A 71,879-nucleotide genomic window follows, 5' to 3' on the forward strand; every position below is an offset into this window, starting at 1 on the left:
ACATGTCCAAGTTCCAGAAAAGTAATTTTTTTTTAATATAAACTAGTGAGCAGCACTTTTTCGAACAGTAGTTGTAAAACTTTTTTTATTCTCCGAAGCGTTTCGTCTAACTGTCGTAGACTTCTGGGAGTTTTACAAGTATAACTAAACGCCTGTATTTGTAAGCCCAACTTATGTGAGCCAATGATCATGACGCTTGGCCAGACTTACGAAGAGAAACAGGCAAGGTTGTGAAAAATTTGCAAGGTGAGAAAAGTATACAAGGCAAGGTGAGAAAAATATTTTGAGAAAAATATTTTGCGGGCCACGGTTTCAGCTATAACCATGGCCCTCCAAAAAACTTACTTACATAGATAAGCTAATGTCACAGTTTACTTGTAACACAGTACAAAAAAAACAAAAAACAAAAAACTGGTATAGATGTAGGAGTACTGCGCTCCTGTGTGCGTTCGTACATCGATGCTTAAATTTTACAACGAAAACCGCACTAACAGATCTGCACGCAGGCTAATTATGTGTACAAATTTTAATGTTGTCCCACTGCCATCAACGCATGTGCTGATGTGACGAGCAGTTTTCTTTTGGAGGGGAAGGGAAATCTGTTGGGAGCTAATTTTTTTCTGATTTTATGTTGAAGCAATCGAGTAAAATCGAGCAATAACACTTCTGTTCTTGCACTAATGTAAAGGGCAAACAACGATTTTATCTGTTTCGCAAACAAAGGAGTTAATTACCGCCACCGGAAATCGCGACCAAGGTTTGTATTCCAAATTGCCCGAGCCGCTGCCAATCACTTCTTGCGTAAAAACTTACGAAGCCTGCAAAGTGGAGTGGAACTATGGTGCCTACTTTTGCTTGCCGATATTATCTGTCCTTTAACTTAGAGGTCAGTAGATATGTGACCAATTCTGCCGGGGGAAATTTTATTGTCTGAAGCTTGGACATGATGTCGGGACAGTGTCCTTGACAGCTTTTGAATATTTTATAGATAAAGCGCAATACAAATAATAACTAATAATAATAATAATAATAATAAAAAAGCTGTATTACTCCCCATGTTGTGAAACCAATTATGAAGACGTCACGCTTTTTCTTCGCTTTTTAAGACACGTTTCTTCGCTTCGTGATGTTACAGTTGCACGGAAAATCTAACCAGATCGAATATGAGCTTCATGTGGGTTCTTGATTTGATTCTTTGAAAACTGATCAGGTTTTAAAAAGGAACTGGGACGTCCACGTGCTATTCACTACCTCGCCCCTCCCCCACACGCTATGTTTTTGAGGTAATCCGTATCTTAAAAAATTGTTTTTTTTTTCGTTAATCAGTTTTAAATATTTTAGTTGGATTCGGTTTAATTTTTCTTTATCAATTAAAAAAAAAGAGGTACCCCCGACCCTCGACAATTTTACCCTCGCGCTCGACATGAAGCCCTCGAACCTCGACCCTCGACAAAAAGTTAGACTTTACGTTCGTTTCATTGATGAAATGCTCGATTTAATTAGAATATCTGTAAAAGGTATGGAAACGCTCTCACCTTCGAATATAATTTTGATCACAGAAACGCTTCAGTAATAAGTGTTCGCACAACCACCGCTTGTTGAGTAGAGAACACGAACAGAACAAAGAACGACAACTCCACAGAGTTCAATAGCTGTTGAACGCCAAAATAGCGCTAACTCGCCGAAAACGCTTCAAAATGGCCTGAGACGCTGGTAATCGAAAAAAAAAAAAAAAAAAAAACAAGGCAATAAGGTAGGTCCATTTTATTTCAAAACAAGACACTTTTTTCTCTCTTTTAAGGCAAACCGATAACACCCCATACAAACCTTTATAAATGTAAAACGTTGCGCAACACGGTAAGAGTCACGTCCGCTTTTCTAGTAGTGAGCTTGGGCTGCCTGTGACTACAAAAGCGGAACGGGGAAAAAAGTCGAAAAGCCCGATCGAAAGGGTGTCTGTAAAAGACCGATAAGAAGCCCTGGATCCATCACAACAGACTGGATTACAGCAACCTGGATTGTGGATTACAATGATGGTTGGATTCCGGATTCCATTAGCTGGATTCCGGATTCCAAAGCCATGGATTCGGATTCCACAGACCAAACTTACCTGGATTCCAGATTCCGGATTACCTTACATGGGGCGACACGACCTCCGAATTAGATTTACCGTTGCTCTGCCGACTAAGCTACGAGGTCGGACAAAGAAAGTCGGGGTCGATTAAGATGGTGAATCGCGGCAAAGAGAAAGTAAGGGTACATATATAGATGTTGTGCCGCATAGCACTATTGAACACAAATGATGGAACAGAGAATTAACTCTGAAGCGTAAATTAAAGCTAAGTATTATTTTAATAATTGGTTGATCGATTGGTCACGTGCCCCTGATCAAATTTAGGCTGTAGAGAAACAACACGCGGAAACGAATGGACATGATATCCATCCTTGCTATGTAGAAATATTAAAACAGGGCGTCGGCAGTCGACAAAAACGCTTATTCTTAGAATCTTGGCATCCCACGATAAATACCGATGCTATAAATGAGCGCCAGCCAGTCCCTAAGGTCTATTTACAATCTGTTGTGCCCCTTAGGGATCAAAACCGGCCTTGAAAAAAAAAAACCCTTTTTAATTATTCACCTTGTCATCTTACTCTGACGAAGGCAAACAGAAAGTTGTCGAAAACTTAGCTTTTATACTTTTTGTGTTTTTTTAAAAGTCAGATCCAACATTTAAAGTTTTAACTAGACGCATAGCTGCGTGAACTCGGGCTTTCAATATCACACATCTAGAGTTATCTTTAAGGGCTGCCATATTGCCATTGTTACTGTCGTCAGGCAGTTTCGTCATTGGCGGTCATGAATAAGTTTACCTGTGTTTATTTTTTGTCTGCTGGAGTGAAATGATTGTTGTTATGGTACTAGACAACAATCAAAATAATACATTACTATATAGGAGTCGGTTCCTATAGATGCCAAAGGTTGAAATTCAAGGAATTTTCAATGAATTTGAAGACGAATCTTTCAGGAGGACGAGGCAATATGTTACATGTTTGATCACAATCAACTGGTACATTACAGATTGCTCCTTTAATCTTTCTTTGTTGTTCCTTGGGCATCACCACTATTTTTTCAAATACAATCCGGAGTGCTATTATAATCTGCTCTAGTTTTTTTTTAAGACTTTCAAGTTCAGTTGGTACAGTACATCATCAACATATAAATTGTTTACAGTTGCCTGACATGAAATCTTTCCTTGAATAGTTTTTGAGTGACATGTGTAACAGATATAAATTTTTCCATCAAAGGATATTTGCACAGTAAAAAGATACTGAGAAGGGTACCTATTTGAGATCAATTGCAATACAGATTTCTTATAGAGCATCATTGCAAACACAACATATATAATACGGACCTTTCTTAATTTTCTTTTTAAATCAATCAATGCACGATTCCACGCTTTTACTCTTATTACCCAGGCGCGTGGCGTGGTAATTTTTTTCAAGTACACACAAGTACATATGATCTAGAAACCTAAGTAAACTGAGCGAAAAATACTGCATTCTTTATTTCTTGTTTGAAATAGTTGTGTGAATACAAGGAAAGAACAAAGCGTCTTTCCCTTATTTTGAGCAAACTTGGCGCAAACATAACATTGTTTTCAAATTTCTCTGGTCACTTCAAGTACGCACGTGCGTATATGCGTAGAGGACGCTACGCGCCTGTAATGCCACAGTATTTTTGTTTCTTTTTCTGAATTAATTCTTCTTTGCCGGCTACATCCATAGTTTTGTATTTTTCTGCTTGTTTATTTAATAGGTCTTGTTTCTTTGGTGAGTCTATAGTTTTGTATTTTTCTGCTTCTTTGTTTAATAAGTGTTGTTGCTTTGCCGAATCCATTGTTTCGTATCGTTTTGCCCGTTTCTTTTGTAATTCAAGTTTATTTGCAGTATATTTGACTTTTTTGTGGGTTTAAAAACACATCATACCACAAACTGAAAACCACATCAAAAACCCTGTGCATTCACTATTACATTTACATGATTTTTGAGAATTTAATGGCTGTCAACTGAATCAGTCAATATTCCTTCACTGTAATCACTTTTAAGATCTAAACTCACTTCAGTTCCACAAACATCAACAGTTTTTGGCAAATCATCTGATGGTAAATACTTGTTCAAAGATGAATTTTCATATAGTCTTTGCCATACTGAATAACATTAGATAAGGTGTTTGAATTCCAATAACTACATGATTTTATTACAGAGTAACAGAGGGAATAGACTGAGCCACGTGCTTCATGCTAATTAGATTACGTCATCACCGATACTATTACACAAACACTAAATCCCTCCCTTGATTGAATTTAAACTCAGCTATAATCCCTGGTGCTATTTTCGGTAAATAAGCGAAACCAACAGAACTCGTTAGCATACTAAAATTTGCAATTGTTCAGTCAAAGTTCATTGACAACTGTTCAGTGTAACTGATAGTCCCTCAGATGTGCCGGTGCACGTCTGACACGAGCAGATCTTCGCGTATCTTGTTCCGCTGCCCGTGGAGGATTCATTGCATGTGGAAGATCAAAATCCATCACATAATCATCTTCCTCCCGTACAGCAGTGTTCTGGTGTAACTTGTGGACATGCGATACATTGCGCATGAACACACGTCCATTTCTTCGCTGCAGAATAAGGCTCGGTCCCTTACGTTCTAGCACTGTGTAGGGTTGAGGGTCATACAGCGTTGATAGCTTGTTCTGCCGCGCCTGCTGTAGCAACACTTTGTCTCCTGATTTGATGTCTGATGGACTCGCTCTGTTTCTCTTGTCTGCATAAACCTTTGTGCGCTGCTTGGCTTGTTGGTCCTTACCCTTTGCAGACTGTATTGCAGCAGATACAGCATTCGACATCCGTGTCTCAACTTGTGGGACTTTGGTTCTGATCTCACGTCCTAAATGTAGAAACGCCGGCGACGCTCCGGTAGTCGCATGAGGTGTCGCACGGTAGTTCAGTAGGAAGGCAAACATGTCAGTGCGCCAATCCTTTCCTTCAGCATGCGCAGTGCGAATTGCCTTCTCAATTGTCTTGTTAAATCGTTCAACCCCTGCATTCGCCTGAGGCCAGTAGGGTGTGACCTTCCGATGCTGGATGCCATGCGTTGCCAGGTACACCTCAAATTCCTCTGACACAAGATTTGCACCGTTATCTGTGACTACTTTCTCTGGAAGCCCATGTACAGCAAATATCTTTCGAAGATGTCCGATTATGGCCGCAGAGGTAGTTGAGCGTACAATGACTACTTCAGGCCAGCGCGTACATGCATCTTCACAAACCACGAGACTTTCTCCTGTAGGGAACGGTCCACAGAGATCGATGTGTACCTCTTGCCATGGTTTGTCAGGCATCACTGTAGGTCGGAGTGGCTCTGCAGTAGACTTGCCCGCAACAGATTGACAGGGTAGACATGCCTTGACCATTGTCTCCACTTGATGTGTGATACCTGGCCACCAAACCTTCTCCCTGACCATCTGTTTGGTCCGCACAATGCCTTGGTGACCCTCGTGTGCATTTGCTAAGGTTGTTTGCCAGAGGGTACTAGGCATGACAATACGATGTCCTCGCAAGATGATTCCATTGGTCACACACAGTTCATCTCTGACCCGCCTGTAGGGCCTGAGCTCCGGTGTGTCTGGCCACTCACAGTCACTCAGACAACATCGTACTTGCTGTAGTATTGGGTCTGCCTCAGTAGCATTTGCAATCTGCTCAAGTGTGAGTGCTTTTGGAACCGCGTTGACTGTGACGTAGTTAATATATTCTTCCGCAATGTTCCTTTCCCGGAACGGTTGGTTTTCTAACGGCAATCTTGAGAGGACGTCAGCTGGGTTTGTCTTTCCGGCCATGTGTACAACATCAAATGTGTATGGCTGCAGTCGAAGTGCCCATCTTTCAATCCGAGGCGGTGGCTTGGATTTAGGGTTGTAAATAACTTCGAGCGGCTTGTGATCCGTGTACAGGGTGAACAGTTTACCATACAAGTAAATATGAAATCGCTCGCAAGCCCACACAACCGCCAGTGCCTCCTTTTCGGTCTGAGAATACCTCCTCTCAACATCTGTTAACGTGCGACTCGCATATGCCACAGGATGAACACAATCACCACGTCGCTGCAGCAAAATGGCACCAAGTCCAACAGGACTTGCGTCAACTTTCAGCTCCGTTTCAGCGGCTTGGTCGTAATGTGCAACAACACAGTCACTGGTTAGAATGACTTGAAGGCGGCGAAATGCCTCTTGTTGCGCGTTACCCCAGACCCACTCTGTATCGCTCCTTGTGAGCATCCGTAATGGCTCAGCGAGGGTTGCAAAGTTTGGGATAAAACGCGCACAGTAGTTCACTAACCCGAGAAAACTCCGCACTTCCGCTGCATTCTGTGGTGTTCGCGCGTTCCTCACCGCTTCAACCTTCTTGTCGTCCGGTGCAATGCCATCGGCAGAAATCTTAAATCCAAAAAATACTAATTCTGGAACACTAAAGATACACTTCTCTCGGTTAAGCGTAAGTCCCTTGTTCTCAAGGCGTGCAAGTGTAAGTTCCAAATTCCTGTCATGACTGTCTTGGTCAGAGCCAAACACAATAATATCATCAGAAATGTTCCTTACTCCGGGAATTTCTTGAAGAGTTTGCTGAATGACATATTGGTACATTTCTGGTGCTGATGACAAGCCAAATATTAAGCGTTTGTAACGCTTAAGTCCCTTGTGTGTTGAGAAAGTTGTAAGCACTCTAGACTCTGGGTGTAGTTCGACCTGATGATAGCCCCATCGCAAATCAAGCTTAGAGAACACAGCTGCTCCATTAAGTGCTTCCAATGTTTCCTCAAGTGTTGGTATTGGATGTCGCTCTCTGATCACAGCTTCGTTTGCACGACGCATGTCGACGCAAACCCGTACTTCGCCATTGGACTTTGGGACCGCGACTAAAGGCGAAACCCAGGGCGTTGGACCGTCAACATCCTCAATAATGTCGAGATCTTGCAATTCATTGAGCTTTTTCTCCACATCCTTACGAACGTGAAAGGGAAGGCGGCGCTGCGGTTGCGCAACTGGAGAAATTTCTGGGTCGATGTGTATTTTTAATTGATAATCCCGCAGTTTGCCAACGCCGTTAAACACTGCATTATGTTTGTCCACAATCACTTGTACAGATTTCACTGTAATTTGGTTAACTGTGCTCGGGTATTCCGGGCCAACTCTTAGTAACCCAAGCTCCGTTGCAGTTTCCTTGCCCAACAATGATCCCGCATTTAAATTTTCAACAACCACGAAGTCGGCCTGTGTGTGAAATTGAGTTGTTGACACATTGGCACGGAATGTTCCTTTGACAGGAAGCGGCGTTTTCGAGCCGTACGTGTAAATTTTGACATCGGAATTTCTGAGAACAACTCCTGTATTCGACAATCGGTTGAATGTAATACTGTCCAGGACATTGACACTTGCCCCTGAGTCAACAATAACCGGAATCGATGTACCTTCAACAGTTATTTGCACAGTATTGTCGTCCATGTTTCCCCTAATCGCCCACAAATATTCATCGTCTGAACCAGGGTCTTGTTCGGTTGTCACGTACCGAAGCCCATTTGCATTCCGTTGTTGCGCAACGTTCTGAGAACTAGTGGCTCGATTCGGAACTCCTTTGCAAACTCCACCGAAGTGTCCTTGCTTTCCACAGTTACTACAAGCTTTTCCAATTGCAGGACACGAAGGATCTTTCGCGCGATGACCCGCACGTCCACAACAAAAACAGACAATTTGCCTCGTGTCATGGTTCTGTGGTCGTGAATTCTTCGCATTCTTTGGTTGACACGACCGTGACTTTCCACTGTTTCTTCCTCTCGATCTTTGAAATCCGCCCGAGACCTTGTTGACCCGTCCTGAAGAGCCCGGCGCTGCCTCCATTGTAGTAGCGTGTAGGTCAGACGCTTCAATTGATCGAGCGATCTGTAAAAGCCCATCCAGTGTTAGGTCGGTTTCTCGTAGTAGTCGACGGCGAAGACTGTTCGAGGCGCATCTATCCACCACTTGATCTCGGATCATTTTGTCCACATTTCCATACTCGCAAGATTTCGCAAGGCTTCGTAATCGCGTCACGTACGAATCGATGTTTTCAGTCGGCTGTTGCGCTGCCTGCCGAAACACATGTCTCTCAAAGGGAATGTTCTTCTTCGGCTCAAAGTACTCGGTTAATTTCGCAAGTGCCGTATCGTAATCCTCTCCAGTACCACTGAGAGTTTCAAAAACCGTTTGGACTTCAGGGCCTGCTAAGTGCAACAGGACAGCACGTCGTTGTTTCTTTTCGGTAATGTTAGATGCCACCAGAAAGTATTCCAAACCTTTAACCCATTTCGACCAGCGCTGCCCGAGTGTCATTTGATCGCTTGAGACGGAGAAAGGGGGAATAGCAGGTAACTGTAATGTGGTGGCCATCACTTCTTCTTCCAACTCCTCAGAATTAGACATAAAATCCTTGCATCCTCGTCGCCAAATTTAGTATCTTGTAGGGAACTTAAAGAGCACACGGAATCCGCATTGCAACACACCTTTATTCACTCGCACACTCCTTCTATATACATTACACAACCTCCTTCACGTGCTTCATGCTAATTAGATTACGTCATCACCGATACTATTACACAAACACTAAACCAATAACTACATGATTTTATTACAGAGTAACAGAGGGAATAGACTGAGCCACAGCACAACTCACATCGAACTTTCTGGTTTCACAGGCATGACTCTGAAAAAGGGTGCTACTTTGAACTTTATTAATTTTAACCCCTTTCAACTCAAATATATCCTTGTTACGTATACTCTGAAATAATGTACTAAGCCATTCAGTGATGATACTTCAAGCAGCACACATGTACCTTGAGGATGGCTTCTACCATAAATATCCCTTGCATGAGAATCAAATCTTTTGAAGCCTACTTTGCCTTTACAATAGATAGCAACTGCAGTACATCCTAATGTCATGACAAAATTGTTGAAATTTTCAGATATAAGTGATTGAAAGGCTCTGTCTTAAGGGGGTACAGTACTGATATCCTTCTAATGTACTTTCTTGATGAATAGTACCGGTGTACCTCAATCTCACTGTATTGAAGTTCATAATCAGTCTCAAACACATTTAAAAGTGTTGTAAGAAATAAACAACTTTTTGAGAGACATGTTTCGGCATGCTTATGCCATCTTCAATCAATGAGTAACAGAACGTGAGTAATTATATAACAGACTAGTAGATGAATAAAATATTTACAGTATGATGTAATACAAAAGCGGGTACTAATTACAACGTGACACCAAACATCAAAGGTGTGAACTAAAACGCTAGAAAAGTGTTATAATGCTGTAATTGTTTGTTAAGTTCAGGTTTGATCTTATTTATATGAAAAGCTTCTTTGCGTTTTAAATCAATTGAGTTGTTAGCAGAATCCAGAATACTAAAGCAAGAAAGGGAGTATTTGTTCTTACAAGAAGGAGATGTGTTGAAATGCTTAAAAATATGCGAGTTTTCATCGCTTTCCGTGTGCTCCTTTATCCTAGTAGAGAAGTGGCGACTAGTTTCGCCAATATAACGGGAATTACCTCCCGCACAAGAAAATTGATAAACTGCTATGGATTTTAGAGCACCAGGAGTACGATCTTTAACACTGAACATGTTTTTAATTTTAAAAGAAGTAAAAACTAGTTTGATATTTAGGTCCGATTTACAAAAGCGCTTAATGAGTTGTCGGAGTCTGAGGTTCGCTATTCTAGAATAATAGCCGACAAAAGGGAGTTTAAAGTAACGTGTATTATTGTCATCAACAACTGATTTCCAATACTCATCATGGACACGAGATCATTAGCAGAATTGATTCCTTGTTTGTTATTGTAAATCAAAGAGCATAAACTCATTGCAACACATTGTTGTCCTGAATTTTGTCCAAATATCAATTTATTAGCTTGGCTATATGGTGCCATTATTGGTTTGCTAGGGTCAGTGTACACTGGAGTAGGACCACGATTTTTCTCAACATCTGTACTCAGTTGAAAATTACAATAGTTTGATTCGCGTGTCTGACTCTTATAAAGACACAAGGGTCTCTTACAAGAAAACATCGATAAATACTACCATGCTCTGTACTTCAATTTCATTATCCTCTGATATACCCTCACTGAACAAATTCAGTTTTCTGCCCTTTCTTCTGAGACGTTTCAGAGTAGCTTCTGGTATTCTACTGGGTTCTCGATCACGTCTCAATACACGGTTGTGTTTACATGTAAACATAATATCCCATAACTCGTTTGATATAGCAGGTTTCGCTTGATATTTCTCGATAAAAGGTTCACTCGTAAAGGATCACTCGTAAATTGATCTCTCGTAAAGTTCGCGGAACGACACGTTCCCAAATCGCTCCACAAGTTTCTAGTGCAGTTCTACCGCGATCGGCTTGTAACTTTGTATATACATTGGGTGTGATAACCATCGAATTTCTTTCGGGTACATCAAGCAAGGAATTGTCCACAAAGGCAGCCATTGCTTTCTTGCTTTAGCCATACACTCAATGGTTCATTCTACGCATGCGCCTACATTTTACTTGTGCGCTGTAGTAGAATGCGTTTTGTGACTGAACGCAAAAAAAAACAAACAAACAAACAAACAAAAAAACATACAAAAAAACAAAAAAAACCGAAGCCGAATTTATACTTCGGGCGTTTCCTTCGGAAAACTCCAGTAAATTACTTAATTTATGGTCCTTGTATGGTCCCTGATGTTTCCCGAAACGAACGACTTTCGGGAAAACAAAACTGTTTCCCTCGGGACCATGCATTAAGTGTATAATATTAACTTGGCCTTCGGCGAATTGTTGTCAAATATATCTCTGCATGCTGTTCATTACGAGAAAATACGCATTAATTTGCGTTAATGGGCGAACAATTGCGAGGAAATATAATCATTAGAGACAGAAAAAAAACATCATTTGCCCGAAAATCAGATTCATCAACGACTTTTGCATTTTAATCAGCATTCAATAACAATTTTGGGCATTCTTTTACGTCATTCGTCAAACAATTCATTAAATCACATTGTTTGCAATTCAATAGCATTCCTGGACAGCATTAGTATGAATAAGACAACCATTTATACGCTTGTACAAACAATTAAGCATTTTTTATTTTCAATATTCAAACATCGAATTCCAATTGAAAAATGCCTATTCCAAAATTATTTTGTTTTGAATTTCAGTCTACCCTTCAATAATCTCTATTCAAACATTTTGGCATTTAGGTCTGCATAAAGCGGTACCATTGCGCACTTTTAGCCGCGGTCAGAGTGTCGATGTTTCTGTGCAGAGCTTTAAGCAGTTGTTGTGTTCGAAACTCCCCCAGTGGTATTCCTCTGGCCCTTGCCTCATCTCTGTTATTCATGCGTCATTGAATTTCCGGATGCAAGATGTCAGCTTGACGCCGCTTTCAGACAGCTTATTGCCTCTACGATGTTTAGGAAACGACTGCATGGAGGAAGCATTTTAAGCTCTGCTTGGGGTGGGAATGATCAGGTTTCGGTGGGCCAGTGCTCCGTCATACACAAAGATAGCCTCCTCGTCGGGATCTAGATTTGTCCTCGCCTGTGCCAAGAAGTTATCGAAACGCGCAGCATTCATTCCGCCAACAGGTGCTGAGGAAAACACAAGTTTCGTCCTCGCTGGCCGCACACTTGACGGTACGCCCTCTCTCCCTACCGCGCTTGACGGTGGCTTCTGGGCGTCCAGATTTTGTAGCCGAATTCGTCGACAAACACCCAGTGGTGCACTACGGCATGGTTCATAAACCAGGTGGCGTAATCCACTCGCTTGTTCATCACATCAGGGCCTTGCAAGTTTCACTCGGAGGAGCATCCCTTCTAATGTCCCTGCCACGGTGCAGGCATGGATCTAAGGTTTTAAAGGTAGCCGTCTCCTCAGTTCACTGTTTATCCGAGCAAGTGTGAATAAACAGTTTTCGTTTATGATTTCCTCTAGGCAGTTTCTCATCTCTTCATTCACGCACACATTGTTTCTACCTCCTTGTGGTCATTCCTGGATCCTACCCTCTCTAATGTAGTGCGCCACAATGCCTCTTGCCGTTGATAGGTTTATTTATTTATTTAGCTTCGCCTAGTTATCTTAGGCAGGGAGACCACTACAGCCTTAGCCAATTACAGTGGATCCCGCATCTGACAAGGCAAGACCCGGCCCATCCCACCCCAGGGGAGGGTATCCACGACAGTAATCTCGTGCGTGGGAAATTAACGTCTTCTACCAAAACCCTGCAGGAGACGGGGCCTACGGTTTATTCGTCCTTATCCGAGAAGACTAGAATATCTATCCATTTCTTGACATTATAGAAAGGTAGCAAATTCTCCTCAGCGGCGCTCTAACCAATTGAGCTAACCGGGAGGCGAGTCCGCGACCACAAGATAATCTTCCTCCTCGTCCTCAAATCCTCTCACGATTCTCTCTCTGTGTTCGAATGATATTCGGTTTCTTCATGGCATTTTGCCCGCGGTTAGAAAACCTTTACAAAGCGAATGAACTGGACAAAGTTTACTGAATGTAAGTTCTGGCAAAATCGGTGTTCAATTGAAAATCGCTACTTACATATTGAATATAAAAAACACTGAATTGTTTGTAAAAGTGCATTAATGATTATCTTATTCATACTAATGTCGTCCAGTAATGTTATTGAATTACAAACAGTACGATAAAAATGTTAACTGAATGAATGGTTTATGCACTAACTTGTTTGTGTACATGTATTGTCTCTATTGACTTTCAGGATGGTGCAAATGACTTGAATGTTAGCGCAAATGAAAGTACATTTTTATCTTTTGTTTGACGAATGACGAAGAAGAATGCCCAAAATTGTTATTGAATGCTGATTAAAATGCAAAACTTATCGTTATCGATTCTGATTTACGCGTAAATAATCGTTTCTTGATGTTAATTAATGTGTTTGTACCCAGTTGTTCGCCTTTTCACGCAAATAAATGCGTATTTTCACGTAATGAACAGTAAAAGGTGTATAGGGATGCGTACTTTTCTATTGAAATTCATCACTCTTCGTTTCATTTGGATTGGAGTGTGTTATCAGCTCCACGGCTCCTCGATTGGTCCATATTCCATCCACAGAATACTAAAAGCCCTTTCGGGTTAAATTGGTTCTAGCCTTCTCCACAAAGAGTCCATCTAAGTCCGCATAAATGTATAACTGGACGACACCTTTCTGCCACCTGCAGCAAACGAGGAAGCTATATCCAAAACACTCAACAATTCTTGCGCTCTACAATAAATCTGAAGAAAACCCTTCTCGTTCCCATACAATTCCTGGGCCGGGTTGTTCAAAGCTGGTTTAAGATAACCCAGGATTCGCGTGAAATTTGATTTCAGATCTGAAAGCTTTAAGAGAAAGTTCAGTTTAATTATTTTGTGTCTACAATTTGATGATTGGATGCTCTAAAAAGAACGGGGAAAATTATCTCAGAAAGGTCCTCATGAATAGAGAAATAATGAAACCTGAGTCAAAATTTAACCCTGGGTTAGCTAATCGGCCTTCGAACAACTGGACCAAGAAGTGTATCCGGAGCTTATGATATAGTTGACTAGCTTGCATGCAATCGTGATTATTCATAATCACAGCCATCATAATGATTTTATCTGTTCTTCATTCTCAGTGCAAAGTCAAGAACAGCTATCAGGAGACACCGATAACGTCGTCGTTAACAAAAATGACGGCTTTGAATCTCGAGGTTTGTTTGACATTATTGCTATTGTCTCATTCTTGAATTTTCACTGGTAGTAGCTCTTGGCTGACTCTCTATTCTTACCTGACGATAAATTACTATTTAGGACAGAGCGAAAAAAGCAATATGTTTTGAAAAATTTAGTATCTTCGAGAAACTATTTAACAAAGACCAGGAACGCTAAAGGGTAATTCGACATGATTCATTCCTTAAATAAGAAAATTTAGGCGATAGAGAAAGCTGTGCATCTATTTACAGGGAATAGCAACATAGGTATCAAACGGTGAATTAGAAAGGAATGAAAGCATAAATAGTTTATGAAAAACTATGTAATTGCACTAAAAAATAGTGATATATGGCACAATAAACCCTTTAAAGTTTCCTAGTGTACTAGATTGAATTGAATAAGGCGATAGAGAAAGCTGTGCATCTATTTACAGGGAATAGCAACATAGGTATCAAACGGTGAATTAGAAAGGAATGAAAGCATAAATAGTTTATGAAAAACTATGTAATTGCACTAAAAAATAGTGATATATGGCACAATAAACCCTTTAAAGTTTCCTAGTGTACTAGATTGAATTCTTCATTACATTTTCAGAAACATTTCTTTCTGGTACTGAACCAAATGAAATGGTAAGTTCGAACTTTGATTCATTTTAAGTAACATCAGATTGAAGATGATAGTTTAAAAGCAGTTTGGCTCTCTAGCTATTCTTTTCGTATCTGTGCAAATGAGAATTTGCACAGATACGAAATAATATATTATTTTTATCGAGATAAATCTGATAAAAAGATAATTCGAAACAGACACGTAAGTTGCAATGTATATATTCCGCAATATAAACATTAAATTGGAGGTGAAATCGGGGTTGGGAGTTCTTCGAATTGAACACACGTGTTGTGATCCCAAATTGGCAACTTACTGTGACTTTGTAGTCCTTATTTTTCATGCTTGCTTGGACTTCACCTTTGATGACTCCCCTGGAATAAATAAAGCTTTGGACATGGTCGGATTTGAAGTGGTTTTCTCCGCGATCAAGCGATTTCCGCTCTCCAGAAAAGAAAGAAACGAGTGAGCATATCGATAAAGACGCCATGTTTGAAGTATGAGTTTGAACTGTTTAGACCAGAAAAAAATGCTGTCATGGCAACGTAACGTCACACTTTAGGACTCTATTCGTTGCGGTTGTTAATTTCTTATACATTCATTACATTTTGGTCACGTTATTATAGGATTACCGACAAGGATGTCACTTCATACTTGACCTTCTGCTGCTGGAACTGCTGAATGCCTCTGGACATCAAACGATGAAACTGAGTAGCATGGAGATAGCAGTGAAACGACGAACTGGTAGAGACTTTAGTGCTTTGCACGATGTTGTCGTTAAACCTGAAATAAGTTCACTGGGTGTCGAGGACTTCATAGACAACGATTCCCGCCTCTTAGAGATAGTTAATTCGACGGATGAGATAAAAACAAAGGATAACGGGTACATTTACAATCCATCAATGCAAACGGAGACGAAGCTCGATCTTTCACATGCTCGCTGTTGCTCTTGTTGGGATTACGTAGAAAAGTGTAGACAGGCACCAAATGCTACCACGGCCATAATTAATGGAAGTACCTTTGATGACAAAGCAGCGGTGGAGAAGTGGCCATGCGGAGTGCTTGATATTCTCTGTTGGTTTTGTCCAAGAATTCACCGGATAAACATTACGGGTTGTAAAAGCCTTAGTGACTCTTCAAGAATAATTGATTGTCTGGATCCTTCATTTCTTATCCATTGCAAAGACGCCGACAGGCACATCCGAAACTTCATATCCAAGGATTCGACATCACCCTTAGTAATTCGTGAGGATTGGTCTCTTCTTCACAGCGCCGTATTTCTTGGGGACGTTAACCTGGTAAAGGAGCTTCTCACCAAAAGAAGTTGGGACGAGGAAGATATTCTTAAAAGTTCGGTAGAGATGGCCATTGTTCAGCACAACTGCGAGGTTTTGAAAGTGTTCAAAGAAGAAAGTAACATTCATGGTTTCATGAACCCGTTAAGACTAGTTCAATTGAGTCTACTAACGCAACATGGTAGCACCTCTTACGTCCACCACCATCTTACGTCTAACCCTCACCCTGTAGAGGTCATAACCACAGACAATGACGTCTTGCAAGCAGCAAGGGATGCGCACAACTCTCAGGATTGCAATTTTTTTGAACTACTTCACATAATCTACGGAAAGGATGAGACGAGTATAAAACTAAAACTTGAACTTCTTGAGGGAATATTTCGAACGATACAAGTCAATGTAACATCCGATTTTCCTCCACTGTTTTCTTGCTGGAACGAAAGCGCAATTTGTGAGGCTGTGCAAGATTTAATGAAAGAAACTGGAAGCCCATCTTACAACAAAATAGAAGGCTCTCCCTATCTCACGTTCGCCATACCAAACGTGCCGCTGGCTGTATTTTTAATCCATGAAGGTGCCCACGTCGACCAGACGGATGATTCGGGGTGTACCACTCTTTTTCAAGCTATGAGCGAGTGGCTGATTCGTCCTTCTATTCAAAAGGAATTATTCGTTGAATTTTTAATTTGTAAAGGAGCTAATATCAATTTTAAAAATTACCGTGGAGAATCTCTGCTTGTGAAGAGTTTGTCGACATTTCAGGCTGATAGGGATAAAGAAGATCATTTGCTAAAGATTTTGCGTTATCTCCTGAATAACGGAGCCAGTGCCAAAACCAAAGACGACTCTGATAGCTCTCCCCTCCATATACTTGTTAACCTCTCTCGCAAGTTGTCATCTTTAGTAGTATGCGAAGGCATTGAACTCTTACACAAAAGTGGATGTGCAATTAATGCTAGAGATGCTGAAGGGAACACTCCATTGCACTTGTGGGCGGGCTTAGAGGTTAAGATCAAAAACTTTGAAAAAATTGGAAAAAAAATAATCGATTGCGGTGGAGCCGTCAACGCAAGAAATGACTACGAAGAGACACCACTGCATTTCGCACAGTTCTTGGAACAAGTAGAATTGTTACTTAAAGAAGGGGCACTGCCGAATGCACGAGACCTCCGCGGAGAAACTTCTTTTCACAAGTTCGTTCGCAAAGAGACTTTAATAACAGATAAGCTAAAGGTTGGTCGATGGAAGAAGTGCGTTACCTCTGGAATGGATCCATGGAAAAAAAATAACAGTGGAGTTTGTCCATTTCAAGTTCTCTTAGAAAAGGGCTTTCTAAAAAGCTCGTTGAGACTATTAAAAGTAGTTTTCGAAAAATGTGGCAATAAAGAAACAACTGAATCTGCGCGATGTTTTAAAGATTCCGAAGGGAATTCCCTATTACACTTGGCTTGTATCACTCAAGCCGAGGCCATTTGTGAATACCTGCTTCAAAAAGGATTCAACGTGAACGATCAAAACCATTGTTTGCAAACACCGCTGTGCTTAGTATGCAGCAAGGTGGGAAGTTGGACATCTGAAAAGATGCAAAACTTCATCCTTCTACTACGGAGATACCACGCTGATCCTAAAATACCTGATGGTGATGGAAACACATGCCAGGCATTGCTTAATGGATATGAGGCCTTAAAGAGATCACTGAGAAAAAATGTCAAGAAAATGGAAATTTCACCAATTTTAAAGTGGCGCAAGGAGTCCGAAAAACACATGAATGCATTTCACGACATTTCCTCTGGTAAAAACTGTCAAAAAGTTGGAAGGTATCATCACCACCAAGACTGTATTGGAAAAGGGTCGTTTTCGTTAGTCTTTCCTGCTCTGGATGAAGGAGACGGAAGAGAATTAGCACTAAAGCGACTAGAAAAAGCCAGGTTGAAAGAAGCACACATTAAAAGGGAGATTGATTGTCTCATAAAACTGAACGATTGTCCTGCTGTGGTAAACTACATTTGTAGCTTTAGCAGCTCTGACTTCCACTACATAGCTGTTGAGCTTATGGAAGGGACACTAGATGATTATCTCACAGAGCAGATGGGAGGAGATGCTGTTGATATATGTCTTGCCATACACTCTGGCATAAACTTCCTACACAACAATGGAGTTATTCACAGAGATTTGAAGCCTCAGAACATCTTATACAAAACTACACCGTCGCTAATGATAAAAATCGCAGATTTTGGGCTCAGTAAAATTCTACAGAAGGCGAAATATTTTGGATTAAGTGACACAGTTATGCACTCCAGGGCCGGAACAAAATGTTGGAAAGCTCCGGAACTCTTTGCAAGGGGCAGCCAAAGCAAGCATAGCAAGGGGTCTGATATTTTCAGTTGTGGTTTGCTCTTCCATTACACCCTAGCCAGCAGAAAGCATCCGTTTTATGACTTGGAAGAGTTTCCAGCACAGCTAGAGTCTCCTGATACAACTGAGAACATAAAAGATAATATCAGAAAAAACAATTCAAACTTTTGTCCCTCTCTTTCGCCGGAGGCTATCCATATTTTGACAAGAATGTTGTCACCCGAACCTAAGGAAAGGCCAACAGCTTCCTCCCTAGTGAGCTTTCCCTTTTTTGGGGATAAGGAAACGAGGAATGACTTTCTCAGGAAAGTGGGAAACGAGAAGGAGTTCATAGGGTCCAGATCTGAAACCTCTCACTCGCCGACTGATGTAGAGATAGAACTACAGAAACAAGTAGGGAAACAATGGAAAAACGCTTCTTCGTGGATATTAAACAGCTCAATCTATGCTGTATATTTGGAGGTCACAAGTCATCCTAAAGCGGGAACTTACCGCACAAAATCGGCTGTACATCTTGTTAGGTTCATACGAAATACGTATGAACATATCAAGGACCTTTCACCAAATGTCCAATCTTTATTGGCTAACTATATTTTTCTAGAGCATTTTCCTTATTTGGTTACAGAAGTTTATAAAGCAGTTCAACCGTGGAAAACAAGACCAGAACTGAAATCATTTTATGAGTAGGCTATATCGGTACGTGCTGATGGAAATTTTACACTCACCATGATATATTTTATTTCTATAATTCGGACTCGCATACCAGGTCCGTTTGGCGTTGGATACTGACTGTATCATTTGATATCTTTACTTCTTTAATTTGCTGCCGTATTGCCATACCAATACAACCTCGACAACATATCAACGAGAAGCTTTCCATGTGCTCCTATTCAAGTAGTCCTCAGTAACAGCAATGACAATGATATACCGCAGCATTAAAAAAAAGTTGGTAAAGATTTTCTCGAAGTATTCTAGGGATCAGTACAAATTAGACATAGTGCTAGAAGGCTTGTTAGCTAGATGGCTTGTTAGCTTAATTGGTAGAGCGCTGCACTAGTATCGCAGAGGTCAGTGGTTCGAATCCCGTACAGGCCTGATTTTTTTTTTCAGGTCTGATTTTCGCTATCGCATAGATAGCGCTATCTACTGCGAAGGATCGTGCATCATACGTTTTTAATACCGCAGTTCAAAATATATGAACTTCATATATTCATTGTATCACATAGTGCTAAGCCAATTGTTCGGCATTCACCTCAAGGTGTTCAAAAGAGAGCTGAATCGAGATAAACATTTTCCGTACAGAAAGGCACAGAGCTTACCTCAAGGATTGCAGACTTCCAAAGCCTTTAAAAACGAAGGTTGTCCCGATTGTGAAGGCCAAGAATGGGTTTTGGTATGTTACTGAAGCTTGATGATGTCAGTTAACGATGTTGGCGTCGCCTGCCCTTTGGAATAAAAGGCCTAAAATGTGCACTTCACACTCAAAATGATATATCACCTATTAGTGGAAAATGTATGGGAGACGAGACGTTGGTAGACCATAATAGAAATATCCATTCGCTGATGCAGAGGTGCCGTAAACAGTATATAAAGCTGAAAAAGGACGAAGAGTAACTGCCACGCAGGAAATAGGAAGTCATCTTAACTCTGCGGAAGGTTCTAAACCCGAATCCGCGAAAATCAAGACAGTTTTGATGCTTACGTTTATCAATGGTCCGGAGTGCGAAATTTAAATTTATTTTAACCCTTAAAGATCTTATCTGTGTAGCTTACACTTTTTCTTCAGGGAGATAAATTCCCTCAAGGCACACAAGGTCCACCACATTGACACAGAAGTTGAAGGCCTAGACTGCAAGGCAAAGCATATCGTCTCTAATAAGCTGAAGTCGCGAGTGGAGGTATGCATGTGAGACTTGCTCTTCAAAATACCCTTAACGTGATGGAAAGGCAGGAACAGCTTTCATATCAGCCAAAACCATTATGGAGAAAAATCGAAAAAGCCGAAATTAACTCTCATCTAGCGCTTCCTGAGTTCAGGAATATGTCCAGGCTGTTCAAGAATAGACGCTGATGCAGTGCTGCGTCTCACTGAAAAAAGGAAATCCCACAGCTGCCTGCATTCACTTAGCTCCTAGGAGCGGTTGCTAACTACAATGTATATCAGAAACTTCTTGCCAACGACAACCGATTAACGAACCTTTACAAACGAGGGAGGTCATTGCATCGCTTAAGAGTGGAGATACAGCATGTTTGGCTCCTTCATAGGATTTGACTCAGGAAACTATAAAGGGTAGAAAAGCTGGTCAATAGGTGGCCTACGAGGTGTTACAGAAGATGGAGCTAAGTATCAAGTATCACCGGAATTGTCGACACCTGAGAAGATAAGGCAAGCTTACAGAAGAAGCAACATTGCATTTGATAAAAAAATTGGGAGTTCGCACCCAGCAGCGCAAGGCAAGTCTAATGGCGTTGAAGCTCCAGCAGGCAATTGCTGTACTCCCATTCATATTCCACAAACAGAAGCACTAAGTGATCTTGTATATGATGCAATCGGGGCAGCCTGAATGACGTAATAGACTATCAGCATTGCCGAAGCAGGTAAAGCAGTTTGACCCCATCTCCTCCCCAATGCCACTCGGGCATCTCTCTCCCGCAAGTTGGGAGATGCTCGCATAACTCAATAACACAATCCGTGATTAGCTTCCGATTTCATATCCTTCGTTTCTTGACCAAAGAATGCATTATGAGTGTTATAGTATGGAGATGTTCTGTATTGACTGTCCGTTTGTTGTGAGCCCGCGTAGTATGCAGCGGTAATGTTACCATGTGCTCTTATTAATATAATCTTGCTGTTGACCTGCCATCTTGTGTGTGTGTATACTCTTCTGCAACCCAAAAACATAACAATGAGTTTTACATTAAGTCCACCAGTTTGACAAACATCCCCTCCGTCTTGAGGCCCTGAAAATAAACTTATAAGGGCGCCTGTGGTATTTGCTCTTAAGTCTTTAAGAGTCCCCTATACTTTTTACGTGAAGCGTGATTGGGCGATTTTTTTTCGCGCGAATCGTGATTTGACTTTTTCTTTATTTGTGAGTCGTGATTAAAGATGACAAGATCTTTTCATGTCCACGGGAACGAGTTCTTTTACTTAAACGTGGCCCGTGAACTGGGAGCTGAATTAAACGTGATTCATGAACTATCTTGTTTTTGCATGAAGATTTTACGGCTATTTCGTTGCTCTCGAAATCTACGTATTGTTTTTAAACGGCTGTGGCTAAGTTTTGAGCAGGGTTCTAGCAGGAGATGGACTTCATGTGGATCGATTAAAGTCATAAAACAGACCACTAATTGCTCTTGGACGAATATGAGACATAACGTCATCTTTTGTCGCGTAAGACCGGTCAAGACTAGAAAAAGTAAAATATTAATTCAACGTGACTGTCTTGAAGTTCGCGTGAACGTGAAAGAGTTTTGCATATTATTCGTAATGCGTGAAAAAGCGTGACCCTCGTCTTTGTCCCTTCTCACAGATGTAAACTTTTCAAATTGAACTCCTCAGTAAGGAAATGCTTACAACCATCGTCTTTTTCGCCATTATAAAATCATTTTTAAATTTCTTCGAATTAATTCAATTATCTATTCACTGGTATATTTAGTTTGCTTTGATCGTATATTTAGTTTGCTTTTCTTTACTACAAAGGACTCCTGAAAGTGATTTTAAATCCTTGTTACAAACTGTTCGTCAAAATTCTTTCCTTGATCGCCATGGCCAGTTTTTCGACAGCAGAAGACAACAGTTTTTCGTTGTAGTGAGCGATACTCAGCCGAATGCAGTTTTTGACGCTATTAGAGCTCGATGAGACTGTACAAAAAGAGGGGAAATAAAACAAATATAGGGGAGTCGGGAATTAAAGGCCCATTTCCATCCGAGATCCTTTGCAGTCGTTTGTTTTTGTTTTGGAATCGCGCTATTGTTAATTGGCGAACTCTGATAGTCCTTCACAAACACTATTAAAAAGAAAAACAAAGATTTGGTGAAGAACACAGTAAACAAATTTGCAGCTAAATATTTGAGACTGAAACATCATAAATCGAGTCTGTGTATAAGACTTGTACAAAGCTTACTTGATGTTGAAGGAAATTGTTCGGCTTCAACACTAAATAAAATATAAACAAATAACCAATATTGGCCAAACCTGATTTACTTTACGCATTTCAATTATAGCATAATGACTTGTACAAATTAGATCGCTTACATACATATCTGAGGATCTCAAGTAAAAATCAGTCAAATAATTATTCTCACCTCGAAAAAATCTCCCCGGAGTCTCTAGTTCCATCGTAGGAACAATGCAATAACATTTCTGCAAAAGCACTGTCTGTAGTGTTACCGAAACCCATGGTTGTTTTCCTTGTCCTCCATAAATCATACACAGACTCTCGAAGTCGAATAACTTTGCAGAGCCGGGCAGACCCGGCCTTCCTCTAGACCGCTTCTTCGGCGGCATCAACTTTTCAAATGACGTTTTTCACCGTCATACATGTAAGAATTAAAAACTATTTACCGATATGGATACTACGATAGTTTGTTGTTCGCACATGATTCAAGATGGAACTTTGAAAGCCCTAATTCGTAAGATGGAAGAAGATATCAAAGCGATTCCGCAACTACGAGGAAAATAGGGGTCATCCTCGGTGTAAAAACCTGACGAGGTTTTCTTTGTTTCATGAGGTATTGTTTTGCTGTACGCTATTGTTTATAATGTTTTGTTGTCTTTGTTTTACGTCACTCGTGAGCTTCACAGGTTTTTACACCGAGGATGAGCCGAAAATAGCGAAAAAAACTGTGAACGTCCTACTGTCAGAGCCAAGAGAAAAACCGACTTTGAACTTTTCCTTACAAACTTTCAGAAGTTCTGCGAGGAAAAAAGAAAATTCAACAGGAATGCATGCACCGTCGCTGGTTTCCTAACAAGTGAGTTGACTGAGGATTTCCACCTGTGGTACCTGGCGGAAGAGACTACAAGACAACCCTCATTAAGAGCTAATTCAATCTGAACAGCCTAATGAGCCAAAATCGCTTTAGAATGAAACTCAGCACTCTACGCAAACCGCGCTTTCTCGCTTCTGGTTTTCGCGCAACGCTCTTCCATTTTGCTCATTTGATAGAGGAGCACAAGGAGACTCTTAGTGCGAAGCAATCAGGTACTCCTAATGTGCCGCAAGTGTTGTGAAAGAAAAATTGCAACGGTTTTTCACTAAACTCACCATCAGCGTTTATTTTTTTCAGGTAATGTCGACCATACAAACATTCCGCCTTGAATAGAAAAAAAATACTTAGTTCAGACAGAGACTTATCGTAATTAATCATCTCCATCGTCCTCAAACAATCGACATAGTGTTATGCATTTGTGAGCACAACATCATTCTACTTCTTTTGTGCACTTTCCTCGCGCGGTCTTTATGGTTCCACGCAAAGATTTCTACCTTTTCCAGCTCTGTTAGAATTCCTATAGCCAAAAAATTGGCCTGAACTTTTCAACCTTGTTCTGGGTTGTAAGTCAGTGAGGAAGAGCGAGAAATAGCTAACAAGCCGTTCCCCCTAGGACCGAAGCCACCTGCTTGCCATTTCAGCGCACCTGCTTTTTATTTGAATATATCACCAAAGTTGAAATGGTAAATTGGCCACCGTTACGGTTATAAAAGCTGACGTTTCGAGCGTTAGCCCTTTTGCTTTTTATTGTTTCCACTAGCAGACAGCCTGACACAAGCTACAACTTTCAGCGCACTCATACTAAATTTCCTTCAGCTGAATAATTTCATTGTATAACTCAACTGAGGTTTTGAAAGCTCAACTTCTCTTAGAATGTTGGACTAGGGCATCGAACAAACATTTAACCGACTCTTGGAATGGATGTGATGGATTCGGTACTTGACTGCTGCAGTGGCAATTTTTTCTGAATTAACAACACTTATAAAATAAGTGACAAGTCCTATAGCAGTTACATATATTTCTGAATGCTAGACAAATTACACCCCACACATCACATTCAATTCGACCCACCCACCTCCTTAAAAATATTGTGTCCCTCGTGGGGTAAAGCTCAAAGCTAACAGAGCTTATGGAAACTTTGAACAAATCGCAGTGAATTGACGAGAAAAATTGAACTAAGCTGGATAGTCACACAAAGCCACGCAAAAGATGAGCGAATTACATTTTATTTCCAAAATTTGCTTTTCCTAAGAAAAATACCAAACCACTGGTTTAGTTAAAGTTAATAAGCGCTTATATCAGTTGTAAAGATATTGAAGAGAAACAATTAAACCCCTATCTGTTTACAACTACCTTGATGCCACACTGATCTACTCGCTTGCTTCAAGTGCTACGACGTGGTTTTTAATTGTTTTTGTCGCTGCTTTTTTAACACCTTAGAAAATTACAATCTTAAGTGTTCAAAGTCGTCATCAAACAACCGTTTTATTAAAAAATCTTGTCCATTGTTAGAGTCCTAATTCTCTGCTGCTTTATCATGACCCTGCCGTGCCTCTCTATCCCTAACGGGACTCATAACTCCAGTCTGTCTCTCCCTTACGGGACTCATATTTCCAGTCTCCTCTTAAGTCTAGGTTAGTTTTGCAAGACCCAAAAAATGACTCGACCTGTGGTTAGGTAGCTTCTCTGTCACAAAATAATATTGTACTAAGCTGATGAAAAACACAATTCGAAAAGGTTCTGAGAAACTCACAAGTTAACACAAAATCTTTCAAACATGCTCCCGAGAAGCCCTCTGGTAATTTGACACCAAAATCTTTGTTCACGAGAGGCTACTTATTTGATTTTCCAGCGGAATATTGGCAACCAGTTATTATATGATATGTATTACCTTGACCTTGAAGGCAGAAAGTAATAGTATCACTGACCTTAAAAAAATTGGCTGACAAAGGGGAAATTCGAAAAAGAAAACTGCGCGAAAGGCGGAAAAACTTTTAAAATGGCTGGGATGTACTTTCAAATAATCAAGGAGCAGAGTAGAAAGTCGCTAAACAAACTAGAGAACAAGCAGATTCAAATTTGCCGTTTCTGGTCAGTAGTGGCAATCACGATAAATTCGGTAGAACAAAAAAATAAAAAAACGACGCAAGCGGGTGCATTACCGTTGTTCTTAACAAATTTAGATGTCGTCTGTGATCTATAACAGAACAGACAAATCAAAAAATGAATTCATCTGTCTTGTACAATGAACAGAAAAGTTAAATGAGGAAAACTAGATTTTCTTATTTTAAGGTTAATAAACAGATCCTTTTAAATCTTATTTGAAGCCTGCACTGTCTTAATCCGAAAAAATCTCCCAAAGACTTTTAAAACTGCACAACAAAACAAAGAACACAAAATCTCCATCAATGACCAATCCCCGACCTCAAAATGTTCAGTTAATTGTACAATTTTCATTAGAGCTACTACAGTTCTTTCGTTACTGCTTATGCAGTAGTCGATAGCTTGTGCCACGGCAGTCTTTCACAATGGCACAAAAGGCGAATGGTCAACAAAAGAAAACAAGTAATTGTGCAAAAAGCGAGGAGACTAGCATTGCCAATAAGAAAAAGACTGCCAGCTACAAAAGGACAAAAGGTGACCACGCCTTATCGTCATCTTACTGATAACATTATTAATTACAGACAAATATTATATTCTTTCATCTTTTATTACCTGAAAGAAAAACAACGGAATATTACTGAGCCCTTTAAACCTAAGAGTAACAAGAATCCAAGTTCTCCCCACAGTATCCCCCTGAGTCAAACATTATGGTCATGAGAATAAAGGAAATGAGCGCAATTAAAAAGCTCTTGATTTTAAGACGAATTATCTTCAAAAGTACCTAAGGAATTATATAGAGAACAGTCCGGAGATGATGCTTACTGTTGTTAAGGTCTAAAGGGGTTGAGTTTTGTCTTACCATAAGTGTGATCACTAAGACAATAAACTGAAAGGGAGCTAACTAGTGGCCTCAGGCCAGTGCATTGGACTTCGGGTCGAGAAGCCCGGGTGCGAGACCTGGTCGGGTTAATGACGTGTTCTTAGGAAAAACACTTTACTCTCACGGTGCCCCCTATGGGCAGAGCCTCGCATGGGTCCTTGTGTCCCGTATGCACCAACCCTAGAGTGCCCCTCTAAAGGGCAGTGCCTCGCATGGGTCCTTGTGTCCCGTTTGCACAAACCCTAGAGTGCCCATCTAAAGGGCAGTGCCTCGCATGGGTCCTTGTGTCCCGTTTGCACCAACCCTAGAGTGCCCCTCTAAAGGGCAGTGCCTCGCATGGTCCTTGTGTCCCGTTTGCACAAACCCTATTGCATCTACGACTTCTATGAGTCATACCCAATAAAGCTGTTTTAAAAATAAATAAATAAATAAATACTAATGGCGGGATCAATTCGGATGAGATCACGGCATTGCTCTGTATGATATATCTAATGGTAGGCAAATCATGACTAAAATCTTGTTAGTTTACATACATACATACATACATACATACATACATACATACATACATACATACATACATACATACATACGATAGTTGACCACTCCCCATGGGGGCTTTTCAGGGCCAATTCCCACCCATCCCACCCCAAGGGAGGACATCCACAACACAGTATTCTCGTGTGTGGGAAATTAACGTCTCCTACCCCTAACCCTGCAGGAGACGGGGCCTACGGTTTATTCGTCCTTATCCGAGAAGACTAGAATATCTATCCATTTCTTGATTATAGAAAGGTAGCAAATTCTCCTCACTTATTTTAAGACCATGAGTATCGGTTCGGCCGGGGCTCGAACCCTCGACCTTCCGAACAACACAATCCGGCGCTCTAACCAATTGAGCTAACCGGGAGGAAGTAGTTATTCTATTCTCAAATTTGCTCCAGGTACAGAAATAGCTGTAGTGTCGTTCTCCATTTTACAGCTATGGACACTGTAAACGAAATCAATTAATTGTTTTTGTGTGTGTTATTTTTCTCTCGAGGGTTTGTGCATTCCAAACATGCCAGTTAAGAAAACGCTGACTTACCCATGTTTTATGTTCAGCCCGCCAACTCTCTTAATGAGGCCAGAAAACTGTTTGGAGTTGTGATGTGGGTAGAGCCTGTGCCATGTAATAATAAACATGGTAAAGACCACACTTGAAAAAACTGACAATACTTTACTGAGGTCGACTATTCAAACGCTCTCCCTTTCCCAGCAAACACACACACACACCCAAAGCATCTCTTGCTACTAAGCGCTTATTATCTTACCAGCTTCGTCTGCCGTCAGTGGGTGTCAAGTGAGTTTGAAAACACCTCAAACGAGGCAGTAATTTGCAGCGATCCGCAATCTTGCATTAAGGATGCCGTTAGAATTTGAGGGTCACTTACCAATTAACACTTCCCAATCCTTTTTCGCAGCAGTTACCTACAGGTCAAAGACACAAGTTGAGTTTCTTTTACTGAACCAAGAATTCGCAGTCCAGTAGTAGTCAGTTCATTTTGAGATTAAAAGTCAAAAATGGGGACAGGAGAGTCAAAATGTAACGAGTAAGAGCTCCGCATCGTTGCTCCCAGCAACAAAATAGTTGGGACACATCCTCTATTTTTATAGATTATAGACAAATTGCAACCCTCGTCCATCCCACCTGACCAACCATCCCAGCCCAAACAACATCTTTCAGTTATCTGAAGCTTCGGAGAGTCTTTTTACCTCACTGTTACGGCCTTAATTTGCCTTTAATTCAATTGAGCATGAGGACATCTGAGGCGACAATCTGCGGCAACAATCTGCGACGACGGAATCTCTCCAATGCGGCCGACATTCTTTATCAACATTTCTAAACGTTCCTGAGAGGCTACTCAAGACAATTTTTTGATGATAAACGAAGAGATAAATTGTTTGTTTGCTTTACTGTACTTAACAAAACGCACGCTCCTCTCTCAGCCAATCAAATGTAAACTGAAATTAAAACCATTCTCATTGGCTGTTTGTCCTTTGTTTTGATTGACAGTTGAGACCACTTTGATTTCAGCCCCCCTGTTTACAACATACAATCAAAATACGTTCTAGTTCTCAAAAACAATCATCAAAGTTGGCGAGACTTCTTTACCTCGTACGCCGTTCTTGTTTCTGAGAAACAAACACCACCAACAATAAAGATGATGAGGCGTGGGCCTGCCCGAGCTTCGGTGGAGCCCTGATAGAGAACATTAAAAAATTAGTTCAAGCTGCAACCTGAAGGTCCAGAACTGTCTTTGGAGTTGAAAAATTAAGTAATAAATGGTGTACCTTCTCTTTATGCCAGTGACCATAAAGACGGGCGCTGTCAACACAAATAATAATAAAATGGTTACAAAAAATACTGGATCAGTTCTCATCCAACACCATTTGATCATGAATCGTTTCAAAGTGGATCTGTCAAGCCAATGACATTAAAAAAATGAAAGGAACACAGCGCCTTCCTTTTCAAAATTCAAGATGCTAACCTCACAGCTTTACCTGAGGAAGGAAACGGAAAAAACGGTATGAGTTTGAGCGATATTGTTAACTAGACAGTTGGGGCCACTTGCTCATCTCGTACACAGACATATATTGTGACTACCGATTCTTCTGATTCAAGTACGATGCCTCATCTCAGGTATTTGTGGCTGGTCGACTGCTTCCATTGAATAAAAGAGCACATTATGATAAAAATCCACTTTAAAGTGCCCGCGCTATCCTGCTTGATTTCGCTCTTTTCAATAATGTTTGGTGTTTTCAGTGTGCAAAATGTAAGATAGTGTAGCCTCTGTGTAACGAAATCTTCCTAGACAGCGTGACTTAACGTAGTTAGAACTTTGTCTCACGTACCTAAGTTACTGCTCATTGCCCCTGATGCTGTACGTTGTGAGACGAACGGGTACGAAGTGCTGCTGAGCTTATCCTCGACAGCTTCCTTGAAAAGTAAAGTTAACAAAACATTGCATGGCTGACTCCTGATAAGGAAGGGACCCACCTTTTCACACCCGGTTGTGGAAAAGCATTTAAGAGTTGCCATGAGTTGGGGAACTACATGTAGTTGTTGAGTTTTGATCTAACAACGCATGAATATAGAAGTCTGTACAATCGCGCACCCTTATTGTTTTTTTTTTGTTTTTTTTCTGTGGAGTTTTGTAGGCTTTCTTTTTTTTTTTTTTTTTCCTTTTTTTAAGAAAAGTAATGCAGCTGGTTTGGCGGTAGCCTCCTAGCACGCTTTCTCGCGGGCCTCTAGAGAGCTAGCTCGCAGGCTAGTTTAGCAGCCCCATGCTTGAATATAGATTCTCAAGCAACAAAACTACCAGAGATTGGGTGAAATTCGCCACCCAGCGGTTACGTTCCTCGAGGCGAGCAGAAAGGTCACTATCTGTACCTCCATGATATCTTTGACGGCAGGAACCCAACGTGACAACTCGTACAAAGACTGCCGTTCCTTTCTTGCCGGCTTTGCTCCTTTCCTTGCCCCAGACTGAAGCAAGAATAATTTAAGAAAACATTATGTTAATCAAGAAAAAACATTGTTTCCGCGAATAAATATGGTAAAAATAGTTACTTGATCAAAACCGGGTGTAAAAATCCATATCAGCCAAAATGACCAATCACAACTACCGAAGGTTACTTAGTCTTGCATTCAGTTACGTCACAGAAAAACTAACCAATCAGTAGTTTCCAATCAAACATACAAAATTCGGACGAGGGCTCTTAAAGATGACATTAAACTTTGACGCCCTATGGCAACGACATGTTATTTGGATTATCACAGCTTAAAATCGCGAGCTCAAAGACGAAAATTTTAACCTACAATCAGAGCATAACAAGAGGTATACATACATCCTGTACGATGGGAACCCCAAGATACGCCATATTCTTTATTAAGGCACTGAAAACAACAGAAAAAAACTCAACTTTATCCAAATGCACAATGAATTGCGAGGTTAGTCACTGAATCGTTGGAAACGAAAATTAATCCATGAAAATTTACACTGATTCTCTTCAGATTTAATTCTGATTAACAATGTTCAGGAGAATATTTCCTCTTTCAGTGTTCATTGCAAGCAATATCCATAGATAAAAAACATGCTTAAATTTGCTGGGGTTAATTTTCGTATTTAGTCGGTTTTTTAGTCTTTTTCACGACGAAAAAAAATATTAAGCAATACAATTAAAACCAAATAATAGTGTTGACAAACCGGTAATCGGGCGGAATCTGCGCATGCTCACAGAGTTTTGCCAAGTTTTCTTCGCTAATTCCTGTTGAAAGAAGGGAATACAACTTAGGAAAAAACATTCGGTAGCTGAAAAAAACAACAACAACAACAACAACAACAAAATTCACCAACCTAAGCAATTAAAATACCTATTCAATAATTCCTACCCGCAAAATAGCGAAACTAATCAAGGCGGGAGGGAAATAAACATTTAAAGAACTTTTTAAATAGCAAATTTGACTGAACAAGGGAAATGAAATTTGCATTTACAAAGCACAAACATCATTTAAAAGCCACTCGTACCATTTTAAAGAATTCAATACTTACCATTTTTGAAAATAACATACAAAAGTATGATCCGAATTTTGTCAGATATGCTGTGAAGAAAATGACAAGGTTTTGTGACTAGTAGAAAGAACATTTTGAGAAGTCGCATCAACCGTATCAGATCGACACAAAAATATTCAAGTTCTAAGCGTTTCAATAACACAAGTTCAGTCTGACAGCAATGAAAGCAAAAAAAAAAAAAAGAAAAACCACAAGAAGTCTCTGCCGTTGAAAGTTTAGAAGCACAGCAATCAGATGATCAGTCAATCTAACGTAGGGCGACGTAACTACCCTTAAGCGCGAACGAATTGAGCTTAATTAAGGGCGACATAACTTGAGGAGACATTGCGACGGGGCGAATCATGCTGTTTAGGACAATTGGTAAATGTTCTCACAAGTAGTAAATACAACCAACTTGAACAGGCAAGATCTGCAAAAACCTTTTTAACAAATAAGGATAAATAAAAAATTTGATTCGTACTGGACATTCCCATCTAACAGCAGTGGCACAATGCTTTTCATTGGATCTTTGATTCCTTCGCCATCTTTGTCCACTCCTGTCGCAAGATCCTAGGGTGTAAACACATACCAAGCTCCTTGTGTGCGCCTTGAAAAATGATTGATGTACTGGGGGATAATGATTAGCCTCGGAAATTCTATAAGGTTTCTTTTACAGGAAAAAAAAATTGACCTTTATAACGTTTTTTCTTTTACTGGAAAAAAGTTTATGGAAAGTAAAGTTTTTGAGCGGTAAATTTCAGACTTTAACTTTTGGTATAGCAGCTCTGTCCTACAAACCCTTGTTCTGATCTGATTATATCAAACCCACCTGCTCTACGGCACAAATTTCCTTAAGGGCTGTCTGGTTATACTGTTTCATGCAGTCTTCAGCCAGGTGTAGATGAACAATGAACTGAAAACAATTTCCAGATTTCCATGTCAAAGTCATGTAAAATAAGGCAATTTCGGTTTTATCAACTGAGCTGATAATGTAAATTGGGCACCGTAGAGTTTCAAAGCTGACGTTTCGAGCGTTAGTCCTTCGGTAGAGCGAATCAACGAAGGGCTAATGCTCGAAACGTCAGCTTTGAAACTCTTTACGGTGGCTAATTTACATTATTAAAAACTGGATCATTGGATAATGCAATTCAAGACTTTTTATTGGCTTAACCATTATGGTATATGAGCCAATATACCATAATCTAATATCTGTACATTGTAACAGCCGGTTTTTTCTTATAAAATAAAGTCGAGAAGATTTGTCTAATATCTTGGTGGGTTTTTTTTTAAATAAAACAATTATTCCACTCGCGCTTGTTGGATAAGAGATGATTATAGCCAACTCGGCGCTACGCGCCTCGTTGGCTATCTATCATCTCATATCCAACGCGCGCGAGTGGAATAATTGTTAATTATCAACTCAATTGATAAGACCAAATTACCTTGATACTCCCTGACCGAAGCAGCACCACGGTTTATTTAGAAACTTACGCCCTTTATTAATAGGGAGCTTAAGCAGGAGGACTTTGAAGACGCCGCCGCCGTCAATGAGCAGTTGAGACTGGGACTAGGTCCATTGCGCATGACATACCCCCGACAGACGACGTCCTCCTTGCGGCGATGACGTGAGTTTTAGGTATTTGACGGCGTCGTGAAATGTGAGGGATTTATGAGATTTCATGGCTTTTGTAGTTTTTTTCAACTTTTCTATGTGGTTCACACGATTTCAATCCATGTTCAATTATATTTTTAGTTTAGTTTAAGAGCAGTTTGTGCCTTTTTGAGACAGTTTTTGGAAGATAGAAATGGCCACGGAGAAGGATGCAACGAGCACCAAACCTCCCCCCAAATCGTAAGTAAGCTTATTAGGAAATTATTTATCTGCGAAAGTTGAAATGACAGTGGAATCCTATAAGAACTTGAGCCAGTGTTGGAAGATCCCTTTTCCTCGCTCTAAATTCGGCTATGCATTCGTCATCGTTCATGTTATCCAAGTCAAAGCGATCGTACGAATCATAAGCAAAATCTGGATTTCGTGAGGAAAACGAGTCGTATAAGATTATAAAATCCTCATCACTAATAAGATCAGCATCGTAGTAGACAAGAAGGGTCTGACGAAACTCTTTAAAACTGGCCATAACCGGAGAAGAAACAAAAGTATATCAGGAACAGAGGATGGCCGTGTCCTGGCAAAACAGCATCCGTGCTTAACAAATTAACATTTGGCGGGAGAGCGACGACGTCAAACCCAAGCCGTCGGGAATCTGACGGCGGCGTCATCCCCGAAGTCTCTCCTGCTTAAGCTCCCTAATGTAAAGTAAACTGTACTTCTCCCTGACTTCAAGAAAATCAGCAAAATGGAAGATGTTTTCATGCCTCAATAGTATCGACTACGACCCACTCAATGTAACACCTTCAGAGTCAGGCTATCCGTCAGCCGATTGTTGGCTAACACGTAGCAACAAAGACCGAGGAGAACCTTACCTTCCTCTCAAAGCTATGCCACAAACTGATCTTAGCGACTCACAATGCCGCCGTTTTTCGCGCGCTCGCTCCTTCTCTCATTCCTACTGAGAGCTCGAAAAAGGCTAACTGCATATTGTGAGAAAAAAAAATGGAATTTCGTTTTCGAGGCTACCTCTACGTCAACGGCTCAAGGTACGAAGTTCATAAAGTTTTAATGCAGTTCAAACATGTGGGGAAAAACCCTTTTCTCAAACTATCCGATGCACATACCTTGCTGACTTCTTTTTGATACTGCGGCATTTTCTTCAGAATTACTTGCAGATCTTTCATTGTTGTCTGAAAAAAAAAAAAATGGTTTCTCTGATATGGGCTATGTTTTGGGAACCTTTCAAAATTAGATGTCAATTTGTGCAGTTCTGCTCAACTAATGGCCTCCATATCAAATAAAACACAAAGCAAAGACGCGCTGCGATGTAATCAACCAAATAGCAACCTCGTCATATTCTTCATACCCGGCTTTCAATCCCAAGATCTCATTAGTAATTCTCCTTATTGTCTACCCTAAAAATACTCATTATATAAGTAACATGACTGCCAAACAGTGTTGAAACATAGCTTTGCAAAAGCGCGCGTTCTGTTTGGCTAATACACTCGATCCACTTTCCCATCTACACGAAATGAAAGAGGTTTAAAAGTCTCAATGTTATATAAGAAATGGTTAGCGTGCAGCGTCTTGTAATGGTTCAAGTGGTACAATCCATATCAAATAAAATCTCACACGTTACCTTATTAGAAGTGGAAATTTTCTTGTCTGTCGCAAAATCTTTAATCTGCGTATTGACCTTCCTATAAAAAGTATAATAGAATACGTGAAACGGCAAACGTCAGCTTGTCCTTTCACGTTTCACGTAAAATAGCGTGAACCTTGCTGCTTTAACTTCGCGTGAGCTCACGTCATGGCGGATTTGAAGGCGCATTTGTATGACTTACAAGGGTATTATCCACTACTCTGTGAGAGAAAAAGTGAATAAAATCTTACGTACACGGCAAACGCGAAACAGGTTACTTTCACGAAGATTAAACGGCAAAGCGCCACTGGCAAACGTGAAAAAATGGCGGGAAAAATAAGGTCACGTGGTCATTCTTGCCGTTCACGTTTCACGTAAACGCGGTGCTAAATCTCTCTAATAGCTTTCAACAAGTGATAAAATGGTTAAAGTAATCACAATATCAAATACAGCTTATCTCAGATATACGAGTAAAAGCCTTCCCGTAAAATTATCAATTAGGTTAGAAAAATGTCTTTTACTCCATGCTAATCACGCATTCGTGCCATGAAAAAGCACGGAAAAATCGTATAGATTGACAAGAAAGCCGCCATTTTGTAAAGAGATTATCCAAAACGAAGCTATGACCGAACATTAGACAGAGAAGCCAAAAAGTTTAAAGTAGAATCTGTAAAATGCACAACTGTACCTCAAAACATCAGCAATGTGTTCATGACGATGCTTTGCCCACATTTCATCATTTTCTGTAAACAGAGAAATTACAACAGTACTATGATTTGCACAGTTTTAAAAACAACGGATACTTTTTATTGGTAATTCAAATGCACAATTCCCTTTACTTTCTGTTGATTATTGAGTAATCCATTTAACTTCACGAGAACACGACTATTTGTTGGTGTCAAATATACATATATGAATACATTTTTGCAGAGGACAAACTGCCCGCAATTGGGAGCAGAATTGTTATAAAAGTATATACTCGAGTGAGGTCCCTCCAACCTATGACTATTATTACTCCCTCCTAGATGAGACGCCAATCCATCACAAGATTACCCCCCCCCCCTGACAATTTGCCCCCACTCATTTATATTCCTTGGTTGACAGAAACACCATGAAAGTAATTTTTTTTCAAGGAAGAACAAACCACAATGACCTGGACAAGCCTCCAGGTGGGGCACTGTCCAGAAACACATTAATACCACACTCACCATCAAGAACAGTCTCCTTTTCTTCATTACCAGTTGATGAAATATATCTACCGCAACAAGATTACCAGTAAACAACAAGCATTGTGTAGTGTAATACCAACAATGAAATTAGTATAGGTAATCACATGATTTCAAGTGCAATTTGGAATAAATAAGTACGAGTAAATTTTTTCAAAGGCTAACAAAATTGCATGAGCCCGTAGGGCGAGTGCAATTTGTGGCCTTTGAAAAAAATTTACAAGTGCTTTTTTATTCCAAATTGCACGAAAAAATCATGTGATTATGTATTAATAATATACATGAAAAAATACGAGGTAGCTTCTCATAACTACGCAGAAGAAAAGCGCGCACATCACGTGCAAAAATGATTTATTCAAACCCTGCAAGTGACATTGACCTTGACATTGACCTTGACATTGACCAATCATTCTGACCAATCAGAATGTTCGGTTTGTTTCTTTCTTTGCACTGAATTAACCCTCTTCAGCACTGAATTAACTCTCTTCTGCATTGAATTAACTGAAAACTGCATTCATCTTAACCAACCAGAACTGAGAAATTTTTTCATGTATATTATTAGCAGAGTAACAGTTTCCCTTTACAACCATAAAGCAAATTTATACACTGCACACCAGTAAAATATTGAAGGAACTGAATGGATATAGGTAATTTAACAACTATGATATCGATTGATAATCACAATGAAACTTCTTAAACTCCACAAGATGAAGTAACAAAACTCACTTGTAAACATCATTAACAATGGGAAGAAGATCATAAGTCATCGCCTGGAGAAGTAGGAAAAATAATTGACTTGACATTGCCACTTTGCAAGGCTCTTAGGTAGAAAACTGAGCTTGAATTAGAAAAATAACAAAACCAGGATACAGAACAGAATGGATTGACTTTTGAGCTGCAACCCATACTAGTATTCCTTAAACTGACCTAGAATATTCAATATCATTTTAGGTCTATACAGTTATCAGATTTTTTTTGGGAAGAGAGCCCATAGAACTGTTAAAGTATGCGTCCAAAGTTAACATTTAATAATTTTATAGAAAGGTGTGTAGTAGACACAAATCTTATGTGCAATAAACATGCATTGCTTTTATACAAAACTTAGAACACAAAAGCCAGCCATGGCCTCACTAAGAGAGTCAGCAGGCTGACCATGAAACATAGGTAAGTCAGCTTTTTCATAACTGACATGGTTAATACAAAACTTAGAACAAAAGAGCCAGCCATGGATATTCCCTGAAGAATGCACTTTGTACCTTTGAATTATTACAAACCTGAAATGTGAGTTCATGTAAGAGGGGCGAGACGGGGTCAAATCCTCTGAAAAAAAATATTACATGATAGTGTAGCATCAAGATGGAAATTCCGACAAATTTTCAATATACCAGGTAAGATCTTTTGAATTGGCCACCATAGAAAAATGCAGGTCAGTTTTATGACACAACCTGTAAAAACATGTAAAAGTAGCCAACAAACCAAGCTGAGAAATACATTATTTAACTTTCCCTCAGGAAAACATCATTCAGAGATGGATGAAAAGTGAAATCAATATTAATATAATAACTAAATACCTGTCTAGCAATATCAGTTGAGATCGATGCTTATGTGGACCCTGCAATGTGCAAAATAAATTGCATGTGAGCAATAAACCCTGAAGGAAATTCCAATTAAGGTGCCATGTGATACCCTTCTGGCCATTGTTAAATCATTATTTTCCTGTGAGGAATTGAGAAGGCCAGCACTAGGTATATGGTGGGTACCAAAAAAAAATTTTGTGGCTAAATCTGCCTCAAAACTCTCCATGTTGATGCCATAAGAAAATAAGTGGAATGGACAGTGTGGTAAACTGTCTAATAATACATAACATGTCCTTAACCAATTTCTTACCGATTGCTATAATCTTTATTTCTGGTGACCATTATTTTTGTGAAGTAAGGTCACTAAATTGAACCTAAAACCCTGCACAAACGTACACATAATTACATAAATTTGACCAACTTTAGGCAAATCTAGGAGTTCAAACTGGAAGAGTTTTACATACCTCTCCCATACCAGCTGGATCATCAGCTTTGTAGGCATGTAGTTTAGTCTGTACAGCGTTGGCCAGCTCAGCAAGATGGAGACCATCCCTATTCAAAAACATTATGTGTTACACAGCTGCCTCATGTAAGGAAAGATGAGTACCTGAAGTAAACAGGGGCTTTCACTGTGTCTTGCCAGCTCCCAGAAAGAATAACACACATGGCTGTCAAATTTCCCCAATCCAGGCATAAGCCACCATTATGGGAACCCACTAACACTGATAGCGACAATAAGAGGAGAGACTAAAGTGGCCAAAAATGACCATTACAAAACAGCTCAGGACTACAGAAAATTAATTGCCAAAATGGCTGTCTGAGAATTTAAAGATCTAGCTGTGAACCTGCTCTTGCATGATTGACAGCTGACTAGAAAAACCTGCCAAGAGTTAACAATCAGCTTTGTTAATTGCATTGAAATGAATAAAAGGATGACCCTAAATACTGGGGAGGGCAAAATCACAGGATTTCTGCGCCAAATAAGTATAAACAGGTAACTTGGACCAAAAGTTTCACAGAGGTTAGTCATGTAAATAAAGTTACTGTGCTTACTTTCTGTATCTTACAGATGGATATTCACCCAGTGTAGCACAAAGAGTTGCAATCTGTTCTGCTATTTTCTGCGAAAAGAGAATAATGTCAGAAAAACTTCAGGTGATTTTTCTTTCTTTTTGTTCTATATGCTCATTATCGGTACACCATAACATACCCTATAAAAATAAGTTGGAACCAAAGTATTGATGAAATGTTCATTGTCTGTTTTTAACCCTTGTAACCAAAGTTTACATAATCAGAACTTATTGAAAGCAAAGATAGGTCGATAGCTCGAAATTCTGAATACATAATTTAGATGATGGAAGTGTCACATTGGTAAAGGGTTAGAAACAGCACCAAACAACCTTGTACCTCAGAACATGATTCCAGTGCACTCACAGTTGATAAAGTTTTAAGCTGAATGCTCCTGGAATCACTCTGAAGTAAACAAAACAACAGCTAACGCAAATGCCAGATATAACACTCAAATAGACTTTCTTACAACAATAAATTTATATTTTCTGGCGGCCTTTATCATTAGGGAAGTTCATTCCTGTTGCTAGGTCTTCCAAAAGCTATTTAATTATATGTTTGTATGTACTTATATTTATTTGCTGTAAATTGATTAAAGTCAAAGTTTTTTTTTTTTTACATCTAGGTATAGTTATTTAAAAGTTTGATGAGACCTCACTTTAATAAAGTATCATCTCCCCGAGAGCTTACTTTAAAATGAAAAGCATAAACCAGGTCTTTTAACTAGAATGAGCTCCACACAAAATAAGATAAAACAATTTTTGAACCTATAAAACAATTCCCCTTCTATTACTTTCAAACTTTTAACAACAGATAGTCGCCAAAATATAGTGAATAAAGGCTGATAGTTTCTAAAGAAACTGTTTGGGGTTGTGTCGGTGGGGGTAATGAAATAATATGACTATATTAACAAAGTTGAAATGGTAAATTGGCCACCGTTACAATTATAAAAGCTGACGTTTTGAGCGTTAGCCCTTCGTCGGTTAGCGTTAGCCCATTTCAACTTTGTTGATATATTCTCAAAATATAGTATTTAATCATAAATATTTGTAAGTTCTGTTAAACTGATTTTCAAACAATGTTTGTCAAATGTCCTGGTGTAATAAAAAGGTAGGTAAAGTCTGTTTACGAGCCTAGTGGCCCATCAGGCCGGTGCTTAACTCCGGTTTCTGTTGCATGAAGCGACTAAGAGTATTTGTACTCCCCCCTGGATGGGATGCTAGTCCATGGCAGGGTTACTCCCCAGCATTAAATTTGCCGGTACCCATTTATACACCTGGGTGAAGAGAGGTACTGTGAGAGTAAAGTGTCTTGCCTAAGAACACAACACAATGTCCCCGACCGGGGCTCGAACCCAGACCACTTGATCCGGAATCGAGCACACCACCCATGAGGCCACCACGCCTCCACGGGTGTAACAAAAAGCATTGCTCTTTTTTCCTCTTTCCTTATCATTACAAACAGTGAAAAGCAATATCCTTGCATGAGCTGATTAACTACAGTTTTGAATTAAGAACTCACAACATTAATTTTGTTTTGAAAAACATACCTATGAAATATTACAAAAATCAGTGAATCACAAAATGGGTTCAAATATTGTATTGCAACCATTCCAACTTTAACCAGCTTTTTGCCTTTTAATTCCACTGTTATCAATTGAAAGTTATTTTCAGCTCTCTCTGACTCTTCCAAGCAAAACTTCCCTAATTCATTCCATGCTAATGAATCGGATAGAATTAAAGGGAAAACCTGGCAGAGTAAGATGTCTCAAGATGTTTCTTACTTTAATTAATACAGATGAAAACCCTACACATAGCCTCACTTGATTTTGATTCCACTTTAAGAATATGTGACATGTCGGAGGAATTTAACAAATTCGGGAGTGTTGCTGCAAAACAACAATTTTGCACCCATTCAACATTCCAGTCATTTTTGTAATATTATAATCCAAATTAAAACAGTCAGGTACCTCAGAATATTGGAATCGTTGGGACTGGTCTGATGGTTCAGGCCCATAAAAACTGTGAAATGCTTTTGGAGTGTCCAGAGAGTAAACCTAACCAACAAAAAAATTGTTCATAAAACTGTAACATTAATAAATAAAATAACTTAAACAATGAATTTCAAAGGTTAGGATCTTGATTGCTTTATAAACATTATTTTGCCCCCTGAGGGAAGACTTGTTGTAGTTGCATGGACCTGATGCTGTTCATGTTAGGTTGTGTTTTTAAAAGTTGCTGTCCTTTAAGGTTTCTATGTTCAATAATACAAACACTGTACAAAATTGTTCTTCTTTGCTCACTTGTGTTTAGTTTGTTGAAACAAAAGGTTCATGTCAAACCACAAATTATGCTGTTTTTCCATTTACCTATCTTTGATTGAAGATTCTAATGGTGAGGTTGGAACATTCTTCAATATCATCCGTAGAATTCAGTTTATTCTTTGATGGTTGCAGACAACAAGTAAACTTGCTGAATTAACAGCTTGAAATGTGAATAGATTGACTGTTCAATAGATATCTTTTGGAGGCTACAAAGCACAGTCAAAGATGGTGAAATTAAGCAAAAATTTATTACTAGAGCAAAATACCTGAGACTCAAATGGTAGAAATGCAATGTTTATTTCTTTCAGGGTCTTTACATCTAAGGAAGAGGACAAAATAAATTAAATTTAATCGTCTGTGATAAAAACACCTCCAGCTGATTTGAATCATTGTTCCATTCATGTGAAAAATAGAGAAATGAGAGAAGTAAAAAAATTAAAAAATTGAAAAATTGAGAAAAGAAATTTTAATTTAGTAATGGCACTTTTAAAAGGTGGCCCTTCTACATTGTTTTCTGGGTCAAAATGGGAATTTGGAGAGTTTTTTTTTTTTTGTGGAGACAGGAAAACTAAACAGCCAGGAACAATCCTTGAAGCAAGGAGGAGAGCCCACGACAATATTAAGCCACATATGGTGCCGTCCATGCTCCCCAGAACCTAGCAGCAGCTTGGATTACTGACATGACTCACACAAAGACAGTAAGCAAAAGCTTGCACAACGAATACTAGATGCTGTATACAGTGATCAATACTATAATAACATGGGAAAAGACTTTAAATGTGGACAGAATTACAAACAGGAAAAGGTCCAGTACATGTGCATATTTCACCATCCTGGTTACCTTATACTTGGTTCAGAAATACTGTACACTATAAAACAAATGAAAAGCTGTACTTACATTTAGATATCTTTGTAATTTCACTGATTAAGGAGTCTGGACAAACTGGTGTAGGATAAAAAGTATTCATTTAGCACTGATACCCAACATCTACAAATATTAAAACAAATTACTTTGTACCTTCTGTAAAGAAGACATGAGCACCCTTATATCTGTGATTTCCTTCGGTGAAGTCTTCAACCAAGGCTTTAACTGACTGTGTGTATTTGAAAACAGATTTGTTGTAATTAGTGATTCCATTCAATCTAGCACAGTGGCTACAATGCCTCTACAGTGGTACTGCACTTTAATGATTGGTTACTCTCTGATTGGGAGTCATGGTAAAATACAAACAATAGCCACCAATTGATGTGTAAATTTGCTGGGATATTTGTCCATGGATACCTGTTCTTGAGATGCAAACAGTTTTCTAAGAGTAAAGCTTGAGGAAAACTGTGAGCTTCAAGAAATGGATAATGTCCACGGACAAATATAAAAGCATATTTCGCACCAAGTGGAGGTTATTGTGTCTGCTATATACTTTTCTAAGGGGAAAGCTTGATGAAAACTGTGAGCTTCAAGAAACAGGTAATGTCAGTCCATGGACAAATATAAAAACATATTTCGCTCCAAGTGGAGGTTATTGTGTTTGCTATACTTAAAATATTTTTGCAACATGTGGGAAAAAATATTTACAAAGAGCTTAATGTTTACTGTGTGGGAAGTTTACCTTGCAGTGTTCTCTTGTATGACTGAATAAACAAACAATTGTCCCTTCTCCTGTAACCATAGCTAAATGCTCTCTCATGTTGAATTAAATTTTTAAATGAATGCCTTTATCGAGGCAGATGTTACGTTTGAAAATAGAGGAATATGACTATGATTATATCCTTGGATATTCCCCACTTTTAGCTGCAGCATAGTTAATCACATGATGTGTGTAGACCAATCATGCATGAGCACAAATATTCATTGGATTAAAGCAGTGGTAATTTGACAATAGGAAATTGTTGCAGTCATAAAATGGACCATATATAACAATCTAAAGTCATGGTATCAGCTTTGGCAAGCAGGGAAGGCCTCAACATGCCAAACTGCTGTTCATGGAACCCCCTTGATAGCTTCTCTTTTAACTTCTTTTCTTTGGTAGTAAAGATGAAGCCCCACTACCGGAGACACCATTAGGTGTATTCTTTGGCTGTAACATAATATTTCTACAACACCTATATCATCATCATCATCATTCTATTATTATTATTATTATTATTATTATTAATATTATTGTAGCTGCCGAGGGAGCCATTGACATTGTTTAATGATTTTTAGCAGCCTTGTATATGGGGTTCTAGATTTGCCATTCACCTTTCTCTTTTCTGTATAGTTTTAGATATGCTTTTACTTATCAGATTATTAGACTTTGAATCTGTTCAGATTTGACTCCCTTATTTATAGTTTTCCAGACACTTTGACTTTAGAAAAAAAGGAGTAGATGTGAGCCGAAAGTGAGTTATTTTGGAAGGGTTTTTATGCTGTTAACATTTTGTATTGTAGAGGATTTTATGGAAATTATTGTTAAATAAAGATCATATCATGCTTTGAATTAAAAAAAAGAGTAATATTATTAGTATTATTATTAGTATTATCAAATCCAATAATAATACTATTAATAGCTGGGCTGTTAATAGGTTTAAAAACATTGGGCTAGTAATAAATAGCACAAGGCCAGATTATTGTGGATGTTATGTTATTTCCTTAGATTACAACCCAAGATTGAGAATTATTGACATGGTAGATGTCCCAGGTCTCCTGCAAAGTTTGCAAGAACATTCAAATACATTCTGACAGTGGAATTGAGTGACACATTATTGGTACTGTTATTGGCATACCATGCAAGCCATACCACTAAAAAACTGGAAAACTACTTCTGTACAAATTTCTTTAATCATTATGGTATTTCAATAACTGATTTTTCATCTAAACTTAAAGTGCCTGTAACCCCCAAAAATGTTTTGGCCATATTAAATCTCTCTATTACACTGAGCAAAATGGCACAAACATTTTTGTGTTTGGATAAAACCACGATTTTTTATGATTTTTCAAAGTCAAGTTTAGTTTCGAACGACCGAGTGGAACACATGGCTGAGTATTTTGTATGTTTCCAATGTGCATGCTTCAATTGCACAAAGTCAACCCACTTCTTTCTTCTCTTTTTTTTCTCTGGGTCATCTGCCCCATAAAGAGGTATCGGATGAAGTGCTATTCTTTTTTCTTTGTTGGGAGTGTTGCTACAGCCGAAAACAATGCACTTATCAGGCATATCCGTCAAGATACTTCATCCAGTCCTTGAAGTAAACTCATTGGAAAGCCTAGAATGACATCACAAACTGTGCTCGACCCAGACCCATCTTGGTAATTCCATGCCTAGATCATGTTTTGAAAAAATGCGATTTTCCACGACTTTGAAAATTCAGAAAAAATCGGGGTTTTAACTAAACACACAAATTTTTGCAGCATTTTGCTCAGTGCAAAGTGTGGTTCCAGAAAATATCTATACCCCCCCCATGGAAGATCATCGGAAATTCTGAGGGGGGGGTTCAAGGGCAGTAATTTCTGAGGGGTAGGGGGGTTTTGTGGGACACTACTTTTCCAAAGGGTGACGAACCATGTACAAAACATTGAAAACAACATACGATCGATCTGAAGTGCAAGAACATACTCACGTACATTGTTTTGAAACAAAAGTCAGTTTTCCTGGCTATTGAGATAAAGTTAACATTATAAGCTTTAATGTTTGTGTTTTTCTTTGAGTTAGCTAGCGCTACAACCTCCCAAAGCTAGAAACGGGGTCAAATATTATCATTATTACATACATACATTGGTTAATTGACCACTCCCAATAGGGGCTTTTCAGGGCCAATACCCACCCATCCCACCCAGGGGAGGACATCCACCACACAGTAATCTCGTCCGTGGGAAATTAACATCTCCTACCCCTAACCCTGCAGGAGACGGGGCCTACGGTTTATTCGTCCTTATCCAAGAAGACTAAAATATCTATCCATTTCTTGATTATAGAAAGGTAGCGAATTCTCCTCACTTATTTTAAGACCATGAGTATTGGTCCGATCATTATTATCCACGGTTGTTGGAGTACTTTCATTCCCATTTCTTGCTCGACCTTCAGAAGGCCCGGCTACCTAGCTACTCTAGTAAATTGTGATGATGTTCACGAAACCTAGTTAACATGTGTGTGCTAGTGAAGTTTTCGGTCTTTAAATAAGAATCAATCTGAAGAAAGTGACAAAATGTGTAGACAAAGGAACCTTGTTAGTTTCTGTTTTATTTACTACCGTTTGCAAAGTTGTTTAAGCGAGTGAAACGTTCTCATCGGAATTAGCACGAAAACGTACGTGGAACAGTCAACGCTTTAAATCAGTTTAAATTTTGCAACCCAGATGTTTAAGCTTATAATCTTACATAAAAACAACACGGATATGATTTGCCAAAATGATGGCGATGAAGCTAAAAGTATAAGCTTAACAAAGCGCTATATTTTTATTAAAGTTAACCTTCATGTTTTCAGTATTGTAATAAAATTCTACTGTATTTACGTGTATTCACTTTCTCTTTTGATAAGTACAAAAACCACTTAGAATTTTCGAAGGTGGTAAGAAGTCCCCGATTAAAATTCTGGAAATTCCTGGGGGGAGGGGGGGTCATCAAAGACCCCCTGGAATGGAAAATCCTGGGGGGTGGGGGTGCAAATTAAAAAGTCTTCTGTGGGGGGTATGGATATTTTCTGGAACCACACAATAGAGAGATTTAATATGGTCAAACAATTTTTTGGGGGTTATAAGCACTTTAAAGTAAATCAGGTAAAGTCAACTGGCTGAAAGTGGCACACTGGCTGGTGGTTTTAGCCTGCTACCAGCTCTGATCAACAGTTCTGTAATAGTTTATAGATAACCCACCGCTTCCTCAGGTGTCAAAATGTATATAGCCTCAAAGGTTGGTAGTGGTTGGCGGACTTTGGAAATATCTTCAACAACTGAAAAAATTCATCAGGCAGTAAATATTAATACCATCCATGGCAGATGTGATTCTTCAACATAAACACCTCAATTTGATTAAAATTGTCCTTATCTCATATGGATATAGCTGATCTACACCTCATGTTACCTTTTGTGTTTTACTAATCAATTGCTCGAATGGCAAGAATTGGATCAGAGAAAAGAGAGAGGTTTACCATAAATCAAACTCTTATTTCTTCAAAAGGGTAACAGATAAAACGTTTTGTCCATTTAACATTCATAAGTCACAGGCCAATATGGAATTCATGAACAGGAGGGGTTCTTTGACAATGATATACAAGAACAAATCTTACAACTATGCATAATTTGTTTCCCAACATGTATAAAACTTTCATATTTGCTATTTAAGAAAAAAATGAAATAAATCAAATCTAGCCAGTTTTTCACAGATTTTTTCAGATCATAAGAAGGTGTCAATTTTACGAAGATTAATGTCGATCAATATCTAAAGACAACATCAAACGATCGATTTTTTCGTACATAAACAATATTATCGTCACCATCATATGAATTTCTGCTAACAAGTTTGCACGTTAACTGTTGGGTAATTCATTTCGTATCTCCTTGGATTCCTGTCTAATTATGATGGGGGATTATTAACATGATAATCTTACTATAAGCATAGCACTACAGGTCGAATTTCCAGTGGTAAAGATAAATAAATAAAAAAAACTCACTTGTTATGCCTTCCTCAACGATGTCGTGCATTTTGCAGCATGATGAAATTATCCTGGAACTTAGACGATCCACCACAAGAACCTATTATTTTGACCAATTCAGATTGAATATATTTCCAGGATTTAGTCGTGCTTCGGTGAACCATCAAGCTAATGTTTACATCACTCAGCTGACAAGAGAATTTTAGATTTCCGTATGCTCACCTTCCATTCGTTGTCCGTTTTGACTTCGCGAATCACATCTTGCATGAGACCTTCGTGACAGAAAAAAAGGACAGAATTCATGAACGCCTGAGGGAAAAGAAATAGTGAGGGGAAACATTCAAACTCACGCTGTCCAACAACAGCCTTTAAAGACATGATAGCTTCGATCACTTTCTATCCACAAAAAAAGATGGCGACTTCCTTAGCGACCTGGCCAGATGGGAGGTGCCCACTCCTATTCGCGCGCGGCGTACGCTAAAGGCGCGTAAAGTTACGTGACCAACCGTAACAAATGGTTATGAAACGCAGGTTACGAGGAGCAAAAATGAAAAACACGACCACTTGGAAAAATCTGGGGTTTCTTTAGTGTGCAAAAAGAAAGGTTATCATGACGTTTACGGCAAAGGTGACCACGTGACCAATTTTTCCAGCCATTTGGTTGTCGTCTGCTAGCTCGTTTGCTATTTGCCCTCTGCCGTTTTTAAGCGGAAAGGAAAAACGTGAGTGGAAAGTCCATTCTTTCATGCCGGTTGTAAAGCATTAGCAATCGTGTTCTTCGAGGTGAAGCCTCTCCACTGCTTTTTTGAGGTAAAACAACTGTATTGTATTGACTTTATTTAGAAAATATCGGGAAAAGTTAAAAAAAACTTAGGTGCCGCTAGCTCTAGCCTCGTGCTGTTTTTTGTTTTTAAACTGCGTGGCCATTTTGTGCCGCAACAAACCGCAATAGTAACTATTAGAGAAGGAGAATTTGAAAAAGTTCCAGAGAAAATTTCGAACGATTATGACATTCTTTTAAGTAGAAGAATATCATGGGCAAAATCTTGTTTCCGAAGGCAAAGTTTTTTTACTTCTATTTGCTGAAAAAAAACGGCATAATAGGGGTGGAACTGGATACCCATTGAAGTGGGTTACGTGATAAGTCCTAATGAATGAATTTGTCGAAATTTGTCAAAATTTGTAATTGTCGAAATTCTCGAGCGAACAAAGCGAGTCAGGTCAAATTTCGTCAGAGGATTATTGATCAGCCTCAGTATTTTCGGTATGGCAATGAAAATTAAACTCAGTCCCTAGCTATATCGCGGACTCCGTTTCTGTAAATACCTTAGTTATAATCAGAAAATCACACAGTTGCTTTTTACAGGCGTTGAAATGTATGTACAACTTTCCGCAGCTAGCCGAGGTTTAATTTAATAGTATTGGTTAATGGATTCCTTACCTTACCGATGACACTAGAGATGTAAAATAAACAACGCGCACTTTCTAATGCATTTTCCTTCCGTATTTATGTATCAAAATTCTCTGCAAAAGACGTGGGGAATGGCATTTCCGAGACTCTTAAGTCTAAAGTTTTCTAGAGGGGCCCTGCCCCCAGACGATCCTAGTTTAAAGAGCCTTGGCCGCTCGATATTTTCTACTCGTCCGTACACCTTATCTCAAGCGACGCTTCTGGTTTTAAAGATTTCAACTTTATGAAGAAATCTGAATCATTAATCAACTGAACAATAAATATGCGTTATTAACCAAGCGTGAGGTCAAGATGGCTGGATATTGGCCGAGTTCTTTTTTTTGGCTTTTCGTGAACCGAGACGAAGTTGAGGTCCAGAAAAATGCGAAAAAAGAACTAGGCTAATATCTAGCCATCTCGACCGAACAAGCTTGGTTAATAAAGGATTTATTATACTGCTAAAATATTTCGCTTTATTAAGAATTAAGAGTGACTTGTTTACTTCGAGAACCGGGAAAGAAAGCCAATTGTGTTCGTAGTGCAACAACTTACAAGAGTCGTTTCTGTTTCCTTTTTGTTTTACTATCTTCTGCCATTTTTTGCGTTTCCATCTTTGAAATTGTCCAAGAATTACGAACTTAGTTCGAAATCAATTTTTCATGCGCGGGATCAATGCGGGCAATCCCGAGCGGGCAAGATGGGCCCCGGGAGGATTCGCTTCATCTTGCCCACGGGCGCCGCGAGCGATGTCATGATATTCAATAATGCTCTACCAGCGCTATAGGGAAGCCTCTAAGTTTGTCTGCACGGCTTTTCCTAAAACCCAGGTTTCTGATCTTTTTTTACAACCTGAAGAGAGAATAAGACAATGAAGGGCGGGAGTCGGGAGGCAGACGGACAAAAAAGTACGGAAGACGGTAGAACGCGGTGCGGGATCGGCAAGTGGGAGGCTGTAACCCCCTCCCCCCTGCTCCCCCTCCCCCCCCCCACTTGTAGCAATAAATTTATATTTTTTTTGAGGTAACACCTTGTGCAAATATTATGCATCATTGGGTAAGAAGCTATTGTCACATTTTCCAAGTATTGGGAGTAATCGACTGTTATTCGACAGAGCTGAATAACGTCTGCACATGTGCTAGGATTTGTATAGGCAATCACATGATTTCGAGTGCAATTTGGAATAAATTAGCACGAGTAAATTTTTTCAAAGACCAACAAAATTGCATGAGCCCGTAGGGCGAGTGCAATTTGTGGTCTTTGAAAAATTTACAATTGCTTATTTATCCCAAATTGCACGAGAAAAATCATGTGATTCTATATTGATAATATACATGAAAAAATACGAGGTAGCTTATCATAACTATGCAGAAGAAAAGCGCGCGCATCACGTGCAAAAATAATTTATTCAAATCATGCAAGTGACATTGTGCGTTTGGTCAAAACAACCGCGTTCAATCAAAACGATGAAATGAAATTTTCATATCTTTAAGGTGCAAAAAAAAGTTTAAAGTCCGGCCAAACAGTCTGGTTTGTTACTTTCTCTCCACTGAATGAACCCTCTTCTGCACTGAATTAACTCTCTTCTGCACTGAATTACCTGAAAACTGCATTTATCTAAACCAATCAGAACTGAATAATTTCTTCATGTATATTATTTGGCGCGGAAAACAGATTTTGAGTCACGCTTTGCTTTGTTTTATTTTCCGTTCTAGTGCTTCGAAACATTGTTTGCTTTGCCGCTTTTCTTTTGCGCAACAGCCTCCAAAAACTTTGTACACCCCCTTAATAATTAAAAAATGAATATTCTACTTAAAAAACACTGGAAATAGGAAAATACCTTTCACGACAACAAAATGTCTCGGTTTTAAATGCCAGCCGCTTTTTCCCGCAAATTTTGCCGAATTTTAAACCTGGAGCGCTTGAGCCTGTGTTATGATGAAGCATTTCGTTTTTTAGCTCTCCCCTCTTATGCCACTTCGATTAACGCTTTGTCCATCTGAAACCATAAACCAGCGACGGAGAATTCGAAAATTGCCGAGTACAACGTAGTCTCCCTTGCAGCCGTTGTTAGTCTCGTCACGCAACGCTCCTCCCCATCAAAGGGAGGAGCGTTGCGTGACGAGTCTAAAAACGGCTGCGAGGGAGACTAAGTGCAACGTGGTATAGGAGAATCCTTGTTTACAATAGTTGCCTCATTAGCATAAGCAATTCAGTTTCTGATGGAGCTAAAAATAAATCAGTTCTGAATATCGAAAGGTCAAAGTACGATTAACTCGGCCAATGAATACGAGCCTGAATCATTGAATACTTTTTGTGCAACACGGGTTTAAAAACTCACAATTTTAAATAGAATGTATGAGCTCATTAGCGCTTTTGCCACCCAGAAATTTTGCAGTTTTTGATGGATTATTTCTCCTTGAATATTACACCCAAAGAGCTAAAAATTTCACCATGTACTAAGGTTTTTTAGCTCTTTAGCTGCCTTAAGTCAATTTGTATCTAACATGCTTCCTTCTTTACGCAAAGCCGTATGCAAATGAGCAAAAATGTAAACAATGACGTCAGCATGAATCCGCCTATTTCAACGGTTGCGCCCTTGCTAAAACAAAGAGCAGTCTGTCACTTTACAAAAGTTGACGAGATTAATGAACACCATTGTGCACCCAGTTTGGAACTTTATTTAGATACTACTGATAACGTGGAGCTATTTAATTCATTATTTTGATGCTTTTAGTAATTATAAACTTATGAATTAGCTATTTAGTGTTCAAGAAAATTAATATAATACACCCAGCGAAACAATTTACAACGAACTAAGAGGAAAACATCGATCCTTCACTGAAGTTTGAAATTCATGAAATGATACCTAAATTAATTTCACATTCTACCCTTCTATGTAATTTAAAGATGATTGAAAATATAATTTTGAATTCAATTAAACTTGTTTGATCATAGAATCGATACGTTAGCGTTCAGTTTTATTGAATCCCATTGGTGCGGCATCCTGATTTTGCCAACCTTCCAATCCAGCGACAAATTTCTTTTACCTTTTTCGAAGTCAAGCGTGTTATGACATTTTTCGCCCTGCTATTGACTGTTCCCGACAAGACTCCGACGATATATCGATTTTGGTTCCTAGGGTTTAACACATAAACGCCGGCTCCCGAGCAACCTCCGGCAGCATCGCAGGTATTCATGATGACTGTTCGGTAGCTGGTGCTGTTCGGCTGCCAACCGACGGGACACGACGAATACCACATTGAATTTTCTTGCTTGTCGTTCGGAAAGCAGGCGAAGTGCATTGAGTTGAATGGTAGGAGCTTCTTTATGGAGAAAGCTTTGATGGGGAGATACGACCTCCCATGGGGTCTCTTGAGGGTTAAAATTGCGTAATCTACTTCAGGATTCATGGGGGTTGTGCTGTACCAAGCACGAGGGAGAGAAACCTGTCTAACACGATACCAGGTAAAACGTTGGTTACTCTGAAGAACACCAACGTTCAACGATTTCTTCGGGGCCAGATACTCATTCCCGTTGTGAAAACAATGTGCAGCGGATAAAACGTGCCGGGGCCCAACTAGGATTCCGGAACATGACCCTGCGCGTGGACTTATCTTGACTTTCACCACGGCTCCAAAAGGCAGAACTTGGGATGATGCAGGTCGTACGCGAATTCTATCATCTGAGCCCACGATGCTCTTCCTCTTGTCCTTCTCAAATTCATCAGTGTTTTCTTGTTCAAAAGTACTCTTCTTATTGTCCGCCTTATTCAGGTCAACGGCGTCTGTAACAGAATTGAATGTCAAACATTAGAGGGGAGACATTTGTTTAGAACTAAAATCAGGAGTCTCTCTTCATTGTTTAAGGCAGTAGCATAAATCACAACCTGCTTTATCCTTACGTACCCTGATAATCATTTTCAAAACCTCGGCAAAAGATGAAATTACTTAGAATGAACACGAAAATAATTCTAGAGCATAGCATTTTTTTCTCACCAAACAGCGTTGAATTAACCAGCTCTTTTGATTTCCACTTCAATGCTGATCGTCTTTTATAGGATTTGTTAAGAATAACTTAAACAGGTTTATAAAACACATGCACATTCTACGCCCACGGTTAAAAAAAAATGAAATATTACTATGTCAAAACAGGATAAACGAAACTGAAGCTTCCCTTTTTAAGTGGAGTGAAGAAAGTTTCACAAGTTCTGTTCTAATCAGAAAACTCATTTTCCAAAGTTAGAGCAGTTCTTCTTTATTTCGAATCTTTTAGAAGCTGACAGCAATTGTTGAAAAACCGAATGTCACATTTGTAATAACAGGTTGTCCAAGCCGTATACGAGTACATTTGTAGTGCATTAGCGTATGCTGTATTGTAATTGCGCAATAGTAGGATTTGGGTAAGAAAAACAATTTTTTTTTTTATTATCCAGAAAAATGGATGGAATTTAAACTGACAAAAAAAATAAAAAAACAGATAAGTTTAAATTTTTTACTTCAAACTGAATAGTATGACAGTCAAAAAAATTGAGTGAGCAGTATGTAAACGGTCTCAGTTTTTAAAATTATACAACGATTTGGGACTGACTCTGCAGTAAAGGTTATCAAGCTTATCTTAATGAATTACATTTCTTCTCAGATACACCGACATCGAATGGAACGGTCGCAGAATTATTTTACACAACAAAGTTTGTAAACAAAGTTGTCTGTTTATCTTCACAATTTGAATTAATTGAGTTTATTTTAGGCCAGATATATTTATAACCATTCTGGTCTTAAATAAAGCGGTACGTGATTCCCATTTTCAGCCTCAGTATATTTTAATTGGCTATAAACGTTGAAATAACGAGGAAATTATCTTTTATTCAAACAAATGCGTGGGCAATGTTTTATGAAAAGAATATGAGGAACAAGTTTTATTAAAACCTTTGGAAGTGATAAGCTTTAAACTGCGACACCCACGAACCAAATTTTGGGATTTCCCAACTAACTACTGACTCACAACAAAATGAATCATTTGTAAGTTTTATAGAGAGTCATACCTGTATGTGCTTCATGATTTTAAATATATATTGCGAGGGAATCACTTTAAAGACAATTTTTTGATATGTCTATCGTATATTTACATAATTCATAGCAAATTTTGTTTTTGTTGAATGCTTTGCAATTGTCTATGAACATCTGGAAAACAGTCACACCGTTTCTGAGTTTTCGCAGGGAGAGTCAAATATCCTCAAGAATAATCTCTGCAACGTTTGAAAGGAACTAAAAAACAAACATACATCCGATTGCGGCCTCTAATCTATAAGCAAAGTTGGAAAAAAGAAATTAAAAACTTTTTCCGCAATTTTATTTGAGTGTTCCGGCTGAAAATCCATTAGGTATTAACAACGTGGGTGACTCAGACCCTGGTAACAATAAAAAAAAAGAGTGAGATCGCTACAAAAGCGTAACTAACATCAAGTGAACATATACATGTTCCTTAAAATGCAATACTGCCAATGTCATGCAGCGTGAACCAAGGTCGTGAAACAAAAGCCACCTTCTATCAGATAAAATATTATCAATCGAGGAAAAACCCCTGAAGATATTTTTTCTATAGTCTGTATCGGGTTTAGATCAGGAACGGAAAAAATTTTCCGTCATAGTCTAAAGTTTATCTCGATGTGCAACTCTTTCATTGTATTTTTGAGTTAGCTTACAAATGATTTACTATCTATTCCAACGCAATTAAGTCCAATCTTCCATTGCAGATTGAATAGATGAACCTCAAGATGTAAAGAAAATCAAACCAGGAAGTTTGATTTTAAATATAGCCTGAGAAAGATTGATTTATTGAGCTGACTTTCACGTACTAATCTCTCTGCATTTAAATTTACCCCCGAACATGCAAATTACTCATTTCCTTTTCTTATGACCGGTCCAAACTTTACCGAAATGCTGCTCAGTTACGTAAGACTTCAGGAAATGGCTCTCTGAAGAATAAGTATAAATACTATGGGTGGGAAATCCTAAAAATTAAGATAGTCCAAATAAATATAAAGGGAAAAAAAAAACTCATTTAAAGAGATCCTTTACATTCAGTATCGCCAAAACTGAACATTTTTTGCCCGCCCCTTTGAGAAGTTAAGAACAAGACTATTTCCGATGATCAGGAAATATTTAGATACTTTTCTAAAACTTTAAGTAGGTAAAGCAAAACATTGCTCAAAGTATACGGTAGAAGAAAAATGGTATGCTTTACTAATTTTGAGGTTGTTTAGCCAATTCTGCGTATATCTGTGTAATGAAGCATTAACGTCTCTACTCAATTTTGTTGCTGCCTTTGTTCTCATTTACAAAAGCGTGAAAAGGTGAAAGGTGTGATAATAAGAATTTTAAATCTGGAAGCCGTTACTGATGTGATTGGTATAAGTAATTATTATGTCACACAAAGTGTAAACATAGACTTAGAATTCCGAATTTCAGTAAGGTGAAAAGGAGTGTAACCCGTGGAATACGCAAAGTAAAGGGAGAGAACCTCTTCTTATCTTTCACGTGCATCTTGAAGTCATTGGATAAATCATAGCTGATTTTCTTACCACCCTGACTGGGTTTAGATCTAAATTAGATCAATTTGAAGTTAGAGTAGGATTTTAAAATTACAATTCGAGTAAGACGTGGAGTATAAGTGTGGGAAAAGCTGAATGAGTGAATTAAAACTTAATCTGCTTGTTACACGATTGTGAACGTAAAGAGGGTAGAAATGATGACAAAATTGTCCTTGCGATAAATAAAATGCAAATTACAAGGATAAACGCTAACCTTATCTACCGTCTTTCCTTATCGAAACACTGATGCCATATGGCAACAGAGAGAGTTCAAATTATTTGTAGTATATTAAGTCTTAATTTCTATGAAAAAACGTTAGCATGGTAGTGGGGATGTTGCTTTTCATTAGGATCTGTCACTAATTCATTGAAATTTCCTAAGCGAAAAGTCCATTACAGCCTAGAATTGTTTATGGTTAAGCAACCATTCGTTGATATGCAGCATTTCTGGCGGCTTTCCTTTCTGAATCGAGGAGTATGCGTACAGCTATGAAGTTTTTCTCTTCTAAGGAGAAACTGACCACACCACTCTTTATATACTGGGATGTGCGCGTCTGATGTGAAATCACCATTATTTCCTGCGAAGTTCAATAAGCGGCTTTTATAATACCTCTTCCCGGTTAAAGAATAAGGGGCGGTTACGCCAGTTCAACCAATCATTACAGTAATTTACGGAAAGCGAAGAAAATTTTAATGATCATATGGTTATCAAAAATAATTATTATTCTCTTCGCTCGTTTGTGAAGCAGATAGCTTCAAAAGAAAAATGTAGGCGAGGTTGACAGAGCCTTAACATGTTTCCCTCGTGCGGGATTTAGACAAAATAATGTGGAAAATTAGTTGAGATGAAAACTTTTTTTTTTAACTGACATCTTTATCCTTCACCATTATAATTTCCAAATCACTCTAACACACTTCTGCATATAAATAATATTTCAGTCGTCGGTTGTAACCGACCACCTAAAGCGAAAAAGTAAACAAACATCGTTTCTTCTTAATTGCAGACTGATGTTGTTTGAAAAAAATGCAAAACACCACGTATGATTTTAACCAGCTAACCTTTTGAAAAAATATTAGCCGTCGCTGTAATTAACGATGGCTTCATTTATGTAACTAGCTGAGTTTTAAAGCGAGTGATAAAAAGCCTTCTCGCAGTACTGACATTGAAATGGCTTGTGCGGTGCATGTGTCCTCTTATGTGTGTTTACAGTCAAACTAAGTGAAGCGTACCCCTCAAGATTACATTAATGAATTGATCATTTGGATATTGAACCCGCCAGTCGTTTCAAAAATGCAATAATGAATTGATTATTTGATTATTGAACCCGCTAGCCGTTTCCGCACGAATGCAATAATGGATTGATTATTTGAATATTGAACCCAATAGCCGTATCCGTTTTGAAAAGGCGCGGATCATTGTTCAAATTAGAAGTCCATTTCTGAAGTCCAACAAGATTGTTCTATTTGACGAGGAATCCTGAAAATAAAAAACTGCACAGTAAAAACACTGCGAAACAGTCGATCGTAAATAGTAACGAAATAAAAAAAAGTCCTGCGACGGCCTCGCCAGTAAACTAGTTTTTCGATCATGAATACGCACAAGAATTTCACAAGTTCGTCAAGATGTAAATAGGCGAAAAAGCTCTCGATAACATTCCATTTACAACATTTACAAGAAGTTCTACACAACACTCGAACTCACCTTTCCCGCCAAGTCTGACGCCATGTTGAAATAGTTCCGATCCATCATCACGTGTTCGCATAATCCAATCAGAAATGGACTTCTGATTTGAGTAATGATCCGCGCCTTTTCAAAACGAATACGGTTCAATATTCAAATAATCAATCCATTATTGCATTCTTGATACGGTTAGCGGGTTCCATGTTCAAACATTCAATTCCTTATTGCGCCCCTGAAACGATTAGCGGGTTCAATATTCAAATAATCAAATCATTAATGTAATCCTGAGGGGTACGCTTCACTTAGTTTGACTGTAAAAGTGGAAGCCAGTGTAAAAACCTTACCACAGATATCACACCTGAATGGTCTCTCTCCCATATGACGGTACACGTGCGCCTTCAGGTTTCCTTTCTGACTAAAACCCTTTGTGAAAAACTCACACTTGTATATGCTGACGTCGGAGTGTGTTCTCATATGGTATGTCAGGTGGGTCAGCTGCTTGAATCCTCGCCCACATTTCTGGCACTTGTGGGGCTCCCGTGAGCGTGTAGCGGTGGATCTTCAGGTCAACTTTCTGGTGAAACCGCTTGCCGCAGAATTCGCAGCTGAATGGCTTGTAATAGGAATGCGTACGCATATGGGTGTGAAGGTTGGAAGCACGGTTGAATGCTTTGTTGCACTGTTGACAGATGTATGGCTTGGACGTTGTGTAGGTGAGCTGGTGACGAGTCAGGTCACCAAGCTGTCTGCAGGCGCGGCCGCACTGTTTGCAGACGTAAGGCTTGTCTCCAGTGTGAATACGTTTGTGCGTGACGAGGGTACTGGAGCGAGTAAATGTTCTGCCACACTCATCACATCTATGCTTGGACCTGGGCTTTTCAGTATCGCTGTTATTGTACACCATCACGTGTGGCTATTCGTCAGCAGTTGCTGTGTCGGGGAAATTAGCGATGTCTACTGAATCCACAGCTCCTTCGTCATAAGTGTTTACGTCTTTGGCATTCAGTCCATCAGTCTGCTCTCCTGCAAGTGGAATCTCGTTTGACTTCTCCACCTCAGCATCCTTACGTGCAAAAGACCACTTGCCTGTATCGTAGACACTTTCTTCCCCTTTTGGGACATCTCGTGGCTCCTTTTCCCTTTCTGTGAGTGAGTCGCACATTGGAGGCTTAGTATCCCAGTACATGGCCGGGAGGTTGAGCCCAGTTTCCCTCTCTCTACTGTATGAAAAATGCGGAGCCTGGTTGAAGGCAGCCGCTGATTGGCTATCCTCATTTGCGAATGGCGTATCTTGGAACCAATGTTGAAGTATCTCGTCGTTTTCTTGTTTCACTATTGAAGCTCTCTCACGTTTAAACTTTTCACGGAGGAAAATGGCGTTGTGGTCGAGCAAGGATGGCTGAAACACACCTCTTCTATGGAACATTGGTTTGAAAACAGGGTCGACAGTGTGACAAATGACGGACGTACGGGGATAGTGACATGCAAAGCGTGGTGCTTTTGACTGTGGTAAGGCGAGTGATTTGAATGACGTCCCTGGTAGCCTTTGAAACTCTGTCTCGTGATTTTGAAGTGGTAGCTGTAATGAAGGGTAGAGGTGGCTTGGCGTGGCTGGCTCACGATGGTACGTAGAGCCTCGTTGAACGACAGTAAACGCTGATCTGTCAACAGGCGGTTGCAGTATCTCTGCGCATGCCGCCATTGATTCATCAGGGTTCGAATCGTCTGCGAATAATAATGATGGTATTGATGAGGGGTTGGGAAAATGATAGTCTCCCTCGCAGCCCTTTCCGGCGTCGTCACGCAAGCGAAAACTCCCCCACCAGCCGTTGGTGGGGGAGTTTTCGCTTGTGTGATGACGCCGGAAAGGGTTGCAAGGGAGACTATGCAAATGAGAGAACGTGGGAAAAAATAGTTGGGAGGCGAACATTATTACAGCATTAAAAAAGGAAAAAAGATTTGCACATTTTAGGAATTGCGCAATGATTATTAAAATGAAAGAAGCATGGAATTTCTTGTCTCTTGTTTGCTTTAATTAGTTGCGGCAGAACACAGTAAAACCACTCATTAATTATGAGTTCAATCAGTACTGAATTCAAGAGATTGGTAAATCAGATTGTTCATTGCGAAGTCAAAATGAAAGACGTACAGAGTTAGTTTGCAATTTACAAGGAAGCAGCATCGATAATAAGTTGCGGCCAGAAACTCCAAATAACTTCTATGAAATTCCACCGAATTTTTTCAGAATTGTCTTTTTAGTTGAAAAATTGGGAGATACTAACCTGCTCAAATTTATTAAACTAATTTGAATTTGCGTCTTAGTCAGTTTATAAGAAACCGAAAAGCTACGTATATGTTTCGTAACTTCATTTGGGTTCTGAAAGGGGCTCCAGCTATTTCAAGCCTGTCCTAAATTTATTCTCTGATGCGCAAATGTTGGCCACAACATACTATTACCACAGTAGTTGTAATGAGATAAAAGTGCAATATCATACCATGCAAAGTTTTAAGTAGGTAGACGGCCATGCAGGGTGAGTACGTTTATCTTATTAACGTTTTTTTGTGTAGTATCGTTGAGTATTTTTCCGAGTTGTGCCGTATTTTGACGAGCCCGTAGGGCGAGTCAAAATACAAACAACGGGTGACCAGATGTGACCAGATGTGAATTTCTTCTCTTTTTTTCTCCATTCAATCCACAATCAGTGTTAAAAACATTCAGTGTTAAAAACTTCCCGCGGTTGTTTTCCACAGCAACTTCAGTCTCCTCATTGATCTGATTACTCCTCACAAGAAATTAAGCTCGAGGCATCTTAAATGGCTGTAAATGAATATATAACCTGCAAAAGTCCAGATATAAATAACCCAGTTATTCCAAAACGGACAGGTGAGGCATATCTCTACAGAAATACCTCTATTAGAACGATAAAAGAAATCAAATTTTGAGTTCAGGCTTATTATGCAATGCCTTGGCTATTTCTCGGTTTCAGCACCGCTGCGATGTGTGTCTGAGCTCTAGCTGTACAAAACTAATTAACGCTATCAGAGCGCACACTCCCGTAGCAGTCTTAATTGCTGCACCTTTTGTCGCTTCGTAAAAGAAGAACTACGCCGACGTCAAAGACTGTTAGTGATTAAAATGCAAAACGTTAATTGCTCTTTGAACATCATTGGTAATAGAGCATTACTTAGTGAAATTTATCCTCTCTTTGAGGTATAAACTCACATAATATCTACAAAAAATGTTTACAACAGTTGTCTACTTTTTTTTGGACAGAATTGAAAATTTCACATACCACGGAAATCTCCACTTTTAGCGAGTGCTTTATTTGTTACCATTAATTTCGACAGCTCGCTGCCTTTTTTAGATAGATAGATAGATAGAGATAGATAGATAGAGATAGATAGATAGACGTTTATTAAGAAGAATACCTTAACAGCAGCTGGAAGCTGAATTGCAAAGGTGTACAAATTATATAATAGAACTATACAATAAAATCAAACCTAAAAGGGAACTAATTTACATATACAATTGTAATAAATGTTAGTTAAAATGTCTTGCGCTCGCTGGAATGAAAGTATCTCTGAACCGATTTGTTTTAAAGGAAATTCTAAATTATCAATCAGAACTGCATTGCTCAATAATAATTGAAGCCATTTGTTATCGACGCTCCTTTTACTTCCTATAATGTCAATATACTAAACATTTCTGTTCTATTCGAGAACACACAAAAAAAACAAGTAGCATGGTGGCTTAGAGTTTCAGTACATCATAAAAAGAAAATCGAAACCAATTGAAACCAAGCAACGTGCTTTTTCTCTAAGCACGAAAAGACTCACAATAGAGGAAGAAATTCTTGCGAATAACATTGAAATTAATTCTTCTCTTTTGCAAAGGAAGTGACGGACTGAACAACTCAGGCACACAAAAGTAAGCAAAAAACATCAAATTAGTCAGGTTTACTTTCACACGTAATCAGTATGTTTAGCTTGCGCACAATCGGGCTGTAAAAAGAAGAGGTAAATCATTAAAAAGAAAAGAAAACTTTGAGTAAGAGTGTTCAACCCGTGTTATGAGTACAAAAGAAGAACGTCTGTAGACTTCAACTTCAAGGACTTTATTGCCGCAGTTTTTCATCACACGTGATCCTTGAGATCACGTGAATTACAACTAACTTATCATAACAACCCGCATGCTGTCTTCTTTTTTTTTCGTTGTTGTTGTGTGTGTTTTTTGTTTTGTTTTGTTTTTTTCAGTTCGGCTCATTGAATCCACAGTCTAAAAATTCATGAATTTACACAGTAACATGATATAGCTTTCGAGTTTATATCAGTTTTGAAGACTATCTTGACTTGTCGGTGACATTAACTGTATTTTACATCCAATTGTGGTTAAATTATTAAGTGCAGTTGGCTCGAGGCAGCTGTTTACAGCTCCTTGAAACAACTCAAATAACAAGCAAGACAGGGTGTTACATTTGAGCAGGTGAAACATCAGCGAAGGGGTTCGTTTAACTTATATCTGGTGAATTGTAGTTTTAAAACTCACACATCACACGTGCAAGTAAAATGGGAATTCAAGGAAACGATGCAAGCAGTAAACTGCCACTCATTGTGTAAGGAAAACTTCCCTTCTACCACAGGGCGCAATAATTTCTGTTCTTTTGACTCGCATGGAATTTTGTTAGTGGCCTGAAGCAGGCATGGCACACGCGAGAAGACTTCAATCTCGCATTCTTGCGAAACAAAACTTCAAATCTTTCAGGCAAATTGTGCCAGAGCTGGTTTCCACAATCATTTGAAAATTTATCCGGTTTTAAACTGACTACACTGCTTCTTGTATAACTCTGAATATGAAAAATCCCAGTTTTTCTCTACTTCGACAAGGTCAATAGTTGTTTCTGATACAAAAAAACTGAAAATGTGTTTGTGAAAAATACTTGGTTTCTTCACAATGATTTATTTATACCTAAAAACCTATTCCCCGCTTTTGTGCAAAGAACTTGAATAGAATTGAAAACAAATTTTGATTTGAGAAGTGACTGCATGTACCATTGAATCGCTGATGTAAGACTGACGAGAAAAGTTGCTCGGTTCTAACACAGTTATTAACGGTATTACACGAAAAGTGAAAATGTATCATGACAGTTTTTGTTCTGGAGACCATTTACCAGCCAAGAGTCAAAGGAAACTAAGAGAGTGTGATTCTGTACGATTCTTTTGTGGAGGGTAATGGGTAGATATTGTATTATAACAATGGTATCAATGTTATTTGTCCAAATATCAATAGAAAGCATTAAAGAGTGTATTCATTTTGAAAAGTTTGGGATAAAAAGTCTGTAATTATTATTTTTTTGTACTCGTGAATTTAGATGCAAACTGTAAATTTCAGGCTCAAGCGATAATAAGCTAATAGCCATGATGAAAAATAAAAGGGAATTTTTTTGTTTGGTTGAATGAGAGATAGTCATTGAATAGTGTCTTTGAAACTGCCCTCCTCACCAGAAACTCCACCTACAATGCTAGTGATTTCACTCAAAGATAATGGAAATGATAATTACAGAGTCGAATGGAGTCCGTATTTTTTTATCAGTCACTGACTCTCTCTTGGTAAAAAATATTCGCTCTGACGAAGGGCTAACGCTAGAAATGTCAGCTTTTAAACTCCGCACATATGATTCCAAAGCAGTTTTCGCTATCACCTATATAAACTCAAAATACGAAACTGAAAAATCGAGAACTCTGGATATCATGAATGAATATGGTAGTTCTATTGTGAGAGACTGATTTCTGGTGCGAGTTTCAAAATCGAAAATGAATGACTGAATCTCGCAGTAAAATATATTGCTTCACTCAGAAAACGTTTTCCTACACAAAGTCTCGTGTATTTTCTTTACTGTAAATAGTACATTCACGAGATTTCTGACTTTTTATTTTTTCTCTCAAGCAGTCATCTCCTTTAAGTAAACGCTTTTCCAATACCAAGGAAAGTCTTTTAAAGGACTGGGTGTAACTCAATTGTTATAAGTTTCGATGCATTTTTAGAGCTGATTTTTAGTAAAAAATCGTAATGTTTTGCAATACTTGTTCGCCCCCATACAGTTTTCACACCTATACACAGTTGTCCGAATTATTCATGTTAAAACTACTTAATTTTACGTATTATTAGTATTTTTGTAACATGCCAAGCACTTAGGTAAAATAAACTCCTTCCGCCGGTTGTTTACGGCTACCTAATGACGACCTAGCTCCCAGTCAAGCATCACTAGAGCTTCTCTACGGAAACTGGTCAGTGTAATTAAGTTTCGGCCAGCTAAGTGAGTGCGACCTGAAAGTCTTCACTGGATAAATCATTTACCGTTTATTTATCTTTCTTGCGGCAATTACGCTGCAGATATTAACGTTTTAATGAAAAATGTAGGAAAACCATTGCTTTACATCTCGTAAGGACAGCAGTTTGCAAAATCACGAAGCACAAGGGTCGCTGCACGTGTTACACACGGTGAGAGCATATTAGGGTACACTTGTTCTCCGAGCTGACAAGCAGGTACCCGCCGTAAATAGATTTGTTTCTTTTTTTCATTATTTTCCAAGCATCTAGATGAACATGACAATAATAGATTAATTTCTTGGCTCATCTGGGTTAAATGGAATATTTTCTTATACTCTTGAATCTCATAGTGCCTCTGCAAATAAAGTATTCAAAGCTAAGATGACATTTACCTCTATCACAATGAAAAAATTTCATGATGAGATTATTTTTACACGTCTTGGCAAGAATTGATGGTTACAGTATGTGAGGTCTGTACTTCCAAGGCGGAGGATAAAATTGGGACGAATTGTTTCAGAGGGTTCAGTACATATATCTTATTAACCAAGCGCGAGGGCCGTACTGGGAGAATATCGGCCCGAGGTCTTGACAGTACGGACCGAGCGCAGCGGGGTCCGTACAAAAAAGACCGAGGGCCGATATTCTCCCTGTACGGTCCCGAGCAAGCTTGGTTAATAAGAGATTTATCACACGACTGAAGTTCAAAGGGACACAAGTACGGTATCATTCGGGACCATTCGGGACAATGCCCGGTCCAATACTGAGAGAATATTGACCGGCAATAGAGCATTTTGATTGGTTGATTTTACTTATTGGCCCTCTGACTTCCCGAGTCGTGTAATAATGGGCGTTATTGTCAAAGGGATTAATTCCTTAAATAATATCTTATTTTTCTTCTTTTAACCGAGAAATGACAAAGAACTGATTCAGGCCCATCAGAAACATTAATGAACTAAGATTAACATTGCGCTTGGAAAACTCAGTGCATTGAAAAAAGAACAATAAAAAGATCAGACAGGTGTTACGTTGATAGGTATCGTCGCCGTCGTTTGCAATCCCTCGGTATTCGAGTATGATGTCTGCTTGCGTTTCGGCCTAGTTGTGTGTCCTCAGATGGCTTACAAGGCCAATCCGCGAACGGCATATCTTCTGACAGTGAGGACAAATGTGTTGACTAGCAGCGTCTGTTGTGTTGTCCGTAGTGCTTTGACAAGCTTTCCGAGCTGCTCTTTTCTCGTCACGTTTGTTTCTTCTCTGTTCTTCAAACAGATTGACTCCCCGGTGAATAGCGATTCTCCAGCTGTTCCTGTCCTTAGCTTGGTGTTCCCAGTTGTTAGTCCCAATGTTGCACTTTTTGAGGCTGTTATGCAGAGTGTCTTTATAGCGCTTCTTCTGTCCACCCTGACTGCGTTTGCCATCCTCTAATCTCTGAGTACGTGATCCGCTTTGGCAACCTATCGTCTTCCATTCGGACAACATGCCCTACCCATCTCAGCTGGTTCTTTATCATCATTGCCTCTATGCTGGTGGTGCCGGCTTCATCAAAGACGCTTTTTGTAGTTCGCAGGTCTTGCCGCTTGATACCAAGGATCCTTCTGACGCTCCGGTCATGGATTTTTCCAAAGCCCTCAGGTTGTGGGAGTAGGTAACCCAGGTTTCAGAGCCGTAGAGGAGGGTTGGTAGGACAACAGCTTTATACACCCTCATTTTGGTATTCTTGAAGATGTCTTTGTTGTTAAAGACGCGAGTCTGTAGCTTTCCAATAGCGTTTCCAGCTCCTTGTATTCTTCGGGTGATTTCAGCATCAATATTGGCTTTGGATGACAGGCTACTTCCCAGGTAGTTGAAAGTTTCCACGTTTTCCAAAGTCTGTCCATTGGCCTTGATGGAGGCGTCTGGTTTTTGGTTGAGTTGGGCCAGAGGTTGTTACTGATAGAGGACTTGTGTTTTCTTGGCAGTTAGTTTAAGGCCTATTGCAGTGTAGGCATTGTTAAATGCATTCATTGCGTGTTGAAGATCTTCTTCCGTGTGGGCTACAATGGCGTTATCGTCTGCGTACTGCAGTTCACACACTGAGGTGACGGAAGTCTTGGTTTTGGCTGCAGGTTGAAGATGTCACCAAACCTGTACCTGAGTCTTATTCCCGCTGGCATATCCTCCCTGGCCAAGTGTAAGACTGCAGTAAGAAAGACCGAGAACAAGGTAGGTGCCAAGACACATCCTTGTTTGACTCCAGTTTTCACCTCAAAGTCTTGTGTGTATTCTCCATCAACTAGTACAGAGGCTCTCATGCCGTCATGAAGGATACGCACTATGTTGATGATCTTCTCTGGGCACCCCACCTTGCGCAGGACTTTCCATAGAGTTGGTCTGTGTACGGTGTCGAAAGCCTTCGTTAGGTCAATGAATGCCATGTAGAGGTTTTTATGTTGTTCTTGGCATTTTTCTTGGATTTGTCGTGCAGCAAAGATCATATCTACTGTTCCACGGCTTGGCCTAAACCCACACTGAGTCTCTGGTAGACATCCCACTGTCTGTGAACTCAATCGGTAGCTTACTATCCTGGCTAGTAATTTCCCAGCGATGGAGAGCAGAGATATTCCCCGATAGTTTCCACAAAAAAGACCGAGGGCCGATATTCTTCCAGTACGGTCCCGAGCAAGCTTGGTTAATAAGAGATTTATCACACGACTGAATTTCAAAGGGACACAAGTGCGGTATCATTCGGGACAGTGCCCGGTCCAATACTGAGAGAATATTGACCGGCAATAGAGCATTTTGATTGGTTGATTTTTACTTATTGGCCCTCTGACTTCCCGAGTCGTGTAATAATGGGCGTTATTTTCAAAGGGATTAGTTCCTTAAATAATATCGTATTTTTCTTCTTTTAACCGAGAAATTCAGGCCCATCAGAAACATTAATGAACTAAGATTAACATTGCGCTTGGAAAACTCAGTGCAATAAAAAAAGAACATTGAAAAGATCAGACAGGAGTTACGTTGATAGGTATATAACCTAATGCACAAGGTTGAATGAACAAGTCGAAATAACCAGTCAATACCAGGCAATATCTCTCCAAACGCGCAAGAAAACGCGTCATCTCATATCCAACGCGCGCTCGTGGAATAATTGTTAATTATTTTTCGAAGGAGTGAACTTAAATCCTTAGCCAGTTCCAGCGCACTTTAAATAGATGCGTGAAGCATTAAAAAGACATTCTCTTATTTTGTAGGCAAGGTCTTTCTATAAATTGGAAGTTCACTTTTTTTTATGGCGTTGGTTATTCTTTCCAAATTAAAAATGAATAAAATTTCTCAAAAGAAATAAAAGGCAGTAGAACTTAGTAAAGTCCAGATTGGTCATTCTTCTTTTTTGTTATAGGAAACAGGTATTTCGGCACAAAACGTCGTCAAAAGCAATTTCCAAGCCATTAAAGGCTCCAAATCTCATCCAAGACTAAAGAAATATGACCGAATAAAATTGTTCCCGGTGATAGGAATACTCGGGGAACGAAACCCTTGGTCATAATACTTTAAAATGATATCTAGAATCGAAAAGCAATGGAACAAAACATTGCTTGGCTTCTCACGAAGAGCACGACATTGAAGGGAAGCCTCACAGATAGCGGCCGCCTCCCGTAGAGACACCTGGGTAAAGGTAACACTGAATACTGTGGCGCTGTTATTGTTATTAAAACACATATCAGTCGGCCAAAGTGTAAACCTTACACTGGAATAAAAGAACACTATTATGGCAGAACCCTTAAAATGTAATTCAAACTTATTTCTCCTTGTTTACCGCAAATGTATAGTTACTGTTGTGCATGTTTGACACTTTTTACTTTCTCAGTTATGTTTATGGCCTTGATTGCTTATCGCTTTGACATGTTAATATTTTCAACCTTTTCACCGTTTTAACGAGGAGGTAGTTAGTAAACTCTTTTCCGCTCATCTAAAAGCAAAATTCATAGAAATCCTATACCTTTTTTGAACGACAGAAATGGCTTCGGGTAGATTTCGCACCATTGCCTTCCAGTGGCCAGTTTTTCTGTTTGGCAACCTTATAGCTGCCATGAATACAAGAAATAACCTCTATATCTGAAAGGGAATCATCCTAATGGGATATTTGTTCAAAAGGAGTTTAATTTGTAAAAGGAGTAATTTAACTGAAAAATAAACAATACAGTATTGTTTAGTCTTTCGCATCTTTTGTTATAATACACCTCTTTGTCACTGCTCGAGTGTTTATTGAGTACCTCCTGTAGTGTAGCAACTGAGTGCCTGTACATTGTGTATTATAGAAGAATTTCTCTTTAAAGTGTACTGAGACCAAAGATTGCAACACTTCAGATTATCTTCTGCAGGTGGAATTCAATGTAGACTTTGTTGTCTTGTGGGAGGCTAAGAACTGAGGGTCAATCTGTTGAATACTGCCACCCTAACCCTCTGTCCAATTATCTTAAGTCACGCAAATGTCATTTCTATTAAAAAAATCAATAAAGATAATTTACCAATCTCAACCAGCAGACTCTGCCAGATAATAAGAACTAGAGACTCAAGTTAATCTAAAAAACTTGACACGCTTCTTCGATGACGTCTGTCTTACCTTTTAAGGTTCAAAGTCGGTACGCTTAGCAAACTTCTGTATAATGGTGTACATTTAAGAGAAAAATAAACTGAGACGATGGTGTCGCACAGTGGTAATATATTTTATCCAATCATAAATAAACGGGACGAGAAACCCACATAGTCTGTGCGGGAGAAGGACTTTGATATCATGTTTGTTAATATATAGAGAGTTCGCATATTTCCTGTTTGCGGAACTCGATTTTTTGATACTTTCCGCACCTTTCTTCTCCTACCAGTCTCAAAATGCAACCTCCAAGCCTTGCAATGAAAAATTAATTGCAATGCAAAACGTAACTTCTCCTTTTTACTTTTCAAGACTCAAAATGCAAAAACAACCCGCGTGACCGGTGTTCAAAGTGGAGTCAAAGGTGAAAGGTTATTTGAGCAGGATAGTGTGAGTAAAACTCAGTTTTCAATGAAGGAAGATAGCGCGTCGTGCTCTCCTCCGTCTTAGCAGTCGTACTCACCTATCCCTCTCTTTTTCCTATGCAGGTCAAGAACGCAGACGATAGTTTTTAGGGTTCAGTGTATTCAAACATTTTGATTACCACAAAAATTTGCATAAAATTTAACTAGCTGACAAATTGCTCACTCAATAGGGAAACGCCTCAATTCAAGAAACATTTCACTTATTGCATGTTTTCTAACCTTAAATTAGTTTTTCTACACTATTTTCAACTCTGGATTAAAAAGTTCGTAGAATTTCTCCTTTTCTAAGATTTACAGACTACGAATAAATCCCGTTAATTTGTGTTTCAATGAATTTTGGAGTGTTTGACTAAACTGTAAGAAACCAAACGCGCGTTTCCGTTTTTGAAGCGTGTTTAAAGAGACACAAGTTCAATAGGGCTAGCGTGTCCTGAAATGAGAACTGAGTGTTGCTTGAATTCTTTCAACTACGCTTCCGAATTGCCTGGGTTTTACTATACTTTGTTCTGTGATTGGTCTAGAAAGCTTGCGCCACACTCTCCGCCAATCAGATGCAAAACTAACACCAATCTAGACTTGGTTGCCCGAGTTTTCCCGCCTTTAGATTTAGTGTGAGTTCTCATTGGCTCTCCAAGGTTTTTCCTTTTCTTCTGATAGGCCATTGTGATTTCATCTTAACTTGGTTTTGGTTCTACGACACTCGATCGAAAAAAAAGCCCTCTAACAAAGACGATTTCCCATTGATTTATTCACTTTGACTGGACTTCGACAACGACTTTTAAAGTCGGTGAACGTTAAGCTCTGCTCCAGGTTAGCCTTTTGGTAATCTGACCAGTGCGTAAACCCATTTTGATTTGTTGACTACATTTGTTTAAATCTGATTCTTACCAAGGTTCTTTTGCTGCTTGATTAACTTTTTTATGGCGCGAGGGGAATTCAGAGACTGTCGACCCAAGGAAAGTAACAATGGCCTGGTATTCAAAGCTCATAAACAACTGGCAGATCCAAACTATCTCCTGTTGGGTCTTCGAGCTCTTTATTAATTGGGCTTCAATGATGAGTTGCTTCAAATTAAGTTGAGTCCATTTATTTTTCCCACTAAAATACAATGACACTCATGATGTCTAGATCTGTGTACCGCATGGCCGGTTCCGTTATTGGTTTAACTCTTAGAACAGTTTGCAATCCGTTAACACAGCCAACCCCTTGTTCCTTTTTCGCTTTATTGGAGTTTCGAATGGTCATGCTAAGCTTCATTTTTTTTTTTTTTTAATTAAGCAAAGCAGAGCAAGTAAGCAGAGCAAGTAAACATAGCAAGTAAACAGAGCAACTAAGCAGAGCAAGTAAACATAGCAAGTAAACAGAGTAAGTAAACAGAGCAAGTAAGCAGAGCATGTAAACAGAGCAAGTAAACAGGGCAAGTGAACAGAGCAAGTAAACAGAGTAAGTAAGCGGAGGAAGTAAACGGAGCAAGTAAACGGAGCAAGTAAGCAAAGGAAGTAAGCAAAGGAAGTAAGCAGAGCAAGTAAACAGAGCAAGTAAACAGAGTAAGTAAACAGAGCAAGTAAACAGAGTAAGTAAACAGAGCAAGTAAACAGAGTAAGTAAACAGAGTAAGTAAACAGAGCAAGTAAACAGGGCAAATAAGCAGAGCAAGTAAACAGAGCAAGTAAACAGAGTAAGTAAACAGCAAGTTAACAGAGTAAGTAAACATAGCAAGTAAACAGAGTAAGTAAACAGAGCAAGTAAACAGAGTAAGTAAACAGAGCAAGTGAACAGGGCAAATAAGCAGAGCAAGTAAACAGAGCAAGTAAACAGAGCAAGTAAACAGAGTAAGTAAACATAGCAAGTAAACAGAGTAAGTAAACAGAGCAAATAAACAGAGTAAGTAAACAGAGCAAGTAAACAGAGCAAGTAAGCAGAGCAAGTAAACTGGGCAAGTAAACAGAGCAAGTAAACAGAGCAAGTAAACAGAGTAAGTAAACATAGCAAGTAAACAGAGTAAGTAAACAGAGAGAGTAAACAGAGTAAGTAAACAGAGCAAGTAAACAGGGCAAATAAGCAGAGCAAGTAAACAGGGCAAGTGAACAGAGCAAGTGAACAGAGCAAGTAAACAGAGTAAGTAAACATAGCAAGTAAACAGAGTAAGTAAACAGAGCAAGTAAACAGAGTAAGTAAACAGAGCAAGTAAACAGAGCAAATAAGCAGAGCAAGTAAACAGGGCAAGTGAACAGAGCAAGTAAACAGAGTAAGTAAACATAGCAAGTAAACAGAGTAAGTAAACAGAGCAAGTAAACAGAGTAAGTAAACAGAGCAAGTAAACAGAGCAAATAAGCAGAGCAAGTAAACAGGGAGAGTGAACAGAGCAAGTAAACAGAGCAAGTAAACAGAGTAAGTAAACATAGCAAGTAAACAGAGTAAGTAAACAGAGCAAGTAAACAGAGTAAGTAAACAGAGCAAGTAAACAGAGCAAATAAGCAGAGCAAGTAAGGTCTGTCATGCGTGAGATGAGAAGTACTCTTCTTCTCGAACACTACTCTTCCTTCCCCTTGTGCTTATCTCTGCTCGTTCATTCGGCATGTCGCGATAACAACAGATCAGATCAGATAAGAGATGTCTTTATCTGGGATCATCTATGTAGCTGGAGGATTTTCGAGCGCCCAATGAAGATGATCAAAGTGCGAAAATGAGAAGCGATGATTATTCTTTCCCAATCCCTTAGCAGGTTAGCTTCCCTTCCATTTTCGCGGTCCATCGCTCAAAACTGTCACTTAACCCTTTCACTTCCAAGATCTCATTAGTAATTCTCCTTACTGTCTGTCAGACAGTTGCTATGATGTTAGTTTGGAGAATTTGTCATTGGATCAACTAATAATCCCTTAATTCATATTTTCCTTTATTCTCATCACTCGCTTGCTTGATATCATATAGAATTGTTAGGAGAAATTCTGTTTTGGTCACTCATGGGAGTGAAAGGTTAACAGTCACGCAATCCGCCCAGCTACTGTAATGGTATCTGCTATTCTGGGTTATCAATTTGTAGCTTGAAATCTCGGTCAGTGAACCGGCTTAAAAGTTGAGCATTTCACAAAGTAAGTTATTTACAAGTGGCCTAATCTGATAAATTCACATAAATTTCATTATTTTATTTATAACATTTCCTTTTACTAGGCTAACTCTTGTTCATTCTCTTCATAACTATCTTTAAGGTACGTTTATAAATACTTCACTAAGCGTTTTGCGGATTTTCACATCCGCATCTCCCAACCAACCAAGCTTGGCTATAGATATTCGTGAAAATACGAGAATCGCTTTTCAGAAAGCGCTTCTCCTCTTAGGTTGTTGAAACTTCAAAACCCTTCCAGCAAAAAGCTCGGTAGCGTATCGATAACTCCTGAAAGGGAAGCGCTATGCTGTGATTCGTTTACATTTACACTTTCATTCATAATTTTTGTTTTCGCCATGTCCTTTATTGTCGCCAAATTTCCCATTATTCTACAATTAATGCATAAAATATAAATACATAAATAAACGAACAAAGAATAGAGCCAATTTTCCCTGAGTGTCGAAAGTAATCTGAACAACGCTCTTGCTTTACCTCGTTTTGCGGTCGATCGAGAAAATGCGTGCTACCCTTTCAACCAATCACACACTAAACTTAACCCTGGTCGTTGGCGTTTTCCCGCGCTTTTCCCCCTTTTTACTTTAAGTTCTCAATGGCTCTTGGTAAGATTTACCTTTGTCTTGACTAGTCGTTTAATTTCTTTGGTTTTGTTCAAGCGACACACAATTGAAAGGCGCACTATCATCATACCATATGCATAGCTTTAATGAAACGGTCATTCATTCAATAACACTGTAAACAAGACAAAATTTAACATATAACGCTTCATTAAACCGATAGCTCGCCATGGCTTATTCTCTTTCCAACCCGTTCGTAAAATAGATTTCTTCCGCTGACAAAAACGAATACTCAGTCCGTAGTTTAATTTCTATCTCCTTTAAAATTTGTACATCCACCTGTGCTGTAAGATTCAAAGCCATGCAGAATGACTCTTTAAACTGTGTCTGCCCCTTGTGAACTACATCCACTATAGGCTTTGACGGAGTTGACCTGAACGCTTATCTTTATTGCAGTGTCTGCATATTTTACCTAACTAGTGACTTTACCCTCACCCAGAGCGGAGTACATCAGTTGAGTATTGGTAACTACTTATATACGTTTAATCAAAGTCAAAAACTGGGCCAGGCTGATCAAAAGCTATCTAGCACTATTCCAGGGTTTACTGCATAATGTTACAGGGGCTGAATTAAACTCAACTGTACTTTGAACAACTCTGCCAGAGCAAACTCCATCTGTTACGTCGGGACGCTTGAACCATTTGGCACTCCTTCGGTCCTTTTTGATGTACCCTGATCAACCACTATTTCAGGCACCTCTTCCACAGCACCTGGACTTTGTGGACTGTCTTTTCCTTCTGGTCCATCAAGAGAAGGCCAACTGGTGGACTGCTCCAATTTTTGAAGCCTTTCATTTAAGGCTTTCAGAGCCTTTTGTCTGAAAAAGAAAAAAGAAGCAGCGTTTGTAGTTTAAGTCTGTGAAATCTGTCAGTTTCTTTGCTTCGACAAAAAAGTGTATTCACAACAACTTTGCAAGAGACTTAGCGGATGAGTATTCTGAGAATAGGAGATTGAAATGGAGTGACGTTTGGGAAGGTTACATTAAATTCGTTGGAAATACACAACCAATGGTAAGGTGTCTATGGTTGTAGAAAGAGCTTGAAATATCCGTCAGTGTCCTCGAAATAAGTAAAGAGTCTCTTCAAACATCTTAATGAGAAATTTAAATATCCCCAGTAATAATTAGTTATATCAGTAAAATGTCACTTTATCTACTCAATATCTATCAGCTGATAGATGAAGAGCATGAATACAGCATATGACAAAGCCCATTTGCATTTGAATTTACACTTACTTCTACTAAAATAAAGAATTTAAGAATTAAACAAGTTTTCTGATATTTACTTGACCAGTTTGT

The 71,879-nt window shown here is 39.1% G+C and overlaps 5 protein-coding genes and 1 pseudogene across 6 annotated transcripts in view; 1 reads left to right on the forward strand and 5 right to left on the reverse strand.

Annotated features, from left to right (window-relative positions):
• Nucleotides 1–11,300: 11,300 nt before the first annotated feature.
• On the reverse strand, nt 11,301–12,591 carry LOC148733731 (uncharacterized; annotated as a pseudogene).
• Nucleotides 12,592–13,762: 1,171 nt separating this feature from the next.
• Nucleotides 13,763–20,948, forward strand: LOC111330035 (uncharacterized). Its single transcript, XM_088757363.1, has 3 exons — nt 13,763–13,833; nt 14,429–14,463; nt 15,064–20,948. Exons 2-3 carry the CDS (start codon nt 14,461–14,463, stop codon nt 18,772–18,774), a joined length of 3,714 nt encoding a protein of 1,237 aa, XP_088613489.1. The 5' UTR covers nt 13,763–13,833; nt 14,429–14,460; the 3' UTR covers nt 18,775–20,948.
• A 3,345-nt stretch (nt 20,949–24,293) lies between these two features.
• LOC111330034 (syntaxin-binding protein 1) lies at nt 24,294–46,182 on the reverse strand. Of its 2 annotated transcripts, XM_088757364.1 has the most exons (31): nt 46,087–46,182; nt 45,959–46,008; nt 45,755–45,836; nt 44,958–45,034; nt 41,128–41,203; nt 41,008–41,052; nt 40,376–40,428; nt 39,756–39,842; nt 38,126–38,191; nt 37,772–37,839; nt 37,183–37,270; nt 36,713–36,753; nt 36,416–36,461; nt 35,868–35,911; nt 35,124–35,170; nt 34,604–34,658; nt 33,913–33,973; nt 33,398–33,463; nt 31,491–31,574; nt 31,143–31,231; nt 30,662–30,711; nt 30,317–30,377; nt 29,958–30,006; nt 29,500–29,595; nt 28,962–29,046; nt 28,598–28,610; nt 28,401–28,434; nt 28,222–28,308; nt 27,500–27,536; nt 27,154–27,228; nt 24,294–25,798 (listed from the first exon to the last, which is right to left on the reverse strand). In XM_088757364.1, the coding sequence occupies exons 1-30, from the start codon at nt 46,112–46,114 to the stop codon at nt 27,167–27,169; spliced, it is 1,827 nt and encodes a 608-aa protein (XP_088613490.1). In that variant the 5' UTR covers nt 46,115–46,182; the 3' UTR covers nt 24,294–25,798; nt 27,154–27,166. The 2 variants fall into 2 exon arrangements, with proteins under 2 accessions (XP_088613490.1, XP_022790557.2); XM_022934822.2 differs by lacking the exon at nt 38,126–38,191.
• A 3,659-nt stretch (nt 46,183–49,841) lies between these two features.
• On the reverse strand, nt 49,842–51,243 carry LOC111330040 (serine protease 23). The gene is made up of 2 exons (XM_022934828.2): nt 51,092–51,243; nt 49,842–50,970 (listed from the first exon to the last, which is right to left on the reverse strand). Exons 1-2 carry the CDS (start codon nt 51,168–51,170, stop codon nt 50,165–50,167), a joined length of 885 nt encoding a protein of 294 aa, XP_022790563.1. The 5' UTR covers nt 51,171–51,243; the 3' UTR covers nt 49,842–50,164.
• A 5,113-nt stretch (nt 51,244–56,356) lies between these two features.
• LOC148733732 (uncharacterized) lies at nt 56,357–57,176 on the reverse strand. The gene has a single exon (XM_088758989.1). The coding sequence runs from the start codon at nt 57,156–57,158 to the stop codon at nt 56,370–56,372; it is 789 nt and encodes a 262-aa protein (XP_088615115.1). The 5' UTR covers nt 57,159–57,176; the 3' UTR covers nt 56,357–56,369.
• Nucleotides 57,177–69,970: 12,794 nt separating this feature from the next.
• Nucleotides 69,971–71,879, reverse strand: part of LOC111330038 (transmembrane protein 115) — a 5,585-nt gene continuing 3,676 nt past the window's right edge. The window contains exon 9 of the mRNA XM_022934826.2: nt 69,971–71,399. Within this exon, the coding sequence (XP_022790561.1) occupies nt 71,201–71,399 (199 nt within the window). The 3' untranslated portion in view covers nt 69,971–71,200. The remainder of the gene's footprint in view (nt 71,400–71,879) is intronic.

Source organism: Stylophora pistillata, chromosome 4 (genome assembly GCF_964205215.1).
Source record: "Stylophora pistillata chromosome 4, jaStyPist1.2, whole genome shotgun sequence".
Taxonomy (NCBI): domain Eukaryota; kingdom Metazoa; phylum Cnidaria; class Anthozoa; order Scleractinia; family Pocilloporidae; genus Stylophora; species Stylophora pistillata.

Coding starts and splice junctions, on each gene's coding strand:
- LOC111330034 (XM_088757364.1), bottom strand. CDS start 46,114: ATGTCTTTAAAGGCTGTTGTTGGACAGC. Junction 45,837..45,958: donor AAACGGACAACGAATGGAAG/GTGAGCATACGG, acceptor TCAAAATAATAG/GTTCTTGTGGTGGATCGTCT. Junction 27,537..28,221: donor AAACAAGAACGGCGTACGAG/GTAAAGAAGTCT, acceptor TTTGACCTGTAG/GTAACTGCTGCGAAAAAGGA.
- LOC111330040 (XM_022934828.2), bottom strand. CDS start 51,170: ATGCTATGCTCTAGAATTATTTTCGTGTTCATTCTAAGTAATTTCATC. Junction 50,971..51,091: donor TTTTGAAAATGATTATCAGG/GTACGTAAGGAT, acceptor ATTCTGTTACAG/ACGCCGTTGACCTGAATAAG.
- LOC148733732 (XM_088758989.1), bottom strand. CDS start 57,158: ATGGCGGCATGCGCAGAGATACTGCAACCGCCTGTTGACAGATCAGCG.